General features: G+C 47.5%; 2 protein-coding genes; one reads left to right on the forward strand and one right to left on the reverse strand.

Annotated features, from left to right (window-relative positions):
• Positions 1 to 12409: 12409 nt before the first annotated feature.
• Positions 12410 to 16685, reverse strand: GSTUM_00008567001 (uncharacterized protein; the record flags this gene model as incomplete). XM_002840132.2 has 1 exon in its annotated part: positions 12410 to 16685. The coding sequence occupies one exon, from the start codon at positions 16683 to 16685 to the stop codon at positions 12450 to 12452; it is 4236 nt and encodes a 1411-aa protein (XP_002840178.1). The 3' UTR covers positions 12410 to 12449.
• Positions 16686 to 21807: 5122 nt separating this feature from the next.
• Positions 21808 to 23489, forward strand: GSTUM_00008570001 (uncharacterized protein; the record flags this gene model as incomplete). XM_002840133.2 has 3 exons in its annotated part: positions 21808 to 22113; positions 22226 to 23278; positions 23350 to 23489. The coding sequence occupies exons 1-3, from the start codon at positions 22059 to 22061 to the stop codon at positions 23487 to 23489; spliced, it is 1248 nt and encodes a 415-aa protein (XP_002840179.1). The 5' UTR covers positions 21808 to 22058.
• Between the last annotated feature and the right edge of the window lie 48600 nt (positions 23490 to 72089).

Below are 72089 nucleotides of genomic sequence, written 5' to 3' on the forward strand. Positions count from 1 at the left end.
GGGGAGCCCACCAGCCACAGCCGGGAGCCACAAAGGAGGCAGCACTAACACCCGAAGGTGGCGGCACCAGCCACACCATCCAACCCAGCCGAACCGAAATCCAACCGAGCCGGGAAAGAGTAAGCAGAGACAGCCAAAGCCAGCCCCACAGGTCCGGCAACAGGCACAGACCGAACAACAGGCAAGAGGCATCCCCAACTGTCGCGACAAGAGGGGAAGGGCGAATCGAACAGAAGCAGACAAACGGAAGGTAGGCCCCACTTGCAATGGGTGAAGCCGCCAACCACAGACCACAACTGAACCACCCAGACGCACAGACAACGCGAGTGCCTGGCAGCCAATCGTCCCACACCACCCCAGGCAGCAAAGAAAAACCACTCCAGGGGGTAAGGTTTTTCAGGGTCAAAGCCATCCCCACCGTAGCTAGGAGGTGACACCTGACTGAACCACCGTATATGCCGCAAGGACAAAACTTCCAAGGGAACGGTGATAAACAACATCGTAGGATTCCGACCGTAGAAACATAAAGGAACGAGGCAGGGAGGGGCCAGCGAGGCCCCCTCCCTTAAGGAAATGATGCGGCTGGTACGACGAGTTGATACTTGGGAAGGTCATCAGTCTAACCCAAGGGCGTTTTGTATCACGAGAACTAAGGACTCCGTTAAAACCTAACAAAAGACATGAGCTGGCCCAAAGAACGACACGGGTGATCCCCCCAAACACAATGTTCAATCCCCCCAATCGAACGCGAAACCTGCGAGTAGACGATATACAGGAAGCCGTAAACATTTTACCGAAAGGGGCTCCTAAGCGACCGTGATGAGTGCTCGAAGTGCCAGTATCGTGAGATAACCAGTCCAACGAAATGAGACGCAAACAAGTTATCCGCCACGCAACGCCTAACCGACCTTAACACCAAAGACCCCAGGAACTACTGAGCGAACTCAGATATCTCCCCCAGAATCCAAGGCATCAAGGCCCATCATGATGGCGAAAGAAACGCTCGGGGCAAAGCGACAGCAAGGATGAGGAAAAGTACTTAGAACAAAGCGTGAAGAGCCTATCCTCCTCAGCCTTACTGGCCTCCTTCTATAGTACTCTTCCTACCCTAAGTCATGTGACCTAAAGTGGTCACATGTGCAAAAGTAAATCCTAACAAACTAATCATGTGACCAAAGTGGTCACATGTTCAAATCCCATGACCTTGTAGCGAGGTCATTTGCGAAAACTCATAAACCAATCATAACGCAATAAACAAGTCATATGACCTCAAGTGGTCACATGCACGAAACCCATGACCTCATAACGAGGTCATGTGTAAAACATAAATCATATGCGCAAGGCATACCCGCAAGGCACACTCATAAGGCACACTTGACAGGCACACTTCCCATAACCCATAATTGAGTCATGTACCAAATATAACAAATCATAACATAATAAATCATATAACCTAAATAAGTCATATGTGTGAAACAATAACATACCTATGACTCATAATCATAAGTCATGTGAAAACCTTTTCTGTGCTAAGCCACATTTGTGACAGAATGATTCCAATCTTCAATTATGAGTAACCTATTATACTGGAAATTCAACCAGCTTCAGCAAGTCAATAGAATATATATCAAAAGAATCACAGATGTAGCCACAGATCTCTTAATGTATAGGAACCAAATATAGACAGAAAGCATCTCTGGTTATATCTTGAAGCGACAATTCTATGATGTCATGTACCCTACTCTTTGGTGGAAAGTGGAACGACTAGAAGAAGATGGTGAAGACATGGCAACTATAATCAAATAAGCTAAACGAAAAGATGTTATACTCTACGAAACTAAGGCATACAAAACTCAGTCATCCTCCACTAGTAATAGACAATCTAGACACTACCCTCTAACAACTCTGAAGAAGAAACACCCCGAATTTAGAAGAAGCAAACAAAGTCCACCAAGGAATTAAGACGCCAGAAGGGTGAATGTTTTATATATTTGGAAAGACAAGGCACATGGCTAAGAATTGCCCTACCAAAAAGGGAAAAAGAAAAGTAATCAAATAAGAGATATTGGCCAATAACATTGAATGTAATTGTGATGATGTCCAATCCAATGAGAATGAGGAAATCCATATTGGATATATCAATCAGGAAGGCAACAGTGTCCGACTACCTGCTACGTTCAAAGCCCACACAGTCCATGAAGCTTCTATTCAGATTAATGAACAAAAAGCCCAATGTTTTATTCAATACTGGCACAATTGGAAGAGATATAATCAGTAACGCATTCATCTCTGTCCATGGACTCCAAATCAGAGACCTTAACCAGTCCATACTAGTAAATATGGTTGTAAAGGAATCATAATCTACAAGCTATAAGACTTGTAGGCTACTATCCAGTTTGGTTCTGCTACCCTACCCCCTCAGGAGATGCTGGTAGGAAACCTAGTCAAATACTATTTTCTGATTGGGATGTTGTTCCTAAACTGCCACAATGCTATAATCAGATGTGGAGAATCTACTATCGATTTCCCTAATCAGAAAGTCTGTGTCTCATGCAAACCCATAAGTGGAGAATCCCATGCTGCAGTCTGTAAAGCAACTGCTCAGCGCCTATTGGACAAATACTCTAATGCTTTCCCTTATCAGATTCCAGAAGAACTACCACCTATGAGGAAAGTAAACCACTATATCTGCCTACGGGACCTCTCAAGTCTCAAGAACTAACCAACCTACTCTATCTCTGATACATATAAAAATCTGCCATGCAATTGGATAAACCAGAACTAATGTCATGAATGTGGCTTGGTGAGGAAAAGGTTTTCACGTGACACATAGTTATGAGTCACAGGTATGTTATTATTTCACACATATGACTTATTCAAGTCATATGATTTGTTATGTGTGGGATTTGTGATGCTTTCGCATATGGCGCAAATATGAGTCATGGGATGTGCGCCTGACGAGTATGCCTTGCGAGTGTACCTTGCGGGTATGCCTTGCATATATGATTTATGTTTCACACATGACCTCATTATGAGGTCATGGGTTTCACGCATATAACTCAGTCAAGTCATATGATTTATTTATTGTGTTATGATTGGTTTATGAGTTTTTTGCACATAACTTCACTATGAGGTCATGGGTTTTGAGTATGTAACTATCTTGGTCACATGAGTAGTTTGTGATAACTTGGTTTCGCACATGTGACTACTTTGAGTCACATGATTACTGGCGGGAAGAACACTATAGAAGGAGTTGGATGCAGCCAAGGAGGATAGGTTCTTCACGCTTTGGTCTAAGTACTTTTCCTCCTTCTTTTACCAGGTGTCGGACATGAAGGTTCGGTATCGATTCAATCAGAACCCTTGATTTCTATCTCACGATAGGCTACAAGTCTTGAACTTCGAACACCTTTCAGGGACTTCGTTGTTATACCTCCTCCTACGTTTGCTGGAAGTCCTTTCTTCCTTCTACTTATCCTTTCGATTGTTTACTACGGTCGCCTCCTCACAGTCGTAATGGCTAAGCAAGCTTCTGCCCCCTCCACCACGTCCACTCTACATTCGTCGGTAGTTCTGTCTCATGCCGTCGAGAAGAACATCGCCCTAGAGGCCAAAGTCTCTCGCTTTCTGCATCACATCTCCGTCCTTTCATGGCACTTTCATTGTACTGAGAAGGAGATATCTACCTTGTTGGCTGCCCTGGCCTCTGAACGCAATACAGTTCGCGGTTTGGTCATGATTTTGGCGGCTGAAGCTCCTACGGTTATCCCCTCTTCACCTGTCCCCTTGGTCACTTCGGTTACTACGGTGGTCTCAGTTGAGGGGGGTGGGGTAGACCCTGAGAAAGTTCAGGGTCCAGCAGAGGAGCTCTCGCAGGAGAATATTGCGCCACCAGTTATTCCGGCCCCTCCTCCAGCTTCGGTTGTGGATGGTGGTGTGGGTGGACCAGTTTCTAATTTGTCGGATCTAGTTGAGGTGCTTGCTACTAGTGTGGGTGGGGTGGATCCTGGTGTGGTGACACTAGCTGCAGTGGTATCACCCCCTCCGGGGAGGAAGGTGCCTGAGTCCGCTGTGGCTGGTCGGGATAACGCCTTTAGTGGCGTCCCCCTTGTGGTGGTAGGTGGTGATGAGGGTGGCCCATCTACTCCTGTTGCTAGACCTGCACCCAGGAGTGGGAAGAGGAAGAGAAACAAGAAGCGCCGGGTCAAACAAGACCAGACCTCACCTGTGCTGCTTGTCCTCAACTCAGAAGGGTCATTACCTTCGCCGGTACGCTACCGCAAACCGGCTACTACAGAGTTTGTGGTGGGTTCACCGCCCGCTAAGTGAGCTGAGGAGTTGGAGGAGGAGTTGAATACTTGGGCATGTTCGGTCAGGTGCTGACGGCTTGGTGACTATATTATCCTGGCTGCTTTCATCCAAGTTTTTGGGCTGCACTGCCGATGTGGTGCCCCCCTGATTCTCTATGATGGTTCATACTACCTTGACTAGAGAGCCCTCACCCTGTAAGTCGGCTTTCCCTCAGTTCTACGCGCTTGTGTATTGGGTATTTCTTTTGTTTTTGGGAATGGGGATGGGTGCCAGGGTGGTTGGCGGGGTGTCCCGAGATCATTGAGTAGGGGCACTTGAGTGGGTTTCTACTGTGGAGGAGGATATCGCGGGGTCACATTTAGGTGATGGTAGTGGATGTTTGTATTTTGTATGGGTAACTTGGCTGGCGGGTAGGCTGGGTTGAGGAGGATATTTCTTTACCGTTGATGGCTTTGTATTTAGTGTTCATGTTGGGGTATGGTATGGGCATGTTTGAGGTACGGGGTTGGAGGATTAGTTAGTCCGTAGTTAGTGGTATCTGGGATGCGATAACCTAGGGGCCCGGTTCTGGGCCTCGTCATATGTCAGTGTTGGCTGTACGAGTTTAAATAAATTAGATGGAATTCTAAGTACTTTTCCTACTTATTACTTTAGTGAATATAAAACACCTTCACGATCTTTATCTTTGTTGCAACGTTATTGTTACGCCAAGGAAAGCTCTTCACAAAGGAGAGTTAGAGAAATCTTACCATCAGAGTTCCCGGCAGAAGACAGAGGTCTTGTACTATCGGTAACGTAGGCAGAGGCCTAGTACTCTCGTAAGACTAAGGAAAGAAACAGAAGACGAGAAGTATCATTCCCCATCGCCAAGAACTAACTATCCAAGGAGGGATCGTTAAAACTAAAGAAGAGGAATTATCTACTGAGTGAAAGTACCAGGTACTGCACCTATAGTTGTCCGATTCAAAGCAGACGGTAAAAGAATCTGCCCCTTAGTTGACCTCAAAATACAGAATGAAAACACAGTTATAGACAGTTCTGCTATTCCAAACCAAACCTAGATCCTAAATGTAGTAGGACGGGCTAGATTCCAAAGCAAGATTGACCTAAGAGATGCTTATTTCTAGACAAGAATACACTCAGAACGTGAATGCTACAACAGTTTCAAAACACTCTTCGGAAGTTTTATTAGTGCAGTCTTATTACAAGATGATATGAATGCGTCCGCCACCTTTATGCAAATCATGAAAAATCTGCTAAGCGAATATCTTCACCATTTTGTATGGGTATCCATTGACGATATGCTCATTTTCTCAAACTCCAAAGAAGAACATGCGTACCATATAGGTTTAGTATGGACTAAGCTAAGTAAAGCTAAATTCTATACTAGTAAAAACAAATTAATCCTGTTTGCCAACAAGCTCGATATCCTGGGTGATGTAATGGACGATGATAGAATACATGCTATACCTGGAAAGATATCTTGTTTGACAGAGTGGACAATATCCCAAAATCATAAAGAACTTATGCAGTTCCTTGGGCTTGTCAACTACATCTTCCAGTTTCTACCACATCATGCCACTGTAACTGCACGGCTTATAGACCTTACCGGCAATGCAGAATTCGTTTGGATCTATTCTCATAACCAAGCCTTAACCAGCATTAAAGAATTAATCAAGAACGCCAATGTCATATGGCCTATTAAGTACAATAAGACAGAATCAATCTGGTTGATTACTGATGCATTAGATATGGCAGTTGGAGTATGGATTGGTCAGAGACCTTCACATGAAATAGCAAGACTGGTAGCATTACACAGCACGAGGTTCACTAATTTGCAGATGAACTATGGAACCACAGACAAGGAAGCCCTTGCAGTAATTGATGCCCTTGCCACTTTCAACCACATCTTGATAGGTAATACCTTCATTATTGTCACTGACCACTAACCCCTTACTAATCTGAAATCTGACAAGATTACTGGCTGGAGAAGAACCCAATGGATAGGAGAAATCAACAAATACGATGCAAAAATCATCTACACTCCTGGAAGAACCAACTATTTAGCTAACGCTCTCTCCTGCAGTTATAAAAACCAAGTGCTCCCGGAACCCCCTCTTATTTATAATCATATAAGATAAAGAGAAGATAGCCCTGATGACACCTACTATGAACAAGAACCAACATTGTCTACTGCCAGTACTGCCTCTCCCTCCACTCCTTTCTCTTATACCATGTACAGAGCAGGTGGAATAGAACGTAGAAAAGATATTGTTGATGAATGGAAAGATAATTGCACCCTCTGCAGTATACCTCCTCCTGAGCTTAAACAAAGTACACTCCACTGGTCCTACTGTTACCTTCATACCTGTCCCTTTCACCAGACTGAAATTAAATTCATCAACAAATACCAAGGACGATACTATACCTCTGGTAAGGACTCTAAAAATACCAGTCATGGAACTGCTGAAGAGAGAGAGGAACAACAAATAATGGACGATGCTGATGATGCATCGATTCAACCCCTCCTTACTTTTAATCCAATCCCAAGACACCACCAAGATCTTGAACAACTCGAAGAAACAGCATCCTACCTGGAAGTAGCATTTTACCTGCACCCTCCACAACTAGCATCTCCATCATCACCTGCCATAATAGATTCACAACCACTACTTGGCGGACTCTTATGATTATTTAACAATAAAACTATTGTCTCAGTCAAGCCATCCACAATTTCTGAACATCACCGACAGCTCTATGAAACTGTTGAAGAAGAGAATAATCCTATCAAACCAACTAGAGGATCACTCATTGAAGATGAGCGAGATGTTAGATCAACTATGAAGGAATTAACCTCATCCTTCCAAAGCCAGATGATAGCTAGATACCGCCATGACCCAATTTATTTCAAGGCTATAGACAGCTCCAAACATGGAAATCTAGCCTCTTACAACATATCCAACAGAATGGTCTATACCAGCATCCATTATGGTGAATATTGCCTATACATCCCAAAAGGCCATATGTTCAATAGAATGACTATCAGAGAATATATCATTACTGAAATCCACAACAAAGGACACCATAGCGCTGACCAGAAGCTCCAATACACCTCAGAATATGTTTACAGGTCCAAAATGCGAAAGGATTTCTGCGATTTCGTCAACTAGTATGAACACTGCAAGACAAATAAGGAATGAACACAACTATTTGAAGGAAAAGTCCAGATCCTCCAATTGCCTTGTGAAATATTCGAATCCTTTGCTATCGATTTTGCAGGACCATTTAACAAGTCTACAGTTATGATACTGTATTGGTAGCTGTTGATTGATTTTCTGGATATACATGGCTCATACCAATGAAGGTCACTGACTCCTCTAAAGATATATGGAATAACCTCCAGCGATCCCTATTTACCCGTTATAGATACCTATTGTCTATTGTCAGAGATGCTGATCCATATTTCACAGCCAGATTCTGGAAACAAACCTTGACTTCTCTTGGAATCAACTACATTATGGCTGCTCCTAGAAATCACGAGACTAATGGCCAAGTTGAACAGAAAATCTGTAAAGGCAAGACCGGAATTCAGAACATGATCAATAAACGACAGACCAACTAGGAACCTGCCTCGCTGAGCTCACCACATATATCAATGCCACATATTTGAACACCCTGGGAATGTCCCCATACAAGGCAATCTTTGGCTGCCAATACCCTCTCCTGCCTACAACCTTATTCAAGAACTCTTCTATTCTCCCCTCTGATGATCACTTAAACTACCAGCAGGCTATCAAGAATGATGTCTTCTAAGCCATTGAAGTTGCGAGATTCTGAAGTACAACTACTACCCAGACATGACAACGTAAACACATACCTATTCCGTCAGGCAATTTACTTATTGTCAATGGAAATATGTTTATTACCGATTTGGAAGCAGCAAGAAACTACAACCGCAATGGCGAGGACCTTTCAAGGTCTTATCCATTGATGAGTATACAGAAAACTACACTGTTCAAATGAATGAACACATGTATCACCACAATACTGCCATTTTTCATGCCTCTGCTATTAAATGCTTTCACCCTAATGATGACTCTAAGTTCCCTGGAAGAAGCCACTCTCGACCTGCACCTATCATAATCGATAAGAAGGATGAATGGGAAGTTGAAGAAATCCAAGATTACTGCCTTTGGTATGGAAATGATCAGTTCCAAGTAAAGTGGAAAGAATATCCAATGAGCGAAAAGAGTTGGGAACTACAAAAAGGGCTGGAGTACACTATAGATAAGATAAACAAGTGGTGGGAAGACAACATGTCAAACAATTCCCTACCCCCCACTATTAACTATATTACGATATACTAGATACCAACTATGCAGGAAACTGAGCGATAACAACTTGAACTAGAGGCCGGAGATGAATTTTAGGTACCATATTTTGAGTCAGAATTAGAAAGCAGTGATGAAGAGAACAAAGCTATGGAACAAGTTCTTGACCATTTCGTTTAGTCACTATTCACCATCTGAATACTATAACAATATCAAACTATGTGGAATATAAGGGGAGACTGTGGCAACAGCTTGTCGGACTGTTGTGAAATGGCGATAGTATCCAACCTGAAGACTACTTCACTATCCTCTAGGTAGACTACTATCCTGATAGCAATAATGCTTGGGTGGACGCATAGTCTGAATCTGGTATTCGTGACTACTATAACCTACATTTCTTTGAATCTTGTTGTATTCTTAGGATTTCTTCTTGTCTCTGGTGTGACACTTATAATGAAGAACTCATAGAGGAAACTGAAGTCTTTAGTTTCTCGGAGTCTGCTTTTGAGGATTATTAGGTTTGTTAAAACAGTTGTTTTGTTTTGTGGAATGTAACCTGTACGGGTACTTGGTTATTGGTTTTGTTGAATGTTTTTTTTTAAGTATCGCTTGATACTTGGTTAGTTTTATGTTTTGTTTTAAGTATCTCTTGATACTTGGTTTGTTTTAAGTATTGTTTAATACTGGGTTTTGTTTTATGTTTTGTTTTAAGTATTACTCAATACTTGGCTTGTTTTAAGTATCATTGAATACTTGGTTTTGTTTTATATTTTATTTTAAGTATCGCTTTGATACTTGGTTTGTTTTAAGTATCATTTGATACTTGGTTTTGATTTATGTTATATTTTAAGTATGATTTGATACTTAATTTGTTTTACCAAAGTGTATCGTTTAATATCTTTGAATAGTTTTATTCATACCAGACATGAACAGATTTGTATATTTAAAGACCATCTGATTTGGCAATGGAAAGAGCAGACTTCAACAGACAGTCATTCAATATGCTTGGTTGAACGGTTACTTTATCGTTTTCTCAGTACACCCTTGAAGCCTCCTTTAGTTCTCAGCTCTCACCTTCTCTCTGGTAGAGCAGGCCACCTATCAACTATTGTACCCATTACCAATAATGTGAATAGCACCTTGCAAACACTTTACAGGTGACCATATGTACTTGGTCAGCAGTGGTTGGTTTAGTGAAGAAAGGCCTGACCTGGTCAAACTGTTTGTTGACAAACATATCGAGGAGTGGGTGATGAGGTGGTAGAAGCACACCTGGCTTGGACTGGGGGTGCTGTTGTGTAAGAATGATCTTGATAATATGAAGGTGGTGGCTGGAAACCTATTTGGTAGGGTGCTTTACATGGACAAGGGTGATAGCTACATCATTGAGATACCTGCTGACGAGAGGTGTGATAGGTGGAGGGTTTGTTACAGAAAGGACAGCCTGTGCATACTCTAGGTTTTGGCATACCATATGAGATATAGACACCCATTTTTGATTGGGCTGGACCATGACTTTGACTGTGGGGATTGGGGGAGAGGGAGGTTGCATTCATGGCCAGGTGGTGGCATTTTAATTTCTATGGAAATTGTGCGGTGGCATGGATGAAATCTTTTCAAGATAGGTTGCTGGATAGGTGGAATGGAGAGAGGATGGAATACTGTACTACACTCACAGTTTAGTAGGCTATAGTGTAGGGTTATTTGGACACAGGGTCCAGTTATGTCTGCGGTACGGATAGGTTACTGTTGGTGGTGGGAAGGCATTTTAGGATAATGGCCCATTGTTGGGACAAATTGACAGAGGATTTCCTTTGTTGGATTAGGGGTGAAATGGGATAAATTGCGGTTATGAGTGATTTATGTTTGGGGGTGATTGTTTGTTGTTGTGTTTTGTTGCTTTGTTTTGTTATTTTATTTTGTTTTTGTTTGTTTTTTGTGTTTGTTCTTTTTTTTTTTTTTTTTTTGTTTTGTTTTAAGGTAAGGGTGGTGTTGGCTTATCATGGGGACATAACGCTGTTGGGCATGTATACCAGGTTGGTGATGGTCCTTAAGGAATGAAAATTATTTAAACTGAGGTATCGTACGAATTAAATCTCACACCGGTACACTCAGCGTTACAAAATTCGCAGAGGATCGGTAGATTTCTTCAACCTTCCGAAAAGCCATCACCTGACCTACCGTAGTAGTAGTAGCAATTAAAGGGTATTAGATTTGACTTTTAAGGCAGTTGCGGCCCCAGCTTTGCCGTTTCCTTACCAAGTGCTTACCCAACTAACTCGAGTTACCCCGGACGGAACAGTTCGTCGGGTTAGTTCTCGAGTAGATGTACCGGGAGAAGAGAAATTGTAAACATGGACTACTGATATCGAACGCGAAAGAAAATACCTTCGTATGCAAAGAAATAATAAACAAAGTCATAACGCCGGCGATGGAAACAATGTAGCTTCTGCTTTGAGCAAGAGAAGACCTAAGAGGTGTTACGAAGTACTGTACTGTACAGATATATCATACTGGTACGGTACTGTACTGTACAGTGTTTTATGGTGCCGGCGAATGCGGTCAGGCACACATGAGGGACATGGCCCCCAACTCGGGACTCACAAGATTCCCATTTGAGTCCTAAACGACCCCTACCCCAGCATCCTCAACAGTCACCCATGAAAACAACCGGGTAACGCCCACTCGACCTCCCCATCCAACCCCACCGAACTCACAACTTCCGACAACCTCAACCACACCCACCAAACCACCTTCCACCCAATGCCCCCCACCAACCCCCCCCTGCCAGAACCAAAACTCCCCGCAGCAAAACTCAACCACCACCGAAAACCCCCTCCTCCCCCACCACCGCCAGGACCGAAGCAAATACCAAATCCCCTAACCCCCTCCGACCTCCCCGAGAGGTACCGACCCGCGTACCGCAAAATACGCACGGTAGTTGTGATGCTGCCGATCGCAATTGTTACCAGCTATGTGCTCTATCAGAGGGGTTTGTTTACCCCTGTCCTTCACTGAGCTTGTGATCCCTGGCTTTGTTGGAGGGGGAGAGAGGAGCTAAAGTGCCGGCCGGGTAGTTGTGCTTGGAGAGGAGAGGAAGGTTTTGGTGAAGGGGGGGGGAGGGGGGAGGAAGGAGGATTGAGGTCGTTGATGATGGGCGCAGGTTTATCAGACGTTTGACGGGATAGATCGGGTGGAATGGAGTACGATATAGACTGGAGGAAAGCGGGGATTGATATCACGACCTGAATGCGAAAATCCCTCGATTATGGAGAACTACACTACTGAGACGAATACCACCATTAATTGCGCTCAATCAACTCCTCTAAAGGCAACAATAATCTCAGTTCCATAAATTCCCAACTATTATGAAAACACCGTGCTAAAGCCAAGAGAAAGCTAAAAGCGAAAAACCTTAAACTTTTTAATGAAAATAGAAAACAGGAACAAGAGAGATAGCAAGAAAATGACCCCTTGACAAGAATGGAGCGCCATAGTTAGTGACGTACTAGCTCCGTGAAACCCTGAAGCTACACGCAAAGTCAAAGAAAAGGAAAGGAGGTATTACTACAGGATTATCACAGGACAGACTCCCAGCCGAATGAGAAAACAAAAAATGAGGGAAATATATGAAAAACAGAAGCCGAAACCAAATGCCGCCGCCCAACCAGACAGAGATCTTCGTGCCCTTCGTGCCATCGTAACATCATACAAAAGAGCAAGAACACAAATAAAGGAAAAAAGAGAAAGAGGAAAGAAACCACCAATTCCAATGACCAAAAATGGTAAACTCCCTTTCATTCATGCTCAAGCAGGCACCACAGACGTGCACTCCTCCTCTTCTTCAACCCCGATGCCACTATCGTACTTTCTCCTCTTGCTCTCCCTTTTCTTCGCGCTATGCGTCACGCTCAAAGGCCTCGGTATAGTCGACGCAGGCGTAGGAGGAGCATGAAGGGGCATGTCCGCGGCATCATTATCCACCTCATCGTCCTGTTCTCTAAGCCTCTTGTTCGCCTTCTTACCCTCAGCCTGACGCTTCGCACTTTCACGAATGTACTGCTGCTTAACTTCGCCAAACCGAACCATATATTTCTCCGCCTGGTGACTGAGCGCTTGAACAGCCTCGAGTCCGGATTGTCGCTCTGACTCGAGCATGTCTTGGTATCTGATCTGCTCCGCTTCGAGCTCTCCCACGGTTTCGGTAAGCTTGATCCTCTCGCTGCGGAGGATGCCAACGACGGCTTCGAGGTCGTTGATTCGGACTTCCTTACCCTCGAGAATCGTTCGGAGGCCTTCGATGTCGCTTGTTAGGTTTGCGCGGGTCCGCTCTATCTCGATCCTCAGCTCGGCCAGCTCTTCCATCAATTTGTCCTTCTCGGTTTCCAAGGCTTCCTTTATCCTGGCAGTTTCCTCGTAGGATAGTTGGAGTTGACTCTCGCAGGACTTGATGCCCTCTTCAAGTGTCGCCTCGGATTCTTCGGTCTCGTTAAGCATTGCTTCGAGTTCCGAGATTCGAGCCTTGTGCGATCTAATCACCTCGCCGCGTGCGTGGATCTCCGCTCGGGAATGCTCCTGCTCCTGAAGTGACTTCGTTTTATGGGCTTCGAGCTCGGACTTAAGATCTGAGAGACGGTTATGGTCACGGGATTGCTGAAGTTGAAACTCGTTCTTGATCTCACTAATCCTCTTCTCTAGGCCCGTGACGGCACCTCGGCTGCTCAAAATCTCCATCTCTAGCTGTCTGGAAAACTCGTCACGTTCTGCAGAAACCTTGCTCAAAGCTGAATTCTGATTGGCGATCTCATCACGCGCAGATCTTAATTGATCCTCAAGAGCAGATATATCGCGCTCACTTTTCTCAAGGGCTTCACGAAGCTCCTCCGAAAGTGAACTAATTTTTCCCTCATTCCCGGCAATTGTGTCCTTAAGCTGCGCAACCTTGTCCTCGTGATCTGCCTTCATCATGTCGAGCCTCACATTCAAAGCATCATACTGTGCTTTCCAGCCAGCGGCTTGCTCCTCAAGCTCCCGGATGATTTCACTGTCTTTTGCCTTCTCTGCCACCATGTGCTCTGCCCTTGTCTTCGCTAGGACCTTCTCTTCCAGAAGTTCCTTGAGACGGGCAATCGCTTCCCCGCGTTTCCCCTCGAGCTCGCGGACAGTGATATCGTGCTCCGACGCTTGCTGGTCAATCGTGTCGAGAAGGCGGCGTTCATTCTCAGAGCTTGCTTCGAGGTCAGCTCCCAAATCCTCAATTTCAGCAACTTTATCTTGAATAACTTGATTGAGTCCCTCGATCTGGACATGGGCACGATTCAGTTGAAGAGCGGCGGCCTCATGAGCGGCAGCGGCATCTCCAAGCTTTCTGCTAAGACCAGCTTCACGTTCACCGGCCTCTTCGATATCCATCTCCATGGACTTGAGAGTATCATTCTTGCGCTGTATCGAAACCTGGAGCTCCTCAACTTTCTCTCCAGTGGATCCAATCTGCTGCCTAAGTTCGGAAAGACGGAGCGTAACCAACCCGGGGACGCCCTCCTCAGCCGGCAATTGCTCCCCCTCAACTCCAACAGCGATCGCAATATCATCCAGATACTGGCCATAGAGACTGCGCTGTTTTCTCTCCTTCTCCTTCTCCTTCTCCACCTCAACTGTCCGGGCTTGCGCCTCACTCACCTTTTCGTACAGCCCCCCAACTAGACTCCTCAGGACTTCCAACGCATCTTCATTTGAGCCGGTCCAGGCAAAATCATCTAATTCATGACCTTCAAAAGGTGAATTCTCGCTCTGGGCACACTGAGAATACAGGTTTTCAACGTAACCTCTAACTTCTCTAAAGCGGTCCGTCAATCTCTCCACCGTCTCTTCGGGATTGAGGGAGCCCATATTCATCCCCTCATCCGTCTGGGCCAGTATCTTAATCTTCTTGGATAATTCAGTACGGAGTCGCTCGTTTTCGTCCGCGCGGTTCCTCTCCATAACCAACTCCGTCAAGACCTCCTCTACTGCCATATCGAGAGATTGCTCGCCATGGATATATGGTCGGATCTTTTGTTGAATCATGGACTTCTCTTCATCGGCGAGAGCGGACGCTTGCTTCAAGGTTCTAATTTCGGCATTGAGAGCATTGATGTCCTGGCGTAGACTGGTGTTACCTCCGTGAGCATCTTGAACTACGTCCTCAAGAAAAACGACTTTCTCCTCCAACTCTTCGATATTCTGTTTCAATGATTCCCTCTCCCGGTTTGAATGATCAAGCATACTAGTCAAAGTAGCAATTTCTTCCTTGCACTCGGCGATTTCTGATTTTAGACGGCTATTCTCGGCTTGGGCATCATCTCGCTCCTCCTCCAGAATGCTAATCTGTAAATTCAAGCTTGCGATAGTTCTGTCGAGATCCTCTTTCTTTTCTTGCGCAATCTTGCCCGCCCTGGTTAGGCCTTGGATCCGAGCCATCATTCCACTCATGTTTATTTCCATCTGCTCTTTCTCGTTCTTGACCGCCTCCTCAGCCTGTTTAAACATGTCGATTTGAGTGTTGAGACTAAGGATTTCCTTTTCAAGATCTGCCGTTAGGTCATCCGAAAGCTTGACGGTCGCCTCAAATGCTGATACCTGCTTCTGGAGAAAATCGATTTCACGCTCTAGACCCTCCTTTTCTAAATTGGAGGCGATCGCAGCTTCCTGTAGTGAGGTTACCTGAGATGTGAGTTGGGCAATATCACTCTCAAGACGTGTTTTGTTACTGCCAGCATTTTCGAGGGCGGATTGATGTTGAGAAACCCGATTCTGAAGGTCTTCAACAGTATTCTCCAAAATTTCCTTATCTGTCTCCGAAACTTCAACCGCTTCTTCGAGCTTGTGGATCTGGCCATTCAGACGACAAATCTGAGCCTCCAAATTTCCCTTGTCGTCCCCAGAGATCCTATGTTGTTGTTCAAGATCCGATACTCGGACCTGGAGGGCATCAATGTTGTGAAGAAAGCTCTTTTTCTCCTGGTTGGATAGTTCAATCATTTTTTCGAGAGAGCCAACCTGCGAATGGAGCTCCGATATCGTTCTCTGGAAGGCTTCACTGGCTTTTTGCGCAGCTTCCGTAGCATTAGTTTGGGATTTAAGCTCATCACGAAGAACCTCGATCTCGTCCTCCAGACGGTCCTTGGTTTCCTCAACAACTTTAGCCGCCTCTTCAAGTGTCTCTATGTCAAGTTCGAGCAGATGAAGACTCTCCTGAAGAGCGGCTTTATCTTTCTCAAAGTGGTCGACAGTTTGCTCCAACCCTGTTATCTTCTCCGTTTGGATGCTGACTTCTTGCTTTAATCCAACGTTCTCGACACGCAATTCCCCAATCTCGCGTTCTAAGGTCGCCAGCTGGTCTCTTAATTCGTCAATTTCTGCCACTATCTCAGCCCGCTCAGCTTCCAAGATTGTGATCTCCTTCCTCAACAACTCTATCATCTTACCCAGGTCCTGAAGCTGAGAGTTAACATCTTCCCTGGAACGTTCTCCGGCTTCCACCGCTGCCTCCAAGCGAGAAACTTGATCCATTGTTTCAAGGAGCCTCGTGTCAACAGCTCTCTTCTCAGTAGAAACGGCCTCAACCATTTCCCGCAATTCTGAAACTTGGATATTCAGCCCTTCCGCCTTCTCTTCCAACAGAATTGCCCGCTCATCCACTGCTTCATCCGTTTGTACCATTAAATCATGCATGCTCTCCAGTCTCTCCCCCTCCATCTCCTCCAGTTCGATGATCCTCATCCTGAGCGTTTGCTTCTGGTTCTTCAACTTCAGCGCCTCTGCCTCTAGCACTTCGGTTCTCTCTTCTTGCTCAGCCAATCCGGTCTGCGAATCTCGAACCTCTTCCTGCATATCTTGGATCCTATTTGTCAAGTTATCAATCATCCTCTGGAGGCCTCCATTCTGATCCTCGAGCTCGGATATCCTCCTCGAGTACGATTCAGTTTCATAAACACTGATCTCAGTCTGAACTTGGCTCGACGTAAGAGCCGCACTATCAACAGCTGAAGAAGGGAAACCCATGTCGTCATGAAGCTGCCCGGCATCAGATACGTCATCGTCAAAGTCATCCGCAGTAGGCCCAGTGTCGACATGATCGAGAGCTGCATCGATTCCCTCCTCAACCTCTTCAAATGTTACAGCCATATCATTGGTCTTTGACCGCTCTGCCTCAAGGTCATGTATTCTTTCCATAAGAGAGTTGCTCTTCTCCAGGAAAATCTGTTCTTCTGCGTCGTGGAATATTTCATCTTCCTGTGCGCGAGCGGCTGCCTCCTGTTCACGATGTTTGATATCCTCCCGGAGTTGCTCGATCATAGCCTCGAGATCTCTTATCTTCTTGTCGCGTGTCGAAACAGGGGTTTCCTGTCCACTTCCATCCGCACTTTGAGTCTCTCTTCTAAAGGGTGTAGCAGGCGGAGCAGGTGAGTCGGGTGGAGGTGCAAAACCCATATCATAATCTTCAACCTGTGGCGCGTCGCTACGTTCATGCTCTTCGTCTTCACGAATAGGAGACATAGGCTCAGGTTCTTCGGATGGTGCATATTTCGCAGCAGCAAGCTCTCTCTCCAAGTCTCGCAATCGCTCTGCACTCTGAGCCAATTCGGCCCTTAACTTGGCCAACTCTTCCCTATTCCTCCTCTGTCCTGCTCGTCTCTCGTCATCAATATTATTCATTTCCTCGCTAAGAGCATTCCGACGAAGGGCGCGACGAGTGCGGGCTGACAGAGCCTGCTTCAATGGGTAAAATTGTATCTCTTTAGAGACGGGTGCAGGGAAGTTAATATGTTGCTGGGGAAGCTGCATCGGAACAGCCAGGGTATGGCGGCGACGTTTAGAGCCGGAAAAGCGGTGACGGGCTGTGGAAGCCACCGCTGGGGCCTTGCGAGCAGGCGCGGGAGTAGGTTGTTCGGAGGATCTAGATGATCTACGTACTCCGGAACTTGGGGAGGTGACGGGTGAGCCAAGCATAAGACGGGGACCTGGATCGGAACGCCGAACTTTCTTGCCCCGTAGCACCTCTCTTCGAATATCATGGGCATCGCGAGATGGCCCCACTGATGGAGTTAGGCGAGGGGCCGGAGAAAGACGAGGGTTCGGTGGGATAGCACTTTCACGTCGAATATTAACAGAGGATGGGCCGGCATCAGACGTGGAACGGGTATTAGGTGTCGAGTGACCATTCGGGGGTGGAACATTACTATTTGTCTGGCGAGTAGCAGAGATATTTGAGGATGAAGCAGCACCGGCTGGCGAGCGGGTGGGAACGGCCAGAATTGGAGCGACAAGGCTAGTTCGTCTTCTTGTTCTCCCCGCTGGAGTTGAGGAAGGGGCGTGATTCAGGATTTGGGGGGTACTAGCAGGAAATTCCATAGCCTTCACAATTGCAGCAAACGTATTCCAATCATGACTACTCGGACTAACTTCCCGTCGTCTCTTCTCCGCCTCAATTATGGTTCGTAGCTCTGGTGTAAGGAGATAAGAACCATCATTCGTGGTAGAGAGCCAGCCCTCGCGAACAAGCTTATTCGCCGCCTATGTCACGGCAAAAACAAGCAATCAGCACTAAAAATGTATCCGTTGAGTTGAGGGGTAACACACAAACAGGACGCGTTTTCGCCACGACCCAGGAAGGGTGCATTTCTGAGAATCACAATCCCGTTTGTAACGAGCCTCTGCAGTTTACATCAATTCGTCAATTCAGGCAATAGCAAACAGTGAACCATGATGATTGTATGTATCGTACCCACAGATGCGAGGCGGATAGGTCTTGCATGTTTAGGATTATAGAAGGCATCGATTGCCGCAAGTACTCGTACCTTGTACGAGAAAGGTGGTGGCACCATCGTACCTAACTGTGCACAGCTCCCTCCACGGGCAGCTAGGATGACGAAAAAGAGTGGATGGCACTAGCACTAGCACTGTGCGTACAATGTACAAATGGCGCTCGTAGCAAATACTCCCGGTAGATGTGGTAATTTGTGAAATACCTGCAAAACAGCAACCTCAGCTAAAGAAATTTCACAGGAGGGAGAGAGGCAGGTAGAATACGGGGAAGAAATGTATTTAATAGAGATTGTGACATAAGTGAACACGAAGCAAGGGACCAAGAAGCGATGAAGAGATGGAGAAATGTACGAATCAAATTTGTAGCGTAGGAGAAGCTGATGGTAATTACCTTCTAGAACAGAAAGCAAAGGCTTACCGTACTGTACAATGAGGCGTATATTATTCTGGATAATGATGATGATGATGATGATGATGAGGATGAGGATGATGATGGTGACGAGTTGTATAAACGAGGAGGAAAAGGTGGGAGAGGTGGAACAGCAAAGCAATTCACGCGTGCGGCGTACCCAGCAGCTCCTGTGTCTGACTCGAATCGGGAAAGGCGCACAGCTGTATCGACGGTTTGTTTCGGTACCCTACCAGTACGATACGAGTGCAGTACCGGTACTTGTAATAGGGTTACCGTGCCCGTGCAAGCACAGTAACGCTCGGCCGTGGGAATCTCCCTTTACAACTCGCTTGTTAGAATGGCGGTCAATAGAGTCGGACTCGTTTCCTTCGAAAAAAAGAGGGAGAAAATAGTGGAAGATGAAAAACACGAGCACTCGTGTGACAAATTTATAAGGAGAGAGGAAAAGGATCCACTAGTATGGTACAATATCATATCATACCGTACTCGACATCAAGAGTTCGGGGGTGCCAGCGATGCAATTTCTGTTGGACTACTGGTATCATTTTCCAGTGGTTTCCCTGTTTTTCCCTCCTTTGCCCTCACTTGCAGTCACAGGTGGCTCCCGGCCTATCAATCTAATGAAATTGCAGACGAAACCCTGACGACAGAAGAAAAAAACACTCATGAGGAAGAGAGAAGGGCGGGTGCCAACTGTCACTACTGGTGCTACTCTGTCCATGCGTCGAAGCTTCCCTGTCCTTGCGAGCAGAGTCCAACCATTTCACACGCCGTCATCCACTTACCATTTCAGGCCACCAATACCGGTACGAGTACCTCTCTCATATCACAACGATGGACGGAAAAGAAAAGCGCCGAACGACTCAATCATTCATTCCGCTACGTACCGCGATAAAGAATCGTGCGATGTTCATCGAGTCCTGAGCTCTACCCTTCCCTCGCTGATGGATGACCAGCGAGAATTGTAGAGAATTACTTGAGGGATGCCGCTGCACCATACATACAAGTAGGTACCGGTGTACGGTACGAGTACTTTTACGAGTACTGGTACTCGAGTAGAGTACCTCCACACCAAAACCTGGATACCATCACGTGAGAACGTGTGATGGATGCACACGATTGGTTGGCCCCAGCCAGAAGTGGTATGATGCCGGTATGCAGTGGCGATAGCCCGCGGATCTCTAGCCACGGTAAGACAGCTTCCCGGAACCACCCAGAGAGATACGAGTAATTTGCTCTTTGGTGGGTTATATAGTCTACGAGTATGAGGAAACGGTGGTGATCGGTGCAGTTGCCGCAGTTCACCAACCAGTACCGGTAGACTAGAACTAGGTAAAGTAAAACCACCGGAAGGTTTCTCTCTGGCTTGGTTTAGCTGTCTCGGCGAGGGATGTCCGGGTGGCTTGGGAGGCTGTCTGACGGTTTTTGCCACCAGAATGACCATGAAGTCATAGATGCCTTGATACCGGCGGGAACTTGTGGACGCATCCAGAGCCTCTCTTGGCTAGACTACTACCCTTCTTCCTCACATACCGGTACGAGTAGACTACCAAGTCCACAACATTCAAGCACCAATTTGCTGACCCCACCACGAGGAGCGATTTCGACAGGTTTGACTTCTCATTTATTGGATTACCGATATCATAAATAGCACAACCCCTCTTCTATCCACCACCATCCCTTCCCTACCACCATTTGTCACTTTTAACTTCAATCCTACAATAATCCGAGATTCGGGATACCGGTAGTTCAAGCTGCGAAAACTGCATGGATTAGGGGATGATGGGTGGACCATTCTCCTTAAATCAACGACACCCCCCGGGGCTGAAACCATTCGAGTAGGGAAAACAGAAGTGTCCGGTCTATCAAAATCAAGGGATTAGAGTTCAAGCCTGACATAAAGTTAACAGAGTGTGGGCAAATCGAGTCAATCGTTCGGCTGAGAAACTATCTGAAGCCTAGCTAGATTTTGGGCACCAGGCACATCCACCGCGAAGTGAAAACCCCACCCAACCCCAAATCGCCTGCCGGTATTTCATGGTGCCCAAGCTTTTTCCCCAACCCTCGCAACGCTCCCGGAAGACGAGTATAGTCCACGAGTATGTACCGTGCCTACAATTCAGGCTACCGGGTCGAAACAGCACAAAGTTGTAATTTTAACTTTGAATAAACTCTTTTGCCTCGCGAATCTTGTCTAGTCGGTTTGATAGATGTTTGTTAGACCGGCAACCTCCCCCAGCATACGGTATGACGACTAAAGCTCGGACGCCACCAGAATTAACACAGTGCGATACTGCGGCAACTTACGCTGATCTCGATAGCCCAGAGACCGAAAAAGCAACTTTGACAATGAAATTCCCCTCTCAGAAACCCTCGAAGGTTTGTGAAACATGATCTTGAACAACCAAAACTGCAAACTGATCTATCCTTAGGTTTCCGATAAAGTTTACTGGGTTCGTTGTTATCTAAGGTTTATCGACGTTGTGGGGTCCGGATTACCGGTATTAATCTCGCTACTCGTAGCAGTGTGCAGGGTGGGATTTGCCAATTATGATATGCCCCAAGCATCATACAAGTACTTCCGCGGCCGGGTTGAGGTTGGACACCTAAAGTGACAATTCCCATAGAAAGTGTCCAACTTCAACTCGGCCGCGGGGTACTCGTACTCGAGTGCTGGGAAGGCGCATGGAAGGATATTCAAAGTTGAGAAAAACTTAGACTACTCTAATGCAACTTCCTGTGTTTACTTATTACCGAAAAATCATCTTTTTAGTCTAACTTTGAATACCCTTACTGGTATCGTAATATTATGATATATACGGCTGCAGTATCCAGACTATGTTTCTCACAGTACAATTTGTCACGGTTCTCCGTGAAAGTAGCTGGAATCGTGCTTACCCCCGAATTCCCGTGCGCCTCCCTCGTCCTTGATCTTCCTCCGGCTGTAGACTACCCCACACTTCATTCCCAAAATCACCAAACTCCGCTACTTTCCTCCTTTCTTAGCCTCTCTTCTCATAAACCCCCGAACTCTCACCCACCACCCATTCTTATACTCGTATCCTCTCGACCGTACTCCCTCTCCTACCTACCCGCCTCCCCCCTCTTCCGCTGCCGCTTCTATCACCTGGCCCATTCTCCCCCGGATCTAGAATTCTAACAATCCATTCTTCACCATTCCCCCTACTGTACCTCCCATGGCCTCCTCAGATGAGGGGGCCAATTCGACTGGCATCAAATCATGCCCCAATGGTAGTTAAAGAAAATTTACCCCTCGTGCCTTGCCCTTCTACTTGCTACCAAAATCACCAAAGTTACCCTAAGCTCCCGACACCCAATATAAACACTAATGGATTTCTCGCAGAGGTTCTACAATTAGTATTTCAGAACCTGAATGGCGTTTCTCTCGCACGGTGCAGTGTAGTCTGCTCTCATTGGAGAGAGCTCATTGACCCATCAGATCCAGCTACACCAGACTACCTCTGGGCTCGACAAGCCTCAAGCCTTCGTCTGAAATCTCCAACTCCTTATACCAGATTCCGCGACCTCTATGCATCCTTGAGAGATCATCTTTGGCTAAACGGCAAAATATGGATGAGCAACCGTTTGTGGACAGGCTACATTCTTCTTTCTACATACAATTTGGAGACAGGTGCTATAGATTTGACCAACGTTGTTGCGGCACGGCCCGGAGGTAGCGGTAGAGAAGACTCGGCCCCTTGGAGTCGTAATGAGAGTATATTTGTATCTAGCTTTGATCCGCAAGTGTCTCTCTGGACACTTCCGCTATTGTCTTTTGACAAAGACACAGTTCTCGACCCGAACGATAATGAGATCAAGCCTCCGACACAGGAACGGTACTTCTCTTGCTCACTTTTCCGGGCCAGCGCGATACCTCCTGAAGTCCAGGTATCTTCTAAGAAGTACTGGCCTCCGCCCCATATTCCCGCGACTGAACGCACCAGCGACGTTCTTAGCTGCATCAACGGCCCCCACGAGAGCAACCTATTCCACGGAGACGCTATCGATTCTGCTTTCCGAATCCGCAGGTGGGTGGTGTTCGGTGGAGCGCCCGTGCCTAGCGTTGCCGTGTCCAGAAGTGGCGTAGACAATCAAGTAGAAACCTTTGCGACCATCCGTGAAGAGCATTACACACCCGATAAGGATCATCCATACAGGGGCATCTGGGTTGGCAACTACTCCTCCCACGGCTACGAATTCATTCTATTGCACCAAGAGACCTCAACGAAGCTCAAGGCGGTGAAGATTACCGGTGACCTTAATGTTCCCCGTGGGGAAATCACCTTTGTTGTTGACGATCTGAAGACTGTCATTCGCATAGCCAATGAAAGGGAATGGCCCGGTGCTAAGGTTATTTCAGCAAGGGCCCAAATCGCTTTTCACCAATTCCAGAGCAGTAAGTCCCCCCCCCTCCCCTACTCCTTCTAAAATATTACTAATTTATAAAAATCTAATCCGAGAAATTAGGTAAAATGATTGATGCAGAGATGATCTGCGTCGGCCCTGATGACATAGCCCTCCTTTGGCATTTCTCCCCGCTCCCCAGTCACATCAGCCGGTTCAAGAGGGTTGATATCGAGGGCTTGATATATGGGTGCGGTGAATGATTTCTAGTTGAAATTTGGATGCTGAATTCCTAGGATCACATCTGTCAAAAAGGAACCAGTACACTAGATAAAGGTGGCAAGGCCGAGAAAGAGTCGAGGGCAAAAAAGGCAAGAAAGGCCACGATGTAATTCCCATGACGGAATCATCCTTACTGTAACCTCAGTATGGTACCTATATATATTCCTCACCTCAATTTGTACACTCGCCACTGAGTTCCCATACCCTTTCCATACCCTTTCCCCTTCTTACCTACATTGTCATCCGAAAATTAAGATCGGGTTCAGATTTATTGTTTTCCGCACCGCCCTTCTAATTTGTGATGAGGGCAAAGGCATAGGAGGGAGTGGTGCTTATGATATCAGCTTATGATATCATAGGTGGATAGAGAATTTCCCTCCCTCATGTTCGCCCGATAGACTATTCAGAAGACCCCACGACTATGGCAATAGCCTACGCATTGTCTAGCTATCGGGCCCTACTCGAGTAAGCTCATAGTATTTTGAATATATGAGCCTGTATAAGTTAAAACCTGCCGAATGGGCTTTTTTGAAAAGAGTGGGAAAATGCATTAAAATAGCGGTTTTGTTAGAACCTACATATTGGCTTTTTTGGAGGGTGCCGGGAAAACAGGTTTGAAGGGTAGCAACCTGTTAGGCAGAAGCCAACTCGAGTATGCGTCAAGAAGTCTTAGGCCGGAATTTTTAGTATGTTATAGATGGAGATTGTCAAGGAAGGCTCGGTAGTCTAATCATTCTTTTCGTTTATGACTACCGTAGGAACTCGAATAAACGGACCATGTGCTATGAAGTTCAAATAAGGTGTAGCTTTCCGAGAAGGTGGAAATTAGTGTCTTAGGGAAATTAGACTTCTAAAACATCACTCTAAGACCTTTTTAATTCAACCTCGGCCCACCTCGTCACAATGTAGATAGAATATCTAGAAACTTCAGTTTGACTCATGATAGTAACTCCAATCCAGTATGATTCCCACTTTATAGTATTGATCATGCTTGGTGTTGAAGGTAATTATAATTGCTGAATCCGCAGCCCAGGTATCAAGAACTACTGCTGCTGGTACCATATCTATCCTATCTATTCCAATCCAAAACTACCAATTCCTCTTAAAACACTAAATTTAGCATACAATGCGCCTCGGAAAGTAAATGCACTGGACTGTCACAAACTGGATGGTGACAAGGCAGATTGATGAGGAGAAACAAAGGGTTTCACATGACTCATGCTTGCAAGTCATGGGTATTTATTGTTATGTGATGACTCACAGTTGTGAGTTATATGATGTTATGATTTTTGCATGTGACTCATACTTATGAGTCACCAGTCTTACGCATGTGATGCACTTAGTACACATGAATTATTATAAGAATTATGATTGGTTTAGGCATGTTTTGCAGTAGACTCATATGAGTCAACTGAGGATCTCACATGACTCATAATTGTAAGTCATAGAATATGGTAATGTAAAGGTACGAGTCACAAATGGTTAGGGTTGAGTGAGATGTCTGTATAAATAGTAAGGTCTAGAGACCCCCCTAGAGACATGCTCCGTCGCTCCTATTTTCCTCCCACATAGTTTGGCAACACCATGTCAACTATCGTGGGCCCTCCCACTCCCCTCTGCCCCCTCGATGGTTCCTGCCTAGGGGCACGGTTAACTCTACCATCCTCTCCCACTTTGGCCTCGCTTGTCTCTTGTCTGCTTGATGGGGGAGTTATCTGGGCTCGCCCAGTAGTCCTGTCTTGCTAATAGGGGCTCGCTTAGCTTTGGCACGGTCGGCTTCCTCTCTTCGCTTCCGGACGGCACTGACAGTGGTGGACATCCTTCTCCCCACTTGCACGATCCCCGTTGGGAACGCCTTGGCTAGTAACTTCGGGGTCTGTCTCGCGGTGAGATTTGACCATGCCCTCCTAGTCGCTCGGTTCAAGTTTGGTTGCCTTCCTTACCTCGCCCTTCCATCTCACTGCCGCCGGTAGGATCCCTTCCACTAAGTGACGTTATCTCTCGGAGAACAAGGGACTACATGAGAGACGCGGCAATATGTCGGTTCGGTCTACAGTCGGGTTTGCACTGGGGCCTTTGGCCCTACCTCCACTTTCCACTTTGGTCGTGTCGGCTCGCACCCTACTGCCTTCCCTCCTTGGCTGGTACCCTACTACCTCCTTTCTTTGGCTGGCATCCTACTGCTGGGCGGTACCCCTTCTACCAAACATCCATTCCTTGGACCTGGCACCGTGGCCTCTGTTCTCGATTGGCGGGTCATGGTATTGTACTACTTCTGTGGCTTAGCTGGTTGGGGGCGGTTCTTTAAATAACGGCAAATCTGGTGGTACGGTGGGCAGTGGTTATTTTCTTTTGTGGCCCTATGGGTCTTGTAGTTTACGGGATGGAGTTTTTCCTTATGCTTTCCTGCCTAGCTTGTTTGGTTTCCTGCCTGTTGGCTACGTGTAGTTAGTGGGTGGGGTTTTCTTTCAGGCGAGGAATCTTCTTGGGCTTTTGGTTGGCTTCTAGGCGAGACCCTTTCGCGTTCAAGTCGTGAGGCCTGCGGGCTGGGCACCTGAGCTGGTCGCCCTTGGAGTGTGTGTGGTTGGGCCCATACCAGAGGGTCTTGGGGGTACGGGTTTTCTCTTGGTCCAGGGTGGAGGGGTTTTCTTAACGCCATAGCTAGCGCTGCATGCGATGTTCTTGTACCTTAAACAAGTAACTAAATGATTTTTTAAAAAAAAAAAAAAAAGAAAAAAAAAGACCCCGCTAGAGACCTCCGATACACCACACTCCGTCGCTCCTATTTTCCTCCCACATAGTTTGGCAACACCACGTCAACTATCGTGGGCCCTCCCACTCCCCTCTGCCCCCTTGATGGTTCCTGCCTAGGGGCACAGTTAACTCTTCCATCCTCTCCCACTTTGGCCTCGCTTGTCTCTTGTCTGCTTGATAGGGGAGTTATCTGGGCTCGCCCAGTAGTCCTGTCTTGCTAATAGGGGCTCGCTTAGCTTCGGCATGGTCGGCTTTCCTCTCTTCATTTCCAGACGGCACTGGCAGTGGTAGACGTCCTTCTCCCCACTTGCACGATCCCCGTTGGGGAACGCCTTGGCTAGTAACTTCGGGGTCTGTCTTGCTGTGAGATTTGACCATACCCTCCTAGTCGCTCGGTTCAAGTTTGGTTGCCTTCCTCACCTTGTCCTGCCACCTTCCTACCGTCGGTGGGATCCCTTCCACTAAGTGACGCTATCTCTTAGAGAACAAGGGACTACATGAGAGATGCAGTAATATGGCAATAGGTTTTTGGTTGGTTGGGTCTGCACTGTGGCTTCTGGCCCTTCCTCCCTTTTTCTCTTCGGTCACGTCGGCTGGTACCCTACTACCTCTCCCTCTTTTACTGCTTCGGGCACCCCCTTCTGCGCTCCCAGACGGACGGCTTGGGGCTCTCGTTCTGCCAATACCTTCTGCTTACAGAGGGTGCTCTTTCCTTTTGGTTTCTCCGGCTTGCAGCCGTGGGCTATATGCCCAAGACATACGTTTATGTCACCTATACAGCACACCTATTCGTTTTTTCTACTTCACACACCAGGTGTGGCCATTGGTCTGTTCCAAGCAAGGGGCATGAGTTGGGTTGGTATCTGGTTGTTGTAGGCGAGAGATTGGTTTCGGCCTTTGGTTTGGAGTTACTCGGGTTTGGGTTTTCTTCAGTTCGGTGGGGGGTGTACTGTCGGGATGGGGGTTTTTCCTTGCTTTGAAGGATGGATTTTTTGGGCTTCCGGTCTTTACAATTTGTAGATAGCCGTGCGGGAGACTTGCGGGGGAGTTTTTTAAACCGAGGACTGGTTGGGTATCGGTGGCTCTAGGAGAGACCCCTCCGTGCTCAAGTTGTAGGACCTTAGGGTCGGGCACCTGGCTGCTGGTGTTAGCCTTTCTGAGGTCACAGTCTTTCTTCTGGCTACTTGAGAACACTGCGGGGTGGAGGTGTGGGTCTACATGGCGGGAACTGATATGACCCCTGGCCTTACTTTCGTTAAAACGGATAAATAAATAAGATTATAAAAAAAAAGACCTCCAATACACCATGCTCCGCGCCCTCTTCTTTCCGCCCCCTACATTTTAATTCTGCTCTCAACACCATCTGCATCTGGTGAATAAGCCCCTTACACTTTCACGATCCTCCTAGCCTATACCCAGGGATTATCTCTCCTTGCTGGGCCATGGACCCCTCTGCTCACTCTTGTTCCAGCACGCCTGTCTCCAACCAAGGTGCTACCTCCCACCCTCCCTCACGGCCATCATCGGCTGCCCCAATCCTCCCCATTCACGAGAACCTAGCCAGGCTGATCCCCTCTGCGAGAGCCTTGCTAGACTGGCCTCCCGAAAGCCTACCCCCTATCTCCCGCCAGGAGGTGCTGGAACTCTCTACCGGAGAATGCTACCTGCTTCCCCTGGTCTTCTCTCTTATGCACGGCATGTCTGCCCTCTCCTGAACTGGCGATAAGCTCAATATGAGAATCCACGAGCTATTATCCCAAGTTGCCAACACACTGCCTTCAAACGACACCCTGATCAGTGCCACCAACATTTTGGCAAGCTCCATAGCCTCCCTCTAAGCATCCATCAGGGATCTGTCTACTAAGTTGGTGGTAAACCCCACTCCTCCACACCAACCGCCTGTGTTGGCCCCCACTGCTCCATTCCATCGGCCTTCCCGAAAGGGTAAAGAGCCAGCCACCAACACCGCAGCCCCCACCCTTCCTGAGGTGCTACCCTCGGGATATCCGGTGTTCTATGATCCCGACCTCCTCAGTTATGACATGGCGATAGGCAAGTACAGGGGCAACCCTGTTGCCTACATGGCCAAATATTCCAGGCCATGGGAGGCGTAGCAGTGGAGGGACAGCAAGTACCCCAACCCGGCTGAATTCCTCCCTGGCATCCCCAACCCAGATGACCCCCCACCTGGCAAGACCAGAGCATCCTATTCTGAGGCAGCATCCTGAGGGCCCTCAAGGGCCAAGAAGAAACAAGGTGGCTCAGCCTCCTCAGCAGCACAAGTAGCGAAAACAGTCGCCAGGCCGGCAAGTCCTCCCGCTCCTAGGCCACTGCCCGCTGCTGAGAGAAGGTTCTTTGCCCCTTGATCCCTCGCTGCTCATCACGCCCTGAGCAGAGAAATAGCGGCTTCCTTCCCCGACACCGTGGCAATGGTCCTTAAAGAGGCCAACTGCCATCTTTCAAAGGCATTTACAGCCAAAGTCAATCACCGTGGCACAGTCACCCTCTTTACCCTCGATCCTCACACTCCGGCCACTGTATACACACCATACTACGAAGCCCTCTCCTCCTGTCTTAACAAAGCCTACCCGGTAGGGAATAACCCCTACTTCTGTTTCCGTCCTACCCCCAATGAGGTGCAGTTAGCCGTCTACTCCCTCCCCGTCTCATTCCTTCCTGATGATCAAGAGGCACTGTTGGGGACCCTAAGGGAAACCATTCTAAATGTCAAGGAAGTACGGATCCTCTCAGCACAGTTCCTCGTTCAGGACGAGGAGATTCGCCTCTCCAAGGCAAACACCTCATGTATCGTCATGGTCACGCCCTGAGATGTGGACAAGATGGTGGGCAGGACTGTCCTCTACGCCTCACGTTGCCGGATTGAAAGAGCCTTCTCCGCGAACAAATTCACTCAATGCAAGAATTGCTGAGGTTACAGCCACCAAGCACCCAGATGCAAGACCGACTACCCGGTCTGCCCAATATGCACCCTCAGCCATACAAAGGTGACCCACCGCTGCCAAAACCCGACATGCCCTAAGGGTGGCAACCTCAAACCAGTGGCATACTGTTGCCCCACCTCCGTCCCCTTCTGTACCAATTGCTCCTCCACCTACCCTACCTTCGACCAGTCATGCACACAATGTCCAAAGCCCCCTCCCCTGCCCACTTCCGAGTCCCCTCCTCCAGAGGAAGAAGAGATGGCTATGTAGGACGATAGAGGAGAGGGACCTTCCTCCAGACCGCCTTGGCTCCAGAACCTTACTCCTTCTGTGGACTTGGGAGATGGTCTCGCCACCAGAGCCCCCCCCAACCTCCCTTTCTCGACCCCGTTCCGAAGACCTGGAAGTGTCTTCCCAGTCCCCAGTACCCCATCACGCACCCAAGGAAAGGACCCCTCCCGTATCCAGGAGGACGTCACTTCCACCCCAGTTGCCAAACCACCAGCGGGTTCGCCCAGTTAATGTGCGACAACCGCTCTACTCCTCCTCCTTTCCCGGTTTCTACTACTCCTCCGCAGAGCACTAGCTCTTTTTTCCTCGTTCAACACAACTGCATGGGTAGCTTGAATGTGTTTCTCTCACTCTTTAATGCTTTGGTTGCTTTGCTCTCTCCTCCTGTACTTATTGCCCTTCAAGACCCTCCTTTTTTTCGTGGAAAACTACCACGGTTCACTGGCTTTAAGTCATTTTCTCCGCCAATGGCTCTAGGGGAGAAGCCACGGGTGGCAGTCTTTGCACTATGCTCCTTTTTTAATGTTGTTTCTTTGGTTCCTGTGTTTTTTGACAACCCTGCCCTGATGGCAGTGGATGTCTATACCCCGTCTGGCTTGTTTGACTCCTCCCATGAGAGGTTTCATCTGGTTAATCTTTATTCCCTTTGGACGACATCGTCACTCTACTGCTCTGTTTCCCGAGAGGAAGCTTACCCTGTTCTCAACTTTCCCACTCTTGTGGTGGGCAATTTCAATATCCACCACCCTCAATGGGATCCCGACCTTCCGCTACGGAAAAGGGAAATGCGAACCTCCACCTCATACACAGATCTATCACAAGAACGGTGTTTCTCCCTCCTAAATATTCCAGCAGTTTTTACTTGATTCTTACAAGGTCAAGACCATGCGCCATCTGTGCTTGATTTGGCGTTCGCCAATCAGCACCTCGCCACTTTCGTGGAAACATGGGATGCGTCTCTCCAGTCTACCGGGTCGGACCATGTCCCGATATCCATAACGCTAATGTCTCCACTTCTCTCCCCCCCTTGGCTTACACCTCACTGGAAAGCTACCGAATAGACTAAGGTCTTGTAAGACCTCGGTTCCCTTATGATTCGGCCGCCCCGGCCTCTCCCGACTCAGCAAGCACTTAGTATGTGGCTCGACATCAACCTTGGCAGGGTTCGGTTAGTCCTGGCCAGGCAGACACCAATGAAGAAGCCCTCCAAAAGATCAAAGCCCTGGTGGTCTAACACCTTGTCTGACTTGAGGAAAGTCCACCATTCTTGTACCAGAGAGGCCCGTACATCCCCGTTAAATAACACTCGGGCCTCTGCTTGCTTGGCCAAGAACGCCTATTTCAAGGCTATCAAGAAGACTAAAAAGGAGCACTGGTCACGTTTTCTTGAGAGTGCTACCCCCCAAAATGTGTGGACGGCCAAGAGGTTTGCTTTCGGAAAACTTCCAGAACATTTCCCGTCCCTTCCACAGGCAACCTCACCAATGGAGCTGAACGACGCCCTTCATTCTCACTTCTTCCCTCCTAGGTCCCCTGCTTTTCGCCCGCCTATTCTCAGGGCATTCAAGGATGCACCCCCCCTACTAGAGGCAGAGATAGCAGGGACTCTCAGCAAGTTCTCTTCCTCCTTGGCCCCTGGTCCAGACCTTTTTCCATACTCTGTTTGGAAGAAGATCAATATATCCCGTCCCTCTCTACTGGTTGAGCTTCTCTCTCCGCTGGTCTCATTCAGTTTCCACCTAGCATCGCTCAGGATGGTGAACGGAGTGGTACTAGACAAGCCAGGTAAGCCCTCTTACGACACCCCTGCCTTCTTCTGGATAATTCTCCTCCATGAAACGGTCTCCAAGATACTTGAGAGGATAATAGCAAACCGCCTCTCACCCCTGGCTAGATCGCTTAGCCTGCTCCACTGCTATCAATGCGGATCCCTTCCAGGACTTAGCACCTTCAATGCCTGTGCAACTCTGGCTCACGAAGTCCAAATGCTGCCACGTCCCCAATTGGCTGCATCCACCTTGTTCCTTGATGTAACCGGTACGGGTACTTGGTTATTGGTTTTGTTTTATGTTTCGTTTTAAGTATGGCTTTGATACTTAGTTTGTTTTAAGTATCGTTTGATACTTGGTTTTGTTTTATGTTTTGTTTTAAGTATCGCTTTGATACTTAAGGAGTTTTACTAAATGGTATCGATTGATACCTTTGATTTGTTTCGTTCATGCTAGACATGAACAGATTTGTGTATTTAAAGACCGCCTGTTTCTATGATAGAAAAGGCAGACTTCGACAGACAGTATTTCAATATACTTGGTTGAACGGTTACTTCTTTGTTCCTCAGTACACCCTCGAAGCCTCTTTTAGTTCTCAGCTCTCGCCTTCTCTCTGGAAGAGCAGGCCACCTGCCAACTATCGTATCTATTACTGATAACGTAATTAGCACCTTGCGAACACGTTACACTTGATATCAAGGGAGGTTTTGACAATGTCTCCCCGAACGACCTCTTCCATATGCTGTGATCAAAGGGCATACCTCCATACCTCTGCTCCTGGGTTAAGTCCTTCTTGACAGGTAGGCAGTGCCGCCTTATCTTCCAGGGATCAACCAGGGTTTTCAAACCAGTTCAGGTTGGCACCCCACAAGGCTCACCAATATCACCTCTTCTGTTTGTCATCTATGTCTCGTCCCTCCACTTTCCGGTACCACATAGGTTGATCCTGTCCTATGTGGATGACTTCGCGGTTACTGTTGCCTCCAGCTCCTACAGGAGGAATGTCCAATGCCTCCAGCATCTGGTTAAGATGTTGACTCAAAGGGGCAGGCGTCTTGGGGTCTCCTTCTTTGTACTCAAAACTGAACTCATGCACTGGAGGATGCCCAGACAAAGGGACCTCGTATCCAATCTCCCCATCGTTATTGATGGACTCCTTTTCCGCCCCTCAGGGGTGGTTCGTTGGCTCAGCCATTGGTTTGAGCCTGCCTCTTACTCCCTCCGGTGGGCTACCAACACCCACTTCTCAAAGCATCTCGCACTAGCCCAAGGTGCCTTCTCCATGCTCAAGAGGCTATCGGGTCCCGGTAAGGGGCTTGCCCCCTTCATCTGCCACAGGCTAGCGTCCTGCCTCCTCGCACCCATACTCCTCTTTGGTGTAGACCTGTTCTCACCCTCATCTACTATGACAGACCGTCTTACTGTCTTTTGGAGACAGGTCCAGCGATGGGTCACCAACTGTTTCTCAGAGACACCTACCGGCATCCTCTCCTCTGAGTCAGCCCTTCCACTGATACAATGCCTTATTGAATACAGTCAGCACCTTGCGGCTCTGAGGATGGTTTGCCTCCCCCCGGAGAGAGATCCAGCCACAGCGTGACTGCACTGCTCATTCCCTGCAACCTCTAGTTACCGCTCCCCGGAGGGCCACTATGCCCTAACTGTAGGGCTTACGCCATGCTACAGGCCCCTAAATTGAAAAACACCCGAGCTGTCACCTCCGGTACGGAGGCATCTCCCACTTGATGTAATAGTCCACCGTGTGAGCAAGCTTGTTGGTCATCTCTCTCGTGTACCTCCAGCATCAGCTGCCCTCCTCCCTGAACCCCTGTCCCTTGTGGACCCTGGAGTCCCCCCGTTCCAAGCCCTCAAGAGAGGTTGCTGTCAGTTCCTCCTAAATGTGTGGGCCAAACAGTACCCACCACCACCCTGATATACTTACACGCCCTCGCTGTCGCCCCACTCCTTCATGGGGTTGGGCAAATTTATAGCGGGCAGAATCCACCAGATGAGGTCAGGAAAAAGCTATCTGGCTCCCCACCTCTCCTGCAGAGCCCCGGATACCCTGGACATGCGCCCCTACTGTGAGGAGGGGCCTGAGTCTTTCCATCACGCCATTCTCGACTGCCCCTCCCACAACAGAGCGAGAGATGCCCACCTCCCAGGGGTTGAGTGCCGGCACGAAGGGGAGCCCATTTGGATATCACCGGAACTGCTTCACAGCCTATCCGCCTACATAGCTGCAACCTTGGTTGGCTTCTCTCCGGACATGCCTGCACTTATATACCCCCCTCCCAGGGCCCGACCACTTGAGAGCCTCACTTCCTCACTTGGTTCCTCGCCCTTGGCCTAGGCCATTGGTGAGAACTCACTTCTTTGGTTTCCTTACTTGTAGGATTTCTTTATATTTAGTTTGAATGTTTCCCTTTATAGTTAGCTGATTATGCGCTTTGCGATATGGGTTGTTCGCGCTTTTTGGAGGCACTGGGTTGGTTTCTTTTGTTTTGGTTTGATTTGCGATTAAGGTTTTGTTTACGCCATAGCTACCTCTGCATGCGAGTTCTTGTACCTAAACAATGAATACATGTTGATAAAAAAAAAAAAAAAAAGAAGACCCTCCGATACACCATTCTCCACGCCCTCTTCTTTCCCCCTTCCTATGTTCTACTTCGGCTCTCAACACCATCTGCATCTGGTGAATAAGCCTCTTACACTTTCACGATCCTCCTGGCCTATACCCAGGGATTATCTCTCCTTGCTGGGCCATGGACCCCGCTGCTCACTCTCGTTTCGGCACACCTGTCTCCAGCCAGGGCCCTGCCTCTCATCCTGCTTCTAGGCCGTCTTCGCTGCACCAATCCTCGATATCCATGAGAACCTAGCCAGGCTTATCCCTTCTGCGAGAGCCCTGCTAGACTGCCCCCCTAACAGCCTACCCCCAATCTCCCATCAGGAGGTACTAGAACTCTCTACCAGAAAGTGCTACCTGCTTCCCCTGGTCTCCTCTCTTGTGCACGGCATGTCCGCCCTCTCCCGAACAGTCGATGAGCTCAATACGAGAATTCACGACCTATCGTCTCAGATTGCCAACACGCTCCCTTCTAACGACACCTCGGTCAACGCCACCAACATTTTGGCGAACTCTATGGCCTCCCTCCAAGCATCCATCAGGGATCTGTCCACTAGGCTGGTGGCAAACGCTGCTCCTCCACCCCAACCGCCTGTGTTGGCCCCTACTGCCCCGCTCCATCCGCCTTCTTGAAAGGGTAAAGAGCCAGCCACCAACACCTCTGCCCCCACTCTCCCTGAGGTCCTACCCTCAGGATACCTGGCGTTTTACGACTCCGACCTCCCAAACTATGACACAGCGATAGGTAAGTACTGAGAGAACCCTGCTGCCTTCGCGGCCAAATACCTCAGGGCATGGGAAGTACAGCAATGGAGGGATGGCAAGTACCCTGACCCGGCTGAATTCCTACCTGGCTTCCCCAACCCAGATGACCACACACCTGGTAAGACCAGATTGTCCTATTCTGAGGCCGCGTCCTCAGTCCCCTTAAGGGCCAAGAAAGAACAAGGTGGTTCAGCCCCCTCAGCGAGACAAGTTGCATAGACAGTTCTAAGGCCAGCTAGTCCTCCCACCCCTCGGCTACTGCCCGCTGCTGAGAGAAGGTTCTTTGCACCTCGATCTCTCGCCACTCACTACCCCCTGAGTAGAGAAATAGCGGCTTCCTTCCTAGACACAGCGGTAATGGTCCTTAAAGAGGCCAATTGTCCCCTCCCAAAAGCCTTTACAGCTAAAGTCAACGATCGTGAAACACAGTGACCCTCTTTGCCCTTGATCGCTACACTCCTGCCACCGCATACGCATCGTACTACGAAGCCCTCTCCTCCCGTCTAAACAAAGCCTACCCTGTAGGCGACAACCCTTACCTCTGCTTCCATCCTGCGCCTAACGAGGTGCAGCTAGCGGTTCACTCCCTTCCTGTCTCCTTCCTTCCTGACGATCAAGAGGCTCTGTTGGGGACTCTGAGGGAAACAATTCTGCATGTCAAGGAAGTACCAATCCTCTCAGCACGGTTCCTCGTTCAAGACGAGGAGATTCGCCTCCCCAAGGCGAACACCTCATGCTTCGTTATGGTGGCGCCTATGGATGTGGATAAGATGGTGGACAGGACTGTCCTCTACGCCTCACGCTGCCGGATTGAAAGAGCCTTCTCCGCGAACAAATTCACTCAATGCAAGAACTGCTGGGGTTATGGCCACCAAGCACCCAGATGCAAAACCGACCACCCAGTCTGCCCAATATGCGCCCTCAGCCACACAAAGGCGACTCACCGCTGCCAAAACCCGATATGCCCCAAAGGTGGTAACCTCAAACCTGTGGCGTACTGCTGCCCCACCTCCGTCCCCTTTTGCATCAACTGTTCCTCCGCCCACCCAGCCTTTGATCAATCGTGCACCAAATGACCAAAGCGCCCTCCCCTGTCCTCCTCAGAGTCCCCTCCCTCTGGGGAGCAAGAAATGGATACGCAGGATAACTGAGGAGAGGGTCCTTCTACCAGACCACCTCGGCCACAGAGCCTTGCTCCTTCTGTGGACCTGGGAGATGGTCTCGCCACCAGAGCCCCTCCCAGCCACCCTTTCTCGACTCCCTTCAGAAGACCTGGTAGTGTCTTCCCCATCCCCAGCACCCGATCGCGCAAATAAGGAACTGACCTCTCCCGTAACCAGGAGGATGTCACTCACACCCCACTCCCCAAACCACCAGCGGCTTCGTCTCATTACTGCGCGATAACTGCTCGACTCCCCCTTCTTTTCCACTTTCTACTACTCCTCAGCAGACCACTAGCTCTTTTTCCCTCGTTCAACCTAACTGCATGGGTAGCTGGAATGTGTTTGTCTCACTCTTTAATTCTTTAGTTACTTTGTCCTCTCCTCCTGTGCTTGTTGCCCTTCAAGATCCTCCTGTCTTTTCTGGAAAACTCCCACAATTCTCTGGCTTCAAGTCCTGTTACCCCCCGATGGTGCTCCCAGAGAAGCCACAGGTGGTGGTGTTTACACTTCGTGCCTTTTTTGATATTGTTTCTTTAGTTCCTGTGTTTTTCAACAACTCTGCCCTCATAGTAGTAGATGTCTATACCCCGTCAGGCTTGTTTGACTCCTCCCACGAGAAATTTCGTTTGGTCAACCTTTACTCCCTTTGGACGACTTCGTCGCTCTACCACTCTGTTTCTCTAGAGGAAGCTTATCCTGATCTCGATTTCCCCACCCTCGTGGTGGGCAATTTCAATATACACCACCCACAATTGGATTCCGACCAGCCTTTTAGGAAAAGGGAGATCCAAACCTCCACTCCATATTCAGAATTGTCGCAAGAAAGATATTTCTCCCTCTTGAATACTCCCGGAGTGTTTACTTGATTCTCACGAGGCCAAAACCATGCGCCGTCTGTCCTTGACTTGGTCTTCGCCAACCAGCATCTCGCGCCCTTTGTGGAAACATGGGACGTGTCTCTCCAGTCTACCGGGTTGGATCATATCCCCATATCCATAACAATGATGTCTCCACTTCTCTCCCCCCCTAGCTCACACCGCACTGGAAGGCTACCGACTGGACCAAGGTCATGGAGGACCTCAACTCCCTCATGATTACACCACCTCTATCCCTTCCAACTCAGTAGGCACTTAGTATCTGCCTCGACATCACTCTTGGCAGGATACCATTAGTCCTCGCCAGACATATGCCAATGAAAAAACCCTCAACAAGGTCAAAACCTTGGTGGTCCGACACCTTGTCTGACTTGAGGAAAGTCCACCACTGCCGTGCCGGAGAAGCCCGTACATCTCCTTCCGATAACACTCTAGCCTCTGCTCGCTTGGCCAAAAATTCCTATTTTAAGGCTATCAAGAAGGCTAAGAAGGAGCACTGGTCACACTTCCTTGAGAGTGCTACCTCCCAAAACGTGTGGACGACCAAAAGATTCGCCTTCGGAAAACCCCCAGAGCTGTTCTCATCCCTCCCACAAGCAACCTCACCCATGGAGCTCAATGACGCCCTGCTTTCCCACTTCTTCCCTCCTAGGCCCCCCGCATTCTGCCCCCCTATTCTCAGGGCCTTCAAAGATGCACCCCGCCTACTGGCGGAAGAGATAGCTGTCGCACTCAGTAAGTCCTCATCTTCCTCAGCCCCTGGTCCCGACCTTTTTCCATACTCAGTCTGGAAGAAGGTTAATATAGTCCGCCCCTCGCTGCTAGTTAAGCTACTCTCTCCGCTAGTCTGTTTTGGATTCCACCTAGCGTCGCTCAAGATGGCGAACGGAGTGGTCCTAGACAAATCAGGCAAACCCTCCTATGACAAACCTGCTTCCTTCAGAATAATTGTCCTACTTGAAACTGTCTCCAAGATCATGGAGAGGATAATCGCAAATCACCTCTCACCCTTGGCTAGGTCGTTGCGCCTGCTATACCCCCATCAATACGGCTCTCTTCTGGGACTTAGCACCTTTGATGCCTGCGCGACTCTGGCTCACGAAGTCCAAACACTGCAACAGCCCCAGTTGGTTGCGTCCACCTTGTTCCTTGATATAAAGGGAGGCTTTGACAATGTCTCACCTAATGACCTCTTCCATATGCTGCGTTCAAAGGGCATACCTCCATACCTCTGCTCCTGAGTTAGGTCCTTCCTGACAGGAAGGCAATGCCATCTCGTTTTCCAGGGATCGCTCCGGGCTTGCAAACCCGTTCAGATTGGCACTCCGTAAGGCTCGCCAATATCACCTCTTCTGTTTGTCATCTATGTCTCGTCCCTCCACTTTCCAGTACTGCGTGGGTTAATCCTGTCCTATGTGGACGACTTCACGATGACTGTTGCCTCCAACTCCTACAGGAGGAATGTCCAACGCCTCTAACATCTAGTGAAGATATTGACTCAAAGGGGTAGGCGTCTTGGTGTCTCCTTCTCTGTACCCAAAACTGAACTCATGCACCGGAGGACGTCCAGACAAAGGGACCTTGTATCCACTCTTCCAATCGTTATTGACAGACTCCTGTTCCGCCCCTCTGGGGTGGTCCGTTAGCTTGGCAACTGGTTTGAGCTGGCCTCTTGTTCTCTCCGGTGGGCTATCAGCACCCACTTCTCAAAATGTTTGTCATTTACCCAGGGTGCCTTCTCCATGCTTAAGGGGCTATCGGGTCCCATGAAGGGGCTCGCGCCCTTCCTCTGCCACAGGCTAGCATCATCCCTCCTGGTACTCATACTCCTCTTTGGAGCAGATCTCTTCTCACCCTCTGCAACAATGACCAGCTGGCTCACTGTCTTTTGGAGACAGGTTCAGCGTTGGATCACCAACTGCTTCTCCGAAACCCCTACCGGTATCCTCCCATCCGAGTCGGTCCTTCTCCCGATACAATGCCTCATTGAACGCTGATTGCGCCTGGTGGCGCTGAGGATGGTGTGCCTCCCCCCGGAAAGAAACCCGGTAACTGCACGCCTGCACTGCTCCTTCCCTACAACCTCTTGCTACCGCTTCCCAGAGGACCAGCGCGCCTTGATGGTGGGGCTTACGCCGGGCTACAGGGCCATGAATTGGAAAACCCCGGAGCCATCCCCTACAGTAAAGAGGCATCGCCCACTTGATGCAATAGTCCACCATGTGGGCAAGCTCATCAGTCATCTTTCCCGGGTCCCACCAGCGTCACCTGCCCTCCTCCCTGAGCCCTTGTCCCCTGCGGCACCTAGCAACCCTACTTTTCCAGCCCTCAAGAAAGGCTGTCATCAGTTCCTCCTAAATACTTCGACCAAACAATACCCACCATCACCCCGATACATCTACTCGCCCACTCTGTCGCCACACCCCATCATAGGCTTGGGGAAATTCATATTGGACAGAATCCACCAGATGAGGTCAGGAAAGAGCTACCTGGCCGGACACCACTCATGGAGAAATCTGGATGCCCTCGACACGTGCCCCTACTGTGAGGAGGAGCCTGAGTCCTTCCACCACGCCATTCTTGAATGTCCCTCGCATAAAAGAGCCAGAGACACCCACCTCGCGGGAGTCGAGTGACTTGATGAAGGGGAACCAATCTGGACATTGCCGGAACTGCTTCATAGCCCCTTTGCCTATATAACCGCCACCTCGGTTGGCTTCACCCCTGACATGCCTGCACTTAGCGACCCCCCCCCGAGGCCCTACCAGTCGAATGCCCCACATCCCCACTTGGTTCCTCGCCCTCGGCGTAAGCAGTTGGTGAAAGAATACCCCTTTGGTTTCCTTGCTTATAGGATTTCTTTATGTTTAGTTTGAATGTTTCCCTTTATAGTTAGCTGTTTATGCGCTTTGCGATATGGGTTCTTCACACTTATTGGAGGCAGTTGTTTGGTTTCCTTTGTTTTTGTTTACTTGGGGATTAACGTCTTGTTTACGCCATAGCTACCGCTGCATGCGAGTTCTTGTACCTAAACAATGAATACCTGATTATATATATAAAAAAAAAAAGACCTCCAATACACACACTCTGTCGCTTCTATTTTCCTCCCACATAGTTTGGCAACACCACTTCAACTATCGTGGGCCCCCCCACTCCCCTCTGTCCCCTCGATGGTTCCTGCCTAGGAGCAAGGTTAACTCTTCTATCCTCTCCTACATTGGCCTTGCTTGTCTCTTGTCTGCTTGATGGGGGAGTTATCTGGGCTCGCCTAGTAGTCCTGTCTTGCTAATAGAGGCTCGTTTAGCTTTGGCACAATCGGCTTCCTCTCTTCGTTTCCGGATGGTACTAGCAGTGGTGGACGTCCTTCTCCCCACTTGCACGATCCCCGTTGGGGAATGCCTCAGCTAGTACCTTTTGGGTCTGTCTTGCGGTGAGATTTGACCATACCCTCCTTGTTGCTCGGTTCAAGTCTGGTTGCCTTCCTGACCTCGCCCTTCCACCTTCCTACCGCCGGTGGGATCTCTTCCACTAAGTAACACTATCTCTGGGAGAACAAGGGACTACATGAGAGACGCGGTTTTATGGCAATAGGTTTTGGTTGGTTGGATCAGTACTGGGGCTTTTGGCCCTTTCTCCCTTTTTCTCTTCGGTCGTGTCGGCTGGTACCCTACCACTATCGGCTGGTACCCTACTACCTCTCCCTCTTTTGCTACTTCGGGCAGCCCCTTCAGCCCTCCCGGACGGACAGCTTGTAGCTCTCATTCTGCTAATACCACCTGCTTACAGCGGGTGCTCTTTCCTTTCGGTTTCTCCTGCTTGCGACTGTGGGCTATATTCCCAAGACATTCATTTATGTCACCTATATGGCGCACCTATTCGTTTTTTAGACTTCATGGGTGAGGTCTGGCCCTTGGTTTGTCCCAAGCAAGGGGCACGGGTTGGGCTGCAATCTGGTTGTTGTAGACCAGGGATTGGTTTCGGCCTTTGGTTTGGGGTTACTCTGGTTGGGATTTTCTTCAGTTCGGTACGGGGTGTACTGTCGGGATGGGGGTTTTTCCTTGCTTTAAAGCATGGGTTTCTGGGCTTTCTGTCTTTACTGTTTGTAGATAGCCATGTGGGAGACTTGTGGGGGAGTTTTTTAAACCAAAGACTGGTTAGTTATCGGTGGCTCTAGAAAAGACCCCTCCGCACTCAAGTCGTGGGACTGTAGGGTTGGGCACCTGGCTGCTGGTGTTAGCCTTTCTGGGGTCACGGTTTTTCTTCTGGCTGCTTGAGAACAAGGCGGGATGGAGGTGCGGGTCTACATGGTGAAAGCTGATATAACCCACCGCCTTACTTCCGTTAAAACAGATAAATAAATAAGATTATAAAAAAAAAGTTTAAAAAAAGACCTCCGATATACATGCTCCATGCCCTCTTCTTTCCCTTCCCCTATGTTTTACTTCTGCTCTCAATACCATCTGCATCTGTTGAACAAGCCCCTTATACTTCACAATCTTCTTAGCCTATACCCAGGGATTATCTCTCCTTGCCGGGCCATGGACCCCTCCGCTCACTCTCGTTCCGGCACACCTGTCTCTAATCAGCAAGCTGCCTCTCACCCTCTCTCGCGGCAGTCGTTAGCTGCACTGATCCTTCCTATCTACCAGAACCTAGCCAGGCTTATCCTCTCTGCGAGAGCCCTGCTAGATTGGACCCCCGAAAGCCTACCCCCAATCTCCCATCAGGAGGTGCTGGAACTCTCTACTGGAGAATACTACCGGCTTCCCCTCATCTCCTCTCTCGTGCATGGTATGTCCGCCCTCTCCCGAACCGTCGATGAGCTCAATACGAGAATTCATGACCTATCATCCCAGGTTGCCAACACGCTCCCCTCTAACGACACCCCGGTCTATGCTACCAACATTTCGGCGAGCTCCGTGGCCTCCCTCCAAGCATCCATCAGGGATCTGTCTACTAGGTTGGTAGCAAACCCTGCTCCTCCACCCCAACCGCCTGTGTTGTCCCCTACTGCCCCGCTCAATTGGCCTTCCTGAAAGCGTAAAGAGCCAGCCACCAACACCTTTGCCCCCACTCTCCCTGAGGTCCTACCGTGGGGATACTCCGCGTTCTACGACCCTGACCTCCTCAACTATGACACGGCGATAGGCAAATACTGGGGAAACCCTGCTGCCTATCCCGCCAAATATCCCAGGACATAGGAAGTATAGTAGTGGAGGGACGGCAAGTGCCCCAACCCGGCTGAATTCCTACCCGGCATCTCCAACCCAGATGACCCCACACCTGGCAAGACCAGACTGTCCTACACTGAGGCCGCGTCCTTAGGGCTCTCAAGGGCCAAGAAAAAACAAGGAGGCTCCACCCCCTCTACAGCACAAGTCGTGAAGACAGTCCCCAGGCCGGCTAGTCCTCCTGTGCCTCGGCCACTACCTGGTGCTGAGAGCAGGTTCTTTGCACCTCGATCTCTCGCTGCTCACCACCCTCTGAGTAGAGAAATACTGGCTTCCTTCCCTGACATTACGGCAACGGTCCTTAAAGAGGCCAACTGCCCCCTCCCAAAAGCCTTTACAGCTAAAGTCGACAATCGCGGTACAGTGACCGTCTTTGCCCTTGATCCCTACACTCCTGCCACTGCATACGCACCGTACTATGAAGCCCTCTCCTCCCGTCTCAATAAAGCCTACCCTGCGGGCGACAACCCTTACCTCTGCTTCCGTCCTGTGTCCAATGAGGTGCAACTAGCGGTCTACTCTCTCCCCATCTCATTCCTTCCTGACCATCAAGAGGCTCTGTTGGGGACCCTAAGGGAAACTATTGTGAATGTCAAGGAAGTACGAATCCTCACAGCAAGATTCCTCATTCAAGACGAGGAAATTTCTCCTCTCCAAGGCAAACACCTCATGTATCGTTACGGTCGCTCCCACAGATGTAGACAAGATAGTGGGTAGCACCGTCCTCTACGCCTCACGTTACCGGATTGAAAGAGCCTTCTCTACAAACTAATTCACTCACTGTAAGAAGTGCTGGGGGTATGGCCACCAAGCACCCAGATGCAAAACCGACCACCCAGTCTGCTCAATATGCGCCCTCAGCCACACGAAGGCGACTCACTGCTGCCAGAACCTGACATGCCCCAAAGGTGGCAACCTCAAACCTGTGGTGTACTGCTGCTGCACCTCCGTCCCCTTATGTACCACCTGCTCTTCCACCCACCCTGCCTTTGATCAGTCGTGCACCTAATGACTAAAGACCCCTCCCCTGCCCCCCTCCGAGTCCCATCCCCCAGGGGAAGAAGAAATGGATACCCAGGATGATGGAGGAGAGGGTTCTTCCACCAGACTACCTCGGCCCCAGAGCCTTGCCCCTTCTGTTGACTTAGGAGACGGTCTCGCCACCAGAGCCCCCCCCAGCCTCCCTTTCTCGACCCCCTTCCCACCTGAAAGTGTCTTTCCCGTCCCCAGCACCCCATCGCCCACCTATGGAAATGACCCCTCCTGTACCCACGAGGACATCACTCCCACCCCAGTCCCCAAACTACTGGCGGGTCTGTCCTATTAATGAGTGACACCTACTCTACTCCCCCTCCTTCCCCAGTTTCTACTACTCCTCCGCAGAGCGCTAGCGATTTTTCCCTCATTCAACACAACTGCATGGGTAGCTGGAATGTGTTTCTTTTACTCATTAATACTTTAGGCGCTTTGCCCTCCCCTCCTATGCTTGTTGCCCTTCAGGACCCTCCTTTCATTCGTGGAAAACTCCCACAGTTTGCTGGCTTCAAATCCTTTTACCCCACGACAGTGCTCGGGGAAAAGCCATGAGTGGCGGTGTTTGCACTTCGCTCCTTTTTTGATATTGTTTCTTTGGTTCCTGTGTTTTTCAACAGCCCTGCCCTGATGGCAGTGGATGTCTATACCCCGTCAGGTTTGTTTGACTCCTCCTATGAGAAGTTTCCTTTTGTCAACCTTTATTCTCTTTGGACGACATCGTTGCTGTACCGCTCTGTTTTCCCTGAGGAAGCTTATCCTGATCTCGACTTCGCCACCCTCGTAGTGGGTGACTTCAATATCCACCACCCACAATGGGATCCTGACCAGTCTCTTAGGAAAAGGGAGATCTGAACCTCCACTCCATATGCAGAACTGTCACAAGAAAGATGTTTCTCCCTCTTGAACACTCCCGGAGTGTTTACTCGATTCTCACTAGGCCAAGACCATACACTGTCTGTCCTTCACTTGGCTTTCGCCAACCAGCACCTCGCGCCCTTTGTAGAAACATGGGACTTGTCTTTCCAGTCTACTGGGTCGGATCACGTCCCGATATCCATAACACTGATGTCACCGCTAGTCCTCCCCCCCCCAGCTCACACCGCATTGTAAGACTACCGACTGGAACACGGGCCATGGAGGACCTCGGCTCCCTGACGATTCCGCCACCTCCACTTCTCCCAACTCAGCAGACACTTAGCACATGGCTCAACATCAATCTGGGAAGGATATGCTTAGTCCTCGCCAGAAATACACTAATGAAAAAGCCTTCCACAAGATCAAAACCTTGGTGGTCCGACACCTTGTCTGACTTGAGGAAAGTCCATCATTCCCGTGCCCGAAATGCCCCTACATCCCCTTCAAATAATACGTGGGCCTCTGCTCGCTTGGCCAAAAATGCCTATTTTAAGGCTATCAAGAAGGCTAAGAAGGAGCACTGGGCACGTTTCCTTCAGAGTGCTACCCCCCAAAATGTATGGACGGCCAAAAGGTTCCCCTTCGGAAGTCCCACAGCGCGTTTCCCGTCCCTTCCTAAGGCAACCTCATCCATGGAGCTGAATGACGCCCTGCTTTCCCACTTCTTCCCTCCTAGGCCCCCCACATTCTGCCCGCCTATGCTCAGGGCCTTCAAAGATGCACCCCCCCTACTGGTGGAAGAGATAGCTGCGGCACTCAGCAAGTCCTCGTCCTCCTCTGCCCCTGGTCCAGACCATTTCCCATACTCCGTTTGGAAGAAGGTTAATATATCCCGTCCCTCTCTGCTGGTTGAGCTACTCTCTCCGCTGGTCTCATTCAGTTTCCACCTGGCGTCGCTCAAGATGGCGAATGGTGTAGTCCTGGACAAACCAGGGAAACCCTCCTACGACACACCTGCCTCCTTCAGAACAATTGTCCGCCTGGAATCAGTCTCCAAGATCACGGAGAGGAGAATCACAAATCACCTCTGACCCTTGGCTAGGTTGCTGGGCCTGCTCCACCCCCATCAATGTGGCTCCATTCCAGGGCTTAACACTTTCGATGCCTGTGCGACTCTGACTCACGAAGTTCACACAATGCAAGGGCCTCAGTTGGTTGCATCCACCGTGTTCCTTCATATCAACGGAGGATTTGACATTGTCTCCCCGAACGACCTCTTCCATATGCTGCGTTCGAAGGGCATACCTCCATACCTCTGCTCCTGGATTAGGTCCTTCTTGACAGGGAGGCAATGCCATCTCATTTTCCAGTGATTGCCCAGGGTTTTCAAACTGGTTCAGGTTGGTACCCTGAAAGGCTCGCCAATATTACCTCTTCTCTTTGTAATCTATGTTTCGTCTCTCCACTTTCCGGTACTGCGTGGGTTAATCCTATCCTATGAGGATGACTTCGCAGTGACTGTTGCCTCCAACTCCTACAGGAGGAATGTCCAGCGCCTCCAACATCTAGTCAAGATATTGACTCAAAGGGGTAGGCATCTTGGGGTCTCCTTCTCTATACCCAAAACGGAACTCATACACTGGAGAATGCCCAGACAAAGAGACCTTACATCCACTCTCCCAATCGCTATTGACGGACTCCTTTTCTTCCCCTCTGGGGCGGTCCATTGGCTCGGCCACTGGTTTGAGCTGGCCTCTTACTCTCTCCGGTCGGCTACCAACACCCACTTCTCAAAACATCTGGCACTTGCCCTGGGTGCCTTCTCCATGCTTAAGAGGCTATCGGGTCCCAGTAAGGGGCTCGCTCCCTTCCTCTGCCACAGGCTAGCGTCCTCCCTCCTCTCACCCATACTCCTCTTCGGTGCAGATCTCTTCTCACCCTCTGCAACCATGACCGACCGGCTTGCTGTGTTTTGGAGACAGGTCCAGAGATGGGTCACCAGCTGCTTCTCCGAGACTCTTACCGGAATCCTTCCCTGCAAGTCTGCCCTTCCCCCGATACAATGCCTTATTGAACACCGTCAGCACCTGGCGGTGCTGAGGATGGGGTGCCTCCGCCCGGAAAGAAATCCCGCCACTGCACGCCTGCACTGTTCCTTCCCTACTATCTCTTATTACCGCTCCCAGAGGACCACCGCCCCTTGACGGTTGGGCTTACACCGGGCTACAGGCCCCTTAATTGGAAAACTCCCAAGCCATCCCCTCTGGTAAGGAGGCATCTCCCACTTGACACAATAGCCCACCGGGTGGGCAAGCTTGTCAGTCATCTTTCTAAGGTCCTACCAGCATCACCTGTCCTGCTCCCTGAGCTCTTGCCCCCTGTGGCAACTGGCGACCCTCCTTTTCTAGCCCTCAAGAAAGGCTGTCGTCAGTTCCTCATAAACATATGGACCAAACAATACCCACCATCACCCCAATACGTCTACTCGCCCACTCTGTCGCCCCACCTCTTCATGGGCTTGGGGAACTTCCTAGCGGGCAGAATCTACCAGATGAGGTCAGGGAAGAACTACCTGGCTGGCCACAGCTCCTTGAGAGATCTGGATGCCCTCGACAGGTGACCCTACTGTGAGGAGGAGCCTGAGTCCTTCCACCACGCCATTCTTGAATGTCCCTCGCATAAAAGAGCGAGAGACACCCACCTCCCGGGAGTTGAGTGCCTGGACGAAGGGGAACCCATCTGGACATTGCCAGAACTGCTTCATGGCCTATCCGCCTACATCTCTGCCACTTCAGTCGGCTTCCTCTCGGACATGCCTGCACTCCGAGATTCCCCCTACGGGGCCTGTCCCGTCACAAGTCCCACTTATTCACTCAGATCCTCGTCCTCTACCTAAGCCGTCGAGTGAGAGTATACTTTTTTAGTTTCCTTGCCTGTAGGATTTCTTTATGTTTAGTTTGAATGTTTCCCTTTATAGCTAGCTGTATATACTCTTTGCGATATGGGTTGTTCGCACTTATTGGAGGCACTAGTTTGGTGTCTTTTATTTTTGTTTGTTTTGGGATTAAGGTTTTGTTTAAGCCATAGCTACCACTGCATGCGAGTTCTTGTACCTAAACAATGAATACATGATTATAAAAAAAAAAGAAAAAAAAAAAGACCTCCGATACACTATGCTCCATCACTTTTATTTTCCTCCCACATAGTTTGGCAACACCACGTCAACTATTGTGGGCCTCCCCACTCCCCTCTGCCCCCTCGATGGTTCCTCCCTAAGGGTAAGGTTAACTCTTCTATCCTCTCCCGCTTTGGCCTCGCTTGTCTCTTGTCTACTTGATGGGGGAGTTATCTGGGCTCACCCAGTAGTCCTGTCTTGCTAATAGGGGCTCGCTTAGTTTTGGCACGGTCAGCTTCCTCTCTTCGCTTCCGGACGGTACTGGCAGTGGTGGACGTCCTTCTCCCCACTTGCATGATCCCCATTGGGGAAAGCCTTGGCTAGTAACTTCGGGGTCTGTCTTGCGGTGAGATTTGGCCATACCCTCCTAGTCGCTCAGTTCAAGTTTCAGTTGCCTTCCTCACCTCGCCCTTCTGCCTCCCTACCACTGGTGGGATCCCTTCCACTAAGTGATGCTATCTCTTGGAGAACAAGGGACTACATGAGAGATTTGGTAATACGACAGGTTTGGTTTCAGTTGGTTCTGCACTTGGGCCTTAGGCCTTTCTTCTTTTTTTCTCTTCGGTCGCGTTGGCTAGTACCCTACTACTGTCGGCTGGTACCCTACTACTGCTCCCTCTTTTGCTGCTTTGGGAAGCTTTTTTTCCCCTCCCGTACGGACAGCTTGGGGCTTTTGTTCTGCCAATACCTACTGCTTACAGCGGGTACTCTTTCCTTTTAATTTCTCTTGCTTGCGACCGTGGGCTATATGCCCCAGACATATGTTTATGTCACCTATATTGCGCACCTATTCATTTTTTCGACTTCACGAGTGAGGCCTGGCCAATGGTTTGTCTCGACGCATGGGGCATGGGTTGAGCTGGAATCTGGTCGTTGTAGACGAGGGATTGGTTTTGGCCTTTGGTTTGGGGTTACTCTGGTTTGGGTTTTCTTCTGTTCGGTGGGTAGTGTACTGTTGGGATGGGGGTTTTTCCTTGCTTTGAATGATTAGTTTCTGGGCTTTCTGTCTTTACCCTTTGTAGATAGCCCTGCACGAGACTTGCGGGAGAGTTTTTTAAACTGAGGACTGGTTGGGTATTGGTGGCTCTACGAGAGACCCCTCCACACTCGAGTCCTAGGACCTTAGGGTCGGGCACCTGGCTGCCGGTGTTAGCCTTTCTAGGGTCACGGTTTTTCTTCTGGCTGCTTGAAAACAAGGCGGGGAGGAGGTGCGTGTCTACATAGCGCAAGCTGATATGACCGCCAGCCTTACTTTCGTTAAAACAGATAAATAAATAAGATTATAAAAAAAAAAAAAAAAAAAGACCTCCGATACACTTGGTGTGGAAAAAGATCAACGCGGCCTACACCTTGCTACTTGTTAGACTCCTCTCTTTCTTAGTTTCGTTAGCCTTCTACTAAGTGTCACTCAAGATGGCAAATTGGATGGTCATAGATACTCCTGGTAAGCCATCGTATGACACACCAGCCTCCTTCCACATAATTGTCCTCCTAGAAACAATCTCCAACATTCTGGAATAGATAATGACAAACCATCTCTCCCCTCTGATGCGGTCTCTTGGCCTACTCAACACACACTAGGATGGCTCCCTGCCGGGTCTCAGTATCTTCGATGCTTATGCTATCCTGACCGATGAGGTTCAAACACTGCAATGTTCACAGCTCATTGCTTTCACCCTATTCCTTGACATTAAGGGAGGTTTCGATAATACTTTCACTAATGAACTCTTCCATATGCTATACTCCAGGGCCATTTCCCCCTCCCTCTCTGTTCTAGGACTAGATCCTTCCTGACAGGTAAGCAATGCTCTCTCATTTTCCAGGACTTACCCAGGATTTCCAGAACAGTTCAGGTTAGCACTCCACAAGGCTCACTGAGCTCACCTCGCCTATTTGTCATCAAATTCTCCTCCCTCCATTTCCCAGTACTATATGGATTGATCCTATCATATGTAGATGACTTCACGGTTACTGTGGCCTTCAACTCTTAGAGAAGCAATGTCCAACACCTTCTGCATCTAGTTCAGATGTTGGCATAGAGGGGTAGAAGGCCGGGCGTCTCGTTCTCTGTACCTAAAACAGAACTGCTGCATTGGAGGATACCCTGACAAAGGGACCCTACACTAACTCTTCCCATAATTATCAATGGCCTACTCATTCGTCCCTCTTGGGTGATCAGATGGCGCAGCTATTACTTTGAGCCCACCCACTGCTCTTAGTGTTGGGTAACCAACACCTACTTCTCAAAGTACCTGGCGCTAGGCCATGAATTATTCTCCATTCTTAAAAGACTATTAGGCCCTTGCAAAAGACTAGCTCTCTTTCTTTGCCATGGAATGGCCTCCTCCCTCCTGGCAACCATCCTACTCTACAGTCCAGATTTCTTCTTAACCTCAGTCTCCATGACGGATCAGCTGGCTTTCTTCTGAAAACATGTCCAGAGGTAGGTCACAAACTACTTTACAGAGACCCCCACTGGCATCCTCTTTTGTGAGTTGGCACTTCTGCCAATCCAATACCTTATCAAGTACTGCCAACTCCTTGTGGCATTTAGGATAGTTAGCCTTCCACCAGAAAGAAATCCAGCCACATTATGTCTTCACTCTTGCTTCCCTTTCACCTCAGAATCTCTCTCCCTGGAGGATCATCACCTCCTGATGATTGGCCTCATACTAGGTTACCGGCTTCTGAATTGGAAAATGTCAGAACTGGCTCCTCCTGTATGGTGATACCTTCTCATAGATGCCATTGCCTACAGAGTAGGTAAGCTTATTAGACATCTCCCCCACGTTCTCCCTGCGTCGGCAGCTCTTTTCCCTTCACCACTCCCTTCCAGGGACCGAGAATAGCCCACTTTCCTTACCCTCAAGAAGGGCTACTGCCAGCTTTTCTTAAATACGTGGGCCAGAAACTACCGGCATACTTACAGTTATCTGTATTCCACCAGACTGGCACCCTACTCCATCATAGCACTTGGGAAATTCATTGCAGAACACATCCAACAGATGAGGTTAGGAAAGAGTTACCTGGCCACTCACCGCACCTGGAGAGACCTGGATACTCCAAAAATTTGCCCTTATTGTGAGGCAGAACTCGAGACTTTCCATTATGCCATCCTCACCTGTCTCTCTCATAAAAGAGCCAGGAACCTCCACTTTGTCGAGGTCGAGAGCCAGAATGATGAAAGGCCCCTCTGATAGTCACCAGCCCGTCTAGGTAGCTTGTACGCCTACATCTCTGCCACATTGACAGGTTTCCTCCCTGAGATACTATAACGGTCCCTCTTCTGATAGTTAGTTCTTGGCGATGGTGAACGATACTTCTTTTCTTTTTCATCTTCTCTCTTTGTCTAATGATAGCACTAGGCCTCTGCCTATGTTACAGATAGTACAAGACCTTTGTCTTCTTTTGGAAATGCCTATTGTAGGTTTTCCCTAACTGCATGAAGAGCTCTCCTTGGCGTAACAATATCATTGCAATAAAGATAAAGTTCGCAAAAGTATTTTAGATTTGTTAAAGTAATAAGTACGAAAGTGCTTAGAAGTCAATCTAATTTTATTTAAACTCGTACCGCCAACACTGGCATACGACGAGCCCCTGCCGGCACAGGAATACCACTAACTGGTATACCACTAATCCTAAGCTAACTAAGTCTACGGTCCCGCACCTGCCATCCACGAGTCATGGGCGCATGGAAACTAATTACAAGACCATCAAACAACCCAGCGCCCACCCCGGTCCAAGTCCGTAGCTCGTCTAGTATGAAGCCAACCAGCACTTAGCGGAGCGGAAGCCGAGCAAAAGACCAACCCAACAAGGTTGCTCGTCCAACAAACATAAAATCACTACTGCCCGGCCTGAACACCGTCCCGCAATACCTCTACCACAGTAGAAAACCAACAAAACCAAAACAAACATAAACTACAGGTGACACGATGGCAGAGAGGAGGTGACCAACATGTCGACCTCTTGCATCTACATGCCAGGCCGTCGACCCTATGAACCCACTTTGCCAAGTGCCTCCAAAGAGCGCAATGGTGAGGAGGACCTGTACCCGCTGCCTGTCCAACAAAAAACAAACTCACAAACAAAAGAAATACATAGAGGTGGTGACAGACCTAAACTGCCAGTGGGGCCTATCTCCCACCCGTGGTGCCTTGCCCCCTCCAGCCATGCCCATTGCCAAACTAAAGAAACCAAACAAACCCCACAAAATCCCAGCACGCAAGACCCATACAAGTCCACCCAGGTGGTCGCAACCCACTATCCGCACAGGTGGCTATCAACCATCCGGGTCATTGAGGAGCTTTACAGCACTCAGCAGCTTCACCCAACAGCCCCATCAGGCTGGAAACACTTAATTAGCCATCGCCCAACCTGACGCATGCCCAACCGGTGCTCGCAGGTGTCTCTCCCCCCTAATCAGCCCCCCCCAAGTCCCACACACCAGGCGCTACAGAGCCCATCCAGCCCCTCCAGCCCCTCAGACAGATCAACCATCCAACAGCCACAGGACAGCTATACCTAATCCCATCAGGCAGCCACTAGTCTTAGCCATACCAACAGAGCCACAACCAGCGACTCCATATAGACGAGGGGGGCCCACCAGCTACAGCTGGGAGCCACAAAGGAGGTGGCACCAATACCGGAAGGCATCGGCACCTGCCACACCATCCAACCCAGCCAAATCAAAGTTCAACCAAGCCAGGAAAGAGTAAGCAGAGCCAGCCGAAACCAGCCCGACAGGTCCAGCAACAGGCACCAACCGAACGACGGGCAAGAGGCGTTCCCAACTGACGCGACAAGAAGAGGGAGGGAGAAAGAACAGAAGCAGACAAACAGAAGGTAGGCCCCACTTGCAATGGGTGAAGCCACCAACCACAGACCACAGCCAAACCACCCAGACGCACAGACAACATGAGCGTCTGGCAGCCAATCGACCCACACCACCCCAGGTAGCAAGAAAACCAGACCAGGGGGTAAGATTTTTCAGGGTCAACGCCATTCCTACCGAAGCGAGGTGGAGACACCTGACTGAACCACGATAAATGCCACAAGGACAAAACTCCAAGGGAACGGGGATAAACAACATTGTAGGATTCCGACCGTAGAAACATGTAGTAACGAGGAGGGGGGGGGCCGGTGAGGCCCCCTCCCCAGTGGATTCATGCGGCCGGTATGATGCATTGATACTTGGGAAGGTCATCAGTCTAACCCAAGGGCGTTTTGTATCGCGAGAACTAAGGACTCCGTTAAAACCCAACAAAAGAGATGAGCTGGTCCAAAGAACGACACAGGTAATCCCTCCAAACACAAGGTTCAATCCCCACAATCGAACGCGAAACCTGCAAGTAGACGATAGACAGGAAGCTGTAGACATTTTACCGAAAGGGGCTCATATGCGACTGCGATGAAGTGCTCGAAATGACAGCATCGTGAGAAACCATCAGGCGACGAAAGGAGATGCAAACAAGTAGTCGGTCACGTAACACCTAACAAACCTCAACACTAAAGACCCCAGGAACTACTGAGTGAACTCAGATATATCCCCCAGAATCCAAGGCATCAAGGCCCATCATGATGGTGAAAGAAACGCTCGAGGTGAAGCGACGGCAAGGACGAGGAAAAGTACTTAGAACAAAGCGTAAAGATCCTATCCTCCACGGCCCCATCGGCCTTCTGATATAGTATTCTTCCTGCCAGTAGTCATGTGACCTAAAGTGGTCACATGTGCGAAACCAAATCACAACAAACCAGTCATGTGACTAAAGTGATCACATGCTCAAAATCCATGACCCCATAGTGAGGTCATTTGTAAAAACTTATAAACCAATCAGAATACATTTAAACCAGTCATATGACTCGACTGAGTCATATGCGCGAAACCTATAACCTTATAATGAGGTCATGTTCAAAACATAAATCATGTGCACAAGGCATACCCGCAAGGCACACTCGGAGGGCATACTTGTCCGGTGCACGTCTTATAACTCATATTTGAGCTATTTGTGAAAGCATCACAAGTCCCACATATAACAAATCATATAACTTGAATGAGTCATATATGTGAAACAATAACATACTTGGGACTTATAACCATGTGTCACATGAAAACTATTTCCTCACCAAGCCACATTTGTGATATTAGCTCCTCTCTCCCTAAGCCAGAGTCCCATCAGGTTCTTTCACCAAGCTTCGATAGTTCTCCTCCTGCCAAGCGCGTAGACCTCCGATGTCTATTGAACTTGTCGTCCGCTTCCCTCTATCTTACCCTTACTGTTTCCAAGGTGAGATTTACCATCTTGATTGTATACCTCTGAACATCGTTCAGCTGTCGTAGCTCTGCGATCGTTTTTTCGTTTGCCGAAATTGTAGCTTCGGCCTGACCAAGTTGTTACTAGAGTTCTCTGATTTGCTTCCATAGGCTCCTGGCATCCGGTTCCGCTTCTGTTGAGGAGCTTTGGGCTCCCCCCTGCCTGGCCCTCATCCTTGAGGTTCTAGTTCTCCGCCATACCGTGGCATCTTTTTCTTCTCACGCTTTCTTTGTCCCATCCTTCTGCGGATAGTATCCCGCAGAGATTTTCTTCATCCTGTGCATCTTGCAGGTGTTGTTGAAGCACTGGTTCCAGTGCTTTAGGGCATGGTCCCGGCACAGACCGAACCTTTTTTATTCTCTCGGGAACTATCCCGAGCCTTCCTTGTCCCTATAGTGTGTGGAACATACATCATCGTAGCATACCGTCCATGACATGGCGTTATACTGTGCTTGTTTTTCCCTTTCCCTGAGTTCTCCCTTGGTCGGCCCCATGAATGAGTATTCGCGGCCGGTCGGTATAGTTTGGCGGGGGCTATCGCCCCAGCCCTCGTGTGGTTGCAATGGCGTGGGAGCCTTTCCCTTGCCTTTATCTTAGTTGAACGTGATTGTTACCTGGGCTGGGCTTGCCTGGGTATCACTGGTAGAAGGTTGAGATGGCATCTTATGCGTGTTTGAAGTTGTGTGCGAAGTACTAAGTTTTATTGTATTCAGGCGAATATCCTGTCCACTTGGCTCAGTATTAGAGGTAACTTTGGAAGAAGTGAGAATCGACTATTTCGTTGAGCTCATATTCTGGTTCTCTGTTGAGTTCGCTTGGAGGAGGAGGAAAAATTGTTTGTAAGTGAAACTTGTTGTCGTTGTGTAATTTGAGGAGCGAGATGTGGAACGTGTTGCGTATTCTCATCGAGGGTGGAAGGTTGAGTTTATAAGCTCCGCTGCCCACCCTTTCCTGTATCCCAAATGGTTCGATTTTCTTGTCGTCCAATTTCTTTGATGGTCGTGTCGTATTGATATTGCATGATATTAGCCATAACATATCTCCTGGTTGTTTGTTCGGATCTGGTCTTTGATGCTTACTGTATTGTTCTTTTTGCCATTATTACGCTTAACTCATTTCGTATTATAATATCTCCTGTAGTTTTCCCATATCTGGTTTGTCGGGTATTATACCATTAATTGTATGATATGTAGTCTAACTTTGTGGATGTTGTCCGTAATTCGCGAAGAATGGTGTTGTGCTAATTGTTTCTTGTTTTCCATTGTTGTATGTGAATTTGGCCATCGATAGCAGTTTGTACCAATCATCTTGTTCGTAATTAATGTAGGCCCATAAATATTATTCGAGTATTGCATTTACCCGTCCCATTTGTCCATCCGTTTACAGGTGAAATGCTTTGCTCAGCCTGTTTTGTATCCCCATTTCTCTGGTTACTTTCTTCCATAGTCACGATGTGAATAGTGTTCCTCGGTCGGTAATGATATTCTTTGGGAGGCGGTGAAGTTGGAAGACTTCTCAGAAAAATATTTATATAAAATCCCACGTGTCGATATCTTTTGTGACTGGAATGGAATGACTCATTTTGGTCAGACGATCTACCATGACCAGGATGCTATCGCAATTTTCCGATGCCAGTAGGTCTATGATGAAATCCATCGCAATTGATTCCCGTGGTCATTCAGGAACTTTGTTCGATTTCAGCAATCATTATGGTGTGTGTTTAGCCGTTTTCGTCCCTTGGCATATGTCGCAGTTTTTGACATATCGTTTCACATCTTCACGTAGTCATGGCCAATAGAATAACCTCGTGATGAATTCTGTAGCTTTAGCTATTCCTCTGTGTCCTGCCCTTCGAATATCTTGGTGTTGTCGTATAATGTCTGTCCTTATCTCTTTTTTTTCCGGAATTCATTATTTTCCATCATACCACATGTTTCGATCCTCCCATTGTCATAAACCCAGAGCAATTCCTTTCATCTTCTTTTTTCCTTCCTTCAATGCTTCACTTATTGCCTGAATTGTTTTGTCTTCTTCATTTGCCTTCTCAATTTCCCTTTCCTCCATTGATGTGAATTGGATAACCTCCATTGCCTCAAAGTAGGTTTTTGGTAATAGTGTTCGTATTTTTGTTTGATTCTTTCATCTTCTTTTGTTTGTGGTTTGTTGCTTGCAATCCTTGTGAGAGCATCTGGCTTTCCTCTCTCTTTGCCTAGTCGGTATTCGATTTTGAAGTTGTATTTGCTGAGGTATTCCATCCACCTTATCTGGCGGTCGTTCAGTTCTTTCGTAGTCATGAACGGGACTAGATTCTTATAGTCAGTTAGAACTCGGACTGGATAGTCGTTGTTCAGGACGTATCTCCTCCATTACTTTAATGCTTGAACCATCACTCATAGTTCTTTATTTGCAACGTCGTAGTTGTACTCTGCAGGGGTCATTGTCTTGGATCGGTAAGACACTGGCCTCTATTTTCCATCTTCACATTATTGTGATGGTATGCCTGAGTACTCATATTTTGAGGTGTCTGTTTCGATCATTGTTCTTCAGTTTGGGGCAAAATGAAGCAGTATGGGTGCCGATGTTAGATGCGTTCGTATTGTATCATATGCTTTCTGTTCTGTTTCTCCCCATTCTCATTTCTTGTCTTTCTTTGTTACGTTATAGAGTAGTTGTGTAAGCCTGCTAAATCCCTGTATGAACTTTCGATAAAAGTTGCAGAATCCCATAAAGCATTGAACATTTGTTTTGTTGTTTGGTTTGGCCAAATTCCATATCACTGCCATTTTGACTGGGTCGCCCTTGACCCCGCTTCTATTGATGATAAATCTAAGGTATTCCATTTCTTCTTTTTAGAATTCGCATTTTGTGGATTTGATCTTCATTCCTGATCCTTTTATTGCAGCCATGATATTGCTGATATCTTTCTGGAGTTGTTGCATGTTTTCCGCGTAGATAAGTATGTCGTCCAAGTATACGATACAACATATGTCGAGGTACTTATTGAGCACCTTGTTGATCCATCTTTAGTATGAAGCCCGTGCATTGGTTAGCCCGAAATGCATAACCAAGTATCTGAACATTCCTTATCTCGAGGCGAATGTAGTCTTCCATTCGTCTCCTGTCTTGATGCATATATTGTGTTATGTATCCTTGATGTCGAGCTTGGTGAAGTATTTTGCTGACCGTAGTCTATCCAGTGCCTCTCCAATTAAGAGTAGTGGATATCAATCTTGGTAACTGAAGTGAAGGCTCTGTAGTCTACACAGAGTCTCATTTTTCCATCTTTCTTTTTGACGAATAATATTGTAGATACTCCTGATACGAAGAAGTCTCTGATCCATCCTCACTTTAGGTTTTGCTCGATATACTTCCTACCTTCTTTGAGCTCCACTTCTCCTAGCGGGTATAACTTCTGGTAGGAAATCTGCTTTGTTTTTCCCATTTTCTCGTCTTTGTTCAGTTGAATTTCGTGATCGATTCTTGGTCTTCGAGATGGTAGCTCTGCAGCTTCCTCTTCTTGGAATAGGTTCATGAATTGATGATATTTATTTGGAATCAATTTTTTCTATCCCTTTTTGCTTTGGTATTTCTTGTCTTAGATTGCTAGGTCCATGCTGATGTTGATTTTCGCAAGGACTAATTTTTGTCTTTCTATGTCTATTTGAGAATTCCTGTTGTATCTCTTATTTGATAGTACTGTCCAAAGGCTAGTGCTGTGATCTCTTTGATCTCGATTCTTTTTGTTGTGTCGGGCTGGCTTTGGTCTACGCTTCCAAATCCCTTGTCTCCTCTTTGATAGTACCGTCCAAAGGCTAGTGCTGTGATCTCTTTGATCTTGATTCTTTTTGTTATATCAGGCTGGTTTTGGTCCATGCTTCCAAATCCCTAGTCTCCTCTTGTAGTTTCTTCCAGTTGATCTACTTCTTGCAGATCCTCTTTGTTGATTTTTGGGATGATCAACTGTGCGATTCAATTGCCTTTCTGGACTTCGTAGTCCTCTTAAGCCAGGTTGCCCAGGACCACTTTGATTTCACCTGTATACTCGACCTCAATCACCCCTGCCATGGTCATGAGTCGATGTTTGACAGCTAGACCCCTGAGGGGTGATATCCATCTATAGGTGCCTTCTGGTAGTCCGATGACTATCCCTGTCGCTTTCATTGTCTGCCCATTGGCAGGTATCTTGATTCCTTCATTGGCATACAGGTTGTGCCCTGCTGCCCCTTTGGAACCCTTATTAGGCACCTTGGCCTCTTGGTCCAGTTTTTGTATCTGGACTCTCTTATCTTGCCACATCTCAGCGAACTTTGCATGCAAAGTTTCTTCTTCTACTTCTCGTATCGGTGTAGCATAGACCACAGGTGAACTGTTGAGATATCATGTCGCACATAGTTCGCTGATGAAGGTAATCTTGTTCTCCTTCCAATTGATCGTCGGGTTATGTTTTCGTAACCATGACATTCCTAGGACTATCTCATGGTTCTTGAGATCTGCTACTGGAAAGGTTGCCGTTTTCCTATGACTGTCAATGTCCATAGGCACTGTCGCCGTATGGGTTATAGGACCTATTCAGCTTGGCTTTCCATCTGATATGTAGACTAGTCTCGCTTTCTTCGCTTTTTTGGTGTGGAGGCCTTATTTGTTGCAGATTTCCTTGTCTATGAAATCCTTGGTAGCCCTGGAGTTGAGCCTTGCATATATTGTTGTTTCTTGGTCTTTGTCGTTATGTATTTTCCTCTTAATCATGACATAATCTCTGTCTTCTTCTCCTCTTTGTGTGTGTAGTGCTGTATAGTAGTTCGCTAATTAGATGAGTTTTCCTGGTCCACATCTTGGGTCTCCTAGACCACCGTTTACAGGGGACCCTCGTGGTTTTCCGCTGGTGAATCTTCGGTGATTATTTCGTGAATGTTGCTCCTCTATTTGGTTTAGAAGCTATTATTTCCCGCAGTCCTGGTCCCTTGGTATCCATTGTCTGGTCGGCTTCTGCATTCTCATATCCGATGTCCTGCTTTTCCCGCACCTTAAGCAGAGTTTCCCCTTCATTCTTCTAGCGTATTCTTCCTTTGACAGGTTTAAAGTAGGTCCTGCCTTCGATTTGTCCAACTCCATTGGTTATACTGGTGGTAATACTCTGCTGTCACCTCAAGCTACCTGTGGTTTGAAGGTTCCATCCACATTTCCAGATGATTGGGCCACTCTGTATGCTATAGAATATTCTGAGTTGTTTCAAACCATGTTTAGTTTACTTTCCTTATTGATCAGCCATCTTGTAAATCATTCTGCTGTTGTGTAGCGCATGTCTGAGATTCCCCATGCTTCATGGAGTCTCTCATTGCAGTTTCTTAAGAGGATAATGTAGAGAGTAGCATCATCAAACTCCGTCTCGTATTCCAATAGTTGGCATTGGTTCCAGTATGCCGTGAAGGTCTTTTTTCCTTGTTGAAGTTTCTCCAGCTTTCTTCTTGCTGTCTCCTTAGCATTGGGATTCCTGAATTGTTTGAAGAGTGTCGCTGTAAGGTGTTCGCAAGGTGCTAATCACGTTGTCGGTAATAGATACGATAGTTGGCAGGTGGCCTGCTCTTCCAGAGAGGAGGCGAGAGCTGAGAACTAAAGGAGGCTTTGAGGGTGTACTGGGGAACAATGAAGTAACCGTTCAACCAAGTATATTGAAATACTGTCTGTCGAAGTCTGCCTTTTCCATCGTAGAAACAGGCGGTCTTTAAATACACAAATCTGTTCATGTCTAGCATGAACGAAACTAATCAAAGGTATCAATCGATACACTTTGGTAAAACTCTTTAAGTATCAAAGCGATACTTAAAACAAAACATAAAACAAAAACCAAGTATCAAACGATACTTAAAACAAACCAAGTATCAAAGCGATACTTAAAACAAAACATAAAACAAACCCAAGTATCAAACGATACTTAAAACAAACCAAGTATCAAAGTGATACTTAAAACAAACCAAGTATCAAAGCGATACTTAAAACAAACCAAGTATCAAAGCGATACTTAAAACAAAACATACAACAAAACCAATAACCAAGTACCCATACCGGTTACAGTCGCTTTGAATTCCTCGTATGTGACCCATTCCCTCAGCTTTCTCTGATCTTGGAAGGGTATGATCCATTGTCCCGCGAGTCCCCTTAGTAGAGACTTCACATAGGGAATCTTCATCTCATCGTGGTGTTCTCAATGTCCCTTGATGGCGCAATACCCTTCACATTGTGCCAGGAATATTCGTACCTTATCTTTGACTCCTTCGTACATGTCAGGTTCTTTCACTTTTGGTGGTTGGATATTTCCTTGTCCTGTGTTTTGTGTTGCTGCCAGAAATGCCTGAAAATGATTCTCAGTCATTTCAAGTATGCTAGTGCCTGGTACTGGAGCGGCTGGGGCCGGTGGCACAGGTACTGCTGATACTGACATTCTCTCGGGTCGTGGAGTTCCAGCGGGAGAGTTATCGACCGGTGATCCCTTCTCTGGGGTTACTGGGCTTGATGCCCTTGAGGGTTCTGCTGAAACGTGACCAAGGGTGTCACTAAATCCTCCTAAGTTAAGGTTTTGATGGTCGATGTCAATATCACCTTTTCTATCTGGGTTGAAGGATCCTCTCTAGTATCATTTGGCATCGCACTAGGTGAGACTTTATAATGTAAAGGTCCCTGCTCGGATATTTAGTTCTTTGCAACGAAGAGTGATACTTCTCTTCTTCTTCTCCTGCTCTCTTTGTCTTACGATAGCACTAGGCCTGTGCCTACGTTACCGATAGTACAAGACCATCGTCTTCTATTGGAAACACCTATCGTAAGTTTTTTCTAACTGTGTGAAGAGCTCTCCTTGGTGTAATGATATTGTTGCAATAAAGATAAAGTTGGTAAAAGTATTTTAGATTTGTTAAAGTAATAAGTAGGAAAAGTACTTAGAATTCAATCTAATTTTATTTAAATTCGTACTGCCAACACTGGCATACAACGAGTCTCAGCCGGCACAGGGATACTGCTAACCGGTATACCACTAATCCTAAGCTAACTAAGTCTACGGCCTCGCACCTGCCATCCCCGAGTCATGCCCGGATGAGAACTAATTACAAAACTATTAAACAACCTAGCACCTGCCCCGATCCAAGTCTGTAGCCCCTCTGGTACGAAGCTAACTAGCACTAAGCATGGCTGAAGCTGAGCAAAAAACCATCCTGACTAGGTTCCATGTCCAACAATCAAAAAAGCACTACCATCCGGTCTAAATACCATCCCACAATACCTCCATCATAGTAGAAAACAAAACAAAAGACACAAAACTAAACCTACAGGTGACACAATGGCAGGGAGGAGGTAACCAACATGTCCACCTCTTACACCCACATGCCAGGCCGTCGATCCTATAAACCTACTTTGCCGGTTGCCTCCTAGGAGGGTACTGGTGAGGAGAACATGTACCTGCTACCTGTCCCCCAAAGAAAAACACTATAAACAAATGAAATACATAGAGGTAGTGACAGACCGTAAAGGCCAGTGGGGCCTATCTCCCAACCATGGTGCTATGCCTCCTCCTGCCAACTGGGTCGCCAAACCAAAGAAACCAAACAAACCCCCACAAAACACAGCACGCAAGACACAAACAAGTCCAACCAGGTGGTCGCAACCTACTATCCGCACAGGTGGCCATCAGCCAACCAGTCCATCAGGGAGCTTTACAGCACTCAGCAGCTTCACTCAACAGCCCAAGACGGACTGGAAACACTTAATTAGACCTCGCCCAACCTGATGCAGGCCCAACTGGTGCTTGCAGGTACCTCTCCCTGCCCAATCAGCCCCCCTCAAGTCCTACATACCAGCCGCTGCAGAGCTCATCCGGCCCCCCCAGTACCTCAGACAGATTAACCATCTGATAGCCACAGGACATCTGATACCTAGCCCCATCAAGGAGCCACTGGTCTTGGCCACCCAACAGAGCCCTATCCCCCAGTATCGCATAGCCCAGAGGGGCCCACCAACCATAGCTGCGAGCTACAAAGTATGCAGCACCAGCCATACCATCCAACCCTGCCGAACTGAAGTCCAACCAAGTCGGGAAAGAGTTAAGCAGAGCCAGCCTAAGCCAGCCCCACAGGTCCGGAAACCCAGACCAAACAACGGGCAAGAGGCACCTCCAACCGAGGTGACAGGGAAAGGGAGGGCGAATGAACAGAAGCAGATAAACAGAAAGCAGGCCCCACTTGCAATGGGTGAAGCTGCCAACCACAATCCACAACCGAATCATCCAAACGCACAGACAACCTGAGTGTCTGGCAGCCAATCGTCCCACACCACCCCAGACAGCAATGAAAAACAACATCAGGGGGTAAGTCTTTTTACTGTTAAAGCCATCCACAAGGAGGTGAGGAGGAGACACCTGACTGAATTACTGCAAATACTGCAAGGACAAAAGCTCCAAGGGAATGGTGATAGACAACATCATAGGATTCCAACCGTAAAAACAAAAATGTAATGAGGAGGGGCTGGGCAGGTACCGCCCTGGTACCTGAGGAATCATACAGTCAGTACGAGGAGTTGAAATTTGGGAAGGTTATCAGTCTAACCCAATGGCGTTTTGTATCATGAGAACTAAGGACTCTGTTAAAACCCAACAAGAAATGTGAGCTGGCCCAGAGAATAACACGGGTGATCTACCCAAACACCATATTCCATCCCCTCAGCCGAATGTGAAACCTGCGAGTAGACGATAGACAGGAAGCCGAAGATATTTTTCCGAAAGGGGCTCGTAAGCGACCGTGATGAATAGCTTGAAGTACCAGTATTGTGAGATAACTAGCAGGTGACGAAACGAGAAGCAAACATGTAATCTGTCATACAACACCTAAAAAACCTCAACACCAAGAACCCCAGGAACTACTGAGCAAACTCAGTTATCTCTCTCCGAATCCAAGGCATCAAGGGCCATTATGGGTGTGAAAGAAAGACTCGGGGCAAAGCGACAGCAAGAAGTAGGAAAAGTACTAAGAACAAAGCATGAAGAACCTATCCTCCTTAACTGGATCAGCCTCCTTATGTAGTATTCTTCCCGCCCCTAGTCATGTGACCCAAAGCGGTCACATTTGCAAAACCAAATCATAACAAACTAGTCATGTGACCAAAGTGGTCACATGCTCAAAACCCATGACCTCATAGCAAGGTTATGTACAAAAACTCATAAACCAATCATAACACATTTAAACAAGTCATGTGACTCAACTGAGTCATATGTGCGAAACCCATGACCTCACAACAAGGTCATGCGTGAAACATAAATCAGGTGCACAAGGCATACCTGCAAGGCACACTCGCAAGGTATACTCATCAGGTGCACGTCCCATAACTCATATTTGAGTCACGTGCGAAAGCATCACAAATCCCGCACATAATAAATCATATGACTCGAATGAGTCATATATGTGAAACAATAACATACCTGTGACTCATAACTATGTGTCACTTGAAAACCTTTTTCTTGCCAAGCTACATTCACGACATATACCTGCATTTAGAGACCCCGCTGCCCCCTTCTGGCCCATGAGTAGCTCCATTCAGTCATCCAAATATTTATCCTCTGTTTAGTAGAGGCTGGGAAAGTTCTTCTTACTTGCTTTCCTCAGTGATAGCTTATCTCTTATGTTTAGTTTGCATGTTTCCCATTATATTTAGCAGTTTGCACTTTATGATATGGGCTGTTTGTGCTATTTGGAGGCACTAGTTTGGTTTCTTTTGTTTTGTCTGTTTTGAGATTCAGGTTTCATTTACATTATAGCTAGTACCACATACGAGTTCTTGTACTTTAATAAAGAAGATATAATAATAAAAATAATAAAATCAGGACCTCCAGTATACATGCATTATTACTCCTATTTTCCTCCCATATAGTTCAGCAACACCACTGTCAACTATCTTGAGCCATCCACCCTCCCCTCTGCCCCCTCGATGGTTCCTGCCCAGTAGTATAGTTTCTCTTCAATAGTCTCTCCCACCTTTGCCTGGCTTGTTCTCTGTTCGTTGATAGGACAGTTATCTGGACCTTGCCCTGTAGTCCTGTCTTGGTTGGAGGGCTTACTTACCTTTATCATAGTCAGCTTCCTCTCTTCACTTCCAGTCAGTACTGGCAGTAGTGGAAGTCTTTCTCTACCTTGCACGATTCCCATAGAGGAATGTCTTAGCTAGTAACTTCAGGGTCTGTCTTGTGGTGAGATTTGATTATATCCACTTAGGCATTTGGTCCAAGTTGCGGTGACCTTCTTACACTCGCCCTTCCAATTCCCTTCTGCCAGTAGGATTCCCTCCCCTTAGAGACGCTATCTTTTCTAGAACAAAGGACTATATGAGAGATGTGATAATATGGCAATGACTCTATTTTGACAGGTGGGTCTGCTCTTACACCTTAGGCCCTCCCTCTACCTCCACACTTCGATTGTGTCAGCTCACACCCTACTGTCTGCTCTCTTTTAGCTGGTATCCTGCTACCTCCTCCCTTGGCTGTGTGCTGTTCTACAGTTTCGGCCTGGTGCCTACCCGCGGTCGATCTTTGGCTAGCATCCTACTCCTGGATAGCATCCACTCTGCTAACTATCCACTCCTCAGGTCCAGCATGGGGGCCTCTGTTCTCAATTGGTAGATCATAGTATTGTACTATATCTGTAGCACAGCTGGTTAGGAGCCTCTAGCCTCAGGGCTCTTCACTGGCTACTCACCTCAAGGGTAGTTCTTTATAAACAGCATTTTGGTGGCTTAGTGGGTAGTAGTTGTTTTCTTTTATAGTTTTTGGGTAGTTTACAGGTACAGTTTTTCCTTGTGCTTTCCTGAGTAGATTGTTTAGTTTTCTTTCTGTTAGCTAGGTGTAATTAGTGGGAGGAGGGGGTCTTTTGGACAAGGAATCTTCTTGGATACACAGTTGACTTCTAGGTAAGACCTCGTCGTGGTCACGTGGTGAGGCCTGCAGGCTAGGGACCTGACTTGATCCCTCTTGGAGTGTGTATAGTTAGGCCCATACTAGAGGGTCCAGGAGATATGAGCTTTCTCTAGGTCTAGGGTGGAGGAGTTTTCTTAACACCATAGCACATGCTGCCTGCGATGTTCTTATACCTTAAACAAGGAATTAAATAATAATAAAAAGAAAAAAAAGAAAAAAAAGTACCTCTGGTATGGCATGCTCCATTGCTCCTATTTTTTTCCCATATAGTTTGGCAATATTATGTCAACTATAGTAGGGCCCCTCACTCTCCTCTACCCCCTCACTAGTTCCTACCCAGTATTATGGTTAACTGCTTTATCCTATCCCACCTTTGCCTTACTGGTTTCTTATCCGCTTGATGGAGGAGTTATCTGGGCTCACACAGTAGTCCTATCTCGCTAATAGGGGCTCAGTTAGCTTTGGTATGGTTGGCTTCTTCTCTTCATTGCCAGATGGTACTGGCAGTAATAGACGTCCTTCTCCCCACTTGCACGATCCCCATTGGGGAATGCCTTGGATAGTAACTTCGGGGTCTGTTTCATGATGAGATTTGAACATACCCTCATAGTCATTCGGCTCAAGTTATGGTCACCTTCCTTCCCCTGCCTTTCTGACTTCCTACTACTGGTGGGATTCCTTCCACTAAGTGACACTAGGTTTTGGACAACAAGGGATTGAATAAGAGATGCGATAAAACAGTAATAGTTTGGTTTCTATGGTCAGGTTTGTACTGGGGCCTTTGGCCCCTTCTCCATATTCAATTTCATTTGCATTAGCTTACATCCTACTGCCTTTCCTCTTTGGCTGGTACCCTACTACCACTTCCTTCCTCTGCATAGTATTCTGGGATTTCAGTCTACTACCTACCCATTATTGATCTGTGGCTGGCATCCTACTACTGGGTAGTATCCCATCTGTCAAAACATCTACTTCTTGGGCCTGGTATACAGGCTCCTGTTCTTGATTGGTGAGTCCTAGTATTGTACTAAATAAGAGGCTTAGCTGGTTGAAGTGTCTGGCCTTAGGGCTCTTTACCTGCCGCCTACTTCGGGGATGGTTCTTTATAAATAGTACTCAGCCAGTTTGGTTGGCAGTTGGTATTTTCTTTTATGGCCCTTATAGGTCTAGTAGTTTACAGGATAGAGTTTTTCCTTATGCATTGCTGTCTAGCTTGTTGGAATTTCTTTCTGTTAGCTACGTGTAGTTAGTAGGAGGAGTGGTCTTTTGGATAAGGAATCTTCTGGGGCATATGATTGGCTTCTTGGCAAGATCCTTTCATGTTCAAGTTGTGAAGACTATGGACCAGGCACCTGAGTTGATCGCCTTTGGAGTATATGCAGTTAGGCCCATATCAGAGGGTCTTGGGGTATGGGCATTCTCTTGGTCTGGGGTGTAGGTGTTATCTTAATGCCATAGCTAGTAGTGTATGTGAGTTCTTGTACCTTAAACAAGTAACAAATAATAATGAAAAAAAAAAAGTAAAAAAAAAAAAGATCTCTGCTACAGACTCCTCATGTAACCACTTAAGTTCTTTCCTATACTACAATTTGAATCAGTACTTTATATACATTTTATGCACACGCAACAGGAGAAAGAGGTCTCGCTTACAAGAGGTAATGCGAGTACAATATTATTCTTACTATCAGCAGTAATAGCGATGATAGAAACTCTCCCAGCTATTGCGGTATCAGGAGAACTAAAGAGTAAGATCGTGACCTGTTAAAGAACTAAGTATCAAGGAGTAGGATTATTACACTTGATTGTATCCTCAAAAATAACACCTAACGATAGTACAGATTATTAATATGATCACAACCTTCTAGGCCGACCAGGTCTTGGTAAAATATTATTACAAACCGTATCCAAGCTGGGAAGGACAGTGAGTCGAGTTACATTGGAAGAACAATCGGTTTCCAGCTCGTCTACCAAACAACTGGAAAATACAAGGGTGACAGAAGGAGGACTTTTAAGCCTAATGCTGGGACCTGAAGATCAGTTTTTGGAAGTACTAATCTGATTAAGCATCTGGAAATCAAAGATCAATGAACGGGAAACTTATGATGGAGCATGAAGTAAACTAAGAAGTTGGCTAGCACAGCTAATACAGTATTTTTGAGCAGTAGGCTGGGCAGAAGGCTATGAGGCCGAGAAAATCGCCTACATCTTGGGTTTGTTGCAGAGAGACACAATGAAATGGTTAACACCATACGTCAAAAGGGTTTGGAGATCACATTGGCGCACATGGGAAGAATTTCGTCATGAACTCAAAGAGCAGTTGGGAGAAGTTGACCTGCGAGGAGTGGTACAAAATAAACTGATAGAACTTGAACAAGTGTCAAAGACGGTAATGGAATACTGGAACAAATTCAGGCTAATTTCCACTGAAGCAGAGTGGGATGAGGTCACTAAAGCAGAATGCCTATACATGGGCCTAAGTTCAATACTCCAATATGTATTCAGCCAGAATGATTATACTGCGGAAGGAGCTGAAGAGCTAGCGCCATAGGCCATCCAGAGAGAAACTAAGGCAATAGGTTTTGAAAATCTCGAAAGAAAAAGAAACCCCAAAAAACAAAAAAAAGAGAAACCAATACCAAGAAATAACAATAGCACATTCAAACCCAAAACAACATATGAAGGAAGATCAGCTATGGCTGTGGATCAGATTAGAAAAGGGAGCCTGAATCTTTCCAGAGAATGGTATGTGAGACAGACAACAGGAAACCTGTGTCTGAAGTATGGAAGAGTGGTACATGAGATTAGTGGCTGCTGAAGCTAACGCAATACCAGAAGCATAGTAAGAGATATTCCAAGGAAAGAATGGAAACCAAGAACCTCAATAAAAGAGATTACAATTGAAGAAGAAGAAATAGAGTTGAGAAATGAGGAATATCCCCGCTAAGAGGTGGTCTGAGAGACAAAAAGAAAAAACCCATCAAGATATGGAACCTATATGAGGTGTTAGAAGATGAAGATGCAATCAATGACCAAGAACTAGTGAAGAAATATCTTATTATACTAATACAATTATACGACCAATGAAACGAGGCACATATCAATGTAATGATCTACTCTGGGACAACTGAGGACTTTATTAACAAACAACTATGCAATAAGTATAACTTCTCAAAAAAAAAGTCAGGAAATCTCTGAAAGGTCTACATGGTGGATGGAGAAAAATGCACAAAAGGTTCTGTTACGCATACTACAACACTCAGTATAGAAACAGAAACAAACTATGAAAAGCTTACACTACAAGTCACCAAGCTAAGCTCATAAGAAGTTATCCTTAGGATGCATTAGTTATGAGAGCACAATCTCAAAATCGCATGAGACAGTAGCAAGGTCATATTTACGAGTGATTGATGTACGACATGGTGTCTTAACAGTTCTTCAGTGGTATATGGCAAATCTGAAACAGAGGCCAAGATAGAAATTGTGGAGATCCAGTTTTCACATTTCAGGTGTACAAAGAATCAGAAGATTCTAGTCAGGAAGTTGACACCGGAAGCTGGAGTGCCTACCAAAGGGTCAGCACAGGTAGTAGGATACAACCTGTATGCACATAAGAGTTAATCAATACCAGCCAAAGGGCGAGGTATTATTGAAACCAGGATTGCCATTAGATTACCAAAAGGTACCTACGGACGGATCACTCTAAGAAGTAATTTAGTATCCCAGTATGAGCTAACTACTAATACGGGGGTTATCGATATGGGCTATACAGGGGAAGTCAAGGTCATCCTAGCCATCCACCAACTAAACAAGTTCACAGTCGAACCAGGGCAATGAATAGTACAGTTGATCTGTGAAAAGATATTGCAACCTATATGCGAAGAAGCCAGTGAGTTACCGCATACTAAAAGAGCGGAACAAGACTTCAGAAACTCCAATACAAAGAGAATTGAAATCAATGAGAGCTCGGCCAAGGTGTTTGGATGATATCACAGAAGAGGTGAAGCAACTGGAGTCATCTGGTGTTACTTAGATGAAGGAGAAATGCACCTGGAGGCCATCAATATCAGTACAAAATTAGTCATTTACACTAAAAGACAAGACAAAAAACAAGATATTAAGAAATGGGTACTAAAAGAATACTATGACTTCCACAAATTATTCAAGGAACTGGTAGAAGACCCTGTTGAACCACACAAGAGGAAGTTCGATTTCAGCCAACAACCTCTACATCGAAAAGAAGTTAATCATACAATTGAACTCTAGGCAGATGAAAGAAGTATTTTACCTATACATAGAATGTAATATCTGGGAGAAAACGGACTAAAGGTACTCCAGGACTACATCGTGGATAATATGAAAAAAGGATAGATCAGAGAAGCAACACCAGAATACATTGGATGGCCAATCCTATTTGTCAAGAAAAAAGATGGCAGCCTGAAGCTGTATGTAAATTATCTAGTCCTAAATGCTATCACAAAAAAGATTAATATGTACCACTACTCATATTGGAGACACTGGGCCAACACGGAAAATCGAAATACTACACCAAACTTGATATCAGAAATGCCTATCACACTATACAAATCAAGAATGGAGACAAATATAAAACCATATTTAGCACCTATTATGGAAGATACAAGTATACAGTAATGCCTTTTGGACTCACCAATGCATCAGCAACCTTCCAATAATGGATCAATAAGGTTCTCTCACAGTATCTGGACATCTGTTGTATAGTATACCAGGATGATATCTTGGTAAACTCAGAAACTATGGGACAATACTGATCGGATATCGGAAAGGTATTGTATGTAATCGAGCCAACTGGCATGATTCTGAAAGCAGCAAAATGTGAATTCCATAAAAACAAAGTAGAATATCTAGAATTCATCATCAACCCTGGAGGTGTGAAAAGGGACCAATCAAGATGAATGCTAGATGGGAATGGAAATACCCCACGAAGGTTTGTGGAGTCTAGAGTTTTATCATGAATGTGGCTCGGCATGGGAAAGGGTTTTTACATGACTCATAATTATGAGTCATAGGTATGTTATTGTTTCACGGGTATGACTGATTTGGGTCATAGGACTTACTATGTTATGATTAGTTATGTTTCGCACTTGACTTGATTATGAGTCATGAGAGGTGCACCTGGTGAGTATGCCTTGCGAGTATGCCTTGCGGGTATACCTTGCACATATGATTTATGCTTTGCATATGACCTTATTATAAGGTCATGGGTTTTACGCATATGATTCATTGGAATCATATGACTTGTTTATTGTGTTATGATTGGTTTATGTGTTTTTGCACATGACCTTGCTATAAGGTCATGGGTTTTGAGTATGTGACCACTTTGGTCACATGATTAGTTTGTTATGATTTGGTTTCAAACATGTGACCACTTTGGATCACATGACTATGGGCTGGAAGAACACTATATAAGGAGGCCAATGTGCCAGAGGGGGATAGGTTCTTGACACTTGGTTCTAAGTACTTTTCCTTGCCCTTGCTATCACTTCGCCCCGAGCATTTCTTTTGCACCCGTGGTGGGCCTTGATGCCTTGGATTCTGGGGGAGATATCTGAGTTCACTTAGTAGTTCTTGGGGTCCATGGTGTTGAGGTCTGTGGACGTTGCTGGGCGGATTACTTGTTTGCTTCTCGTTTCGTTACCTACTGGTTATCTCACGATACTGGCACTTCGAGCTACTGATCATGGCCACCTATGAGCCCCTCTCGGTAAATTGTCTTCGACTTCCTGTCTATTGTTGACTCTCTGGTTTCGCATTCGATTGGGGTGATTGAACATTATGTTTGGAGGGATCACTCATGTCATTCTCTGGGCCAGCTCATGTTTCTTGATGAGTTTTAACGGAGTCCTGCGTTTTCACGATACAAAAAGCCCTTGGGTTAGACTAATGACGTTCCCAAGTTCAACTCATCGTACGGGCTGCATCATTCATCAGGTGGGTAGGCGGTACCCTTCTGGCCCCTCATTACATTTGCGTTTCCAAGGTCAGAATGCTATGATGTTGTTTATCACCGTTCCCTTGGAGCTCTGTCCTTACGGCATTTATAGTGGTTTAGTCAGGTGTCTCCTTCTTGCCTTGGTAGAGATGGCTTTGACCCTGAAAAATCTTACCCCCTGGTGTGGCTTTTTATTGCTGCCTAGAGTGGTGTGGGATGATTGGCTGCCTGGCTCTCACGTTGTCTGTGTGTTTGGGTAGTTCAGTTATGGATTGTGGTTGGCGGCTTCACCCATTGCAAGTGGGGCCTACCTTCCGTTTGCCTGCTCCTGTTTGCACGCCCTCCCCCTTCATGTTGCATCAGTTGGGGGTGCCTCTTGCCCATTGTTCAGTCTCGGCTTGTTGTCAGACCTGTGGAGCTGGCTTCGGCTGGCTCTGCCTACTCTTTCCCAACTTGGTTAGACTTCTGCTCGGCTGGGCTGAATGGTATGGCTGGTGCTGGTGCTGTCGGGTATTGGTGCTGCCTCCTTTGTGGCTCTCGGCTGTAGCTGGTAGGTCCCTCTTGGCTACAAGGTACTGGGGGTTGGGGCTCTATTGGTGTAGCCAAGACCAGTAGCTGCCTGATGGGGCTAGGTATGTGCCATCCTGTAGCTATCAGATGGTTGATCTGTCTGAGAGACTGGGGGACTGGATGGGCTCTGTGGCATCTGGCGTGTGGGGCATTAGGGGGGCTGATTGGAGGGGGAGACGCATGTGCGAGCACTGGTCGTGCCGGCGTCAGGTTGAGCGAGGTCTAATTAAGTGTTTCCAGTCTGGTTTGGGCTGTTGGGCGAAGCTGCTGAGTGCTGTAAAGCTCCCCGATAAACCGGCTGTCTGATAGCCATCTGTGCAGATAGTGGATTGTGACTACCTGGTTAGACTTGTTTGAGTCTCATGTGCTGGGTTTCATGAAGTTTGTTTGATTTCTTTGGCTTGGCTACGGGTTTGGCTGGAGGAGGCATGGCACCACGGGTGGGAGGTAGGCCCCACTGACCTTGGCGGTCTGTCACGACCTCTATGTATTTCTTTTATTTAACGATTATTTTATTTCGGAAATGCACAGTGGGTACAGGTTCTCCTTACCAGTACGCTCCTGGGAGGCAACCGGCAAAGTGAGTTCATAGGGTGGACAGCCTGGCCTGCTGGTCTGAGCGGTTAACATATTGGTTGTCTCCTTCTGGCCATTGTGCCACCTGTAGATTTAGTTTGATTTGTGTTGGTTTTCTATTGTGGTGGAGGTTTTGTGGGACGGTGTTTAGACCGGGCAGTAGTATTTTATGTTTTTTGGACAAGGAAGCTGGTTGGGTTAGTCTTTTGCTCAGCTTCGGCTATGCTTAGTACTGGTTGGCTTCAGACCAGAGGGACTATCGACTTGGACCTGGGCGGGTGCTGGGTTGTTGGACGGTCTTCTAATTAGTCTCCATGCAGGCAGGACTCAGGGATGGTAGGTACGGGGCCGTAGACTTAGCTAGCTTAGGATTACTGATATACCAGTTAGTGGTATCCCTGTGCTGATGGGGGCTCATCGTATGCCAGTGTTAGCAGTACGAGTTTAAATAAAATTAGATTGAATTCTAAGTACTTTTCCTCCTTCTTTCACCTTGTGTCGGATGTGAAGGTTCGGTGTTAATCTAATCAGAGCCCTTGATTTGTATCTCACGATAGGCTTCAAGTCTTTAACTTCAAACAATCTTTGGGGACTTCATTGTTATACCTCCTTCTATGTTGGCTGAACGTTCTTTCTTCCTTTCTCTTATCTTTTCAGTTGGTCACCGCCTCACGGTCGCAATGGCTAAGTGAGCCTCCATCCCCTCCAACATGTCCACCCT

This window comes from Tuber melanosporum, assembly GCF_000151645.1.
Source record: "Tuber melanosporum whole genome shotgun sequence assembly, scaffold_48, strain Mel28".
Lineage (NCBI taxonomy): Eukaryota > Fungi > Ascomycota > Pezizomycetes > Pezizales > Tuberaceae > Tuber > Tuber melanosporum.